We start from the raw sequence: 56,296 nt of genomic DNA, 5'->3' as shown, positions 1-56,296 counted from the left end.
AAGTAGTTTATTAACAACAATTCATCGTAGATCGCAATTTGAGATCACTTATAGCCGAATTTATTGTTAACCCGAGACGCTGTATAAAATTAAAAGTAATTTTGTTGCTCTTTATAGGCCGCTATCCCTAGAACTTCAATATAACTGAAATTGTTCATGTTGAAGAAACGTGTGCCACAGGAAATAAAAGCATTTTTGTAATGTTTTGTGTTTTTGAATTCCGAAGTCGTTGGAAAAGGAAAAGAAACATTTTAGATTTAGCTTATATATTTTACAACAATTTAAAAAAAAAAGTCATTACAACTTTTTAATTCCCATTCTCGCTGGCACAATTTTATGCAAGGGTGAAGTCTTGTGAACGATGATCCAAGCAGAATTTAAAGCATGAACTAAATATTCTACAATTTCAGCCGTTTTTTTGAAAGACAACATTTTTTTCTGAAAAGCGAATACTGTTTACGGTCATTTTAGAAATCCAACTTATTAACACCATAGCATTGGCCGCACCATTTTCAAATCATTAGTTTATTTATCACCATTCCCCGTAAAAGAGAACAAGAGATTCGGTTTTGGGGATACTGTGGACGTTTTTTGTTCTATAGGACACATAGAAAATAGCTTTTATCCAGTCTTTATTTCAGCAAATCTTTAACTATATCCTAATAGGACAGGCTGAAAGCCACCCTGCTTTTCAGACACGAGTTTTTGTGTCCAGTCAATCTCGCGAATAAAATTTGTGTTCAATGAAATAGCTTAAGCCTTTCTTCCAGTAATTCACTTATCCTGCGATATATTTACTTGATGATTTCTGAAATTATGTTGTCGTTGACTTTATATTATTTTAAAACAACGTATTCATTTTTATGAAAAATTAAATAAACTAAATATCAACGTCTGTTACGAAATGACTGTTATCGACCTATATAAACGAGTAGATGCTATTCATGTGATGTGAATGAATCTTTCCAATACTGCACTTGTTTATGTAGTTTTTGATATAAATATTAAGAGAAAAACTACTGACTCTAAAAAATAATTTTGTTGAATACCTTTTTTATGCAAAATATTATACAAGTTTCCCCACTTTCGGGAACAAGGATATATTCTGTCAAAAACGATTTATTGGATTTGCATGAAACCCTTCTGTCTCCAGACAATGATAATGGTACGGGTCAGAGCAATTATGGTAATGAATGACTGCTTCTATTTGTGCGATGTATCCGTATAGGAGTGTTCCTTATCTTTTTGATATGCACATAGATATGGATAGATAATTGTGTTTGGAAGCGGACATCATGGTCGATGTATGTAACTTTCGGCATTTAAACGTCCATTTATACTTCTGTTTTTAAAAACGACACAAACATTGCTTCTGACTCTAAAGGAGCACGGAAAAAAACTTTGAACCTTAGTTTCAAAGCTCATGATAAGAAATTGAGTTCAATGGAATTGTAGATTAATAATATATATCATAATATTTCACGGTCCGTGTCGCAAAATCCGACCTTTGGCACTTGCGGAAGCCGGTGAAGAGGCTTGCGGAGTTCCCCTGACACAGTGCTGTATTATGATGAATATTGTCTTTTAGTCTCATTCTGTAGATTTAATTTCCGCAAGAAACATGTTTTAAATTGGGCTTTCATGATTGAAATTTAGTTTTCATTAAATACAAATTAGAACATAATGAGTGGCCTACTGTTCCGTGCTTCTTCTTGTTGTGTTTTTCGGGTGCCAGACCGAATTGTCAAGCATGGTCATATCCACCGGCATTGCCAGTGTGCACAACGCACTTTTGTTTTGCATGAATAAATGATAAACTGTTTTAATTCACTCAATTTAATCTCAAATTATATGACAGATGCAAATAAGCATAGCCATTAACTTTCAATTTCATTATGTCACTTCATTGCGCGTTTATCGAGTAATTCAATCACTTGAAGCGCTGACTGTTTCAATAAGCGTCCGGATAATGCGAGAAGATGTACACATGCAATCTGTTATGAACACAAACAGGGCACATTCAATACGTGCACCAAGTTCTAAAAATGCTAAACATTCTAGACCATTTGATTAACTATCCTGGTACCAAGATAGCTTAAATGTTCACTTTGTTCTTATTGCCTTCCTTTTACCTGTTCCACTCGAGCCAAATACAGAACAAGCAATCTGCAAAAATCACTTTAAAACAATAACATTGCGTAGAACAGATCGCAAGAACTTAATTTACTTGAAACAATTTTTGAAACAATATAACTCATAGACAACATTAGGTTTTGCATATGTTCTAATCAAATTCGCTTAAAGGCACACGGTCCAATTATCTTCCGAGTTCTAAGTGCTCCCTTAGCACAAAACGATAGGTAATCACGCTGTGGACGAATTATGGTCTATGGAAACCATGTCAAAAATTAATATTTTACACCTGTAACAGATGAGATAGTATTGAGTCATAACACAAAAGCGGTGCAGTGATTTTCCCTGAACGAGATTTTGAATAAATATGCCCTGAACTTAAAAGAAATCTGAGTTGCTGTAACAAGTGTGATGCATAATTACTATGCTTGACTTAACATCATGTTGCAATTACCCTTTTTAGTAAATATAACGTACATGTTAAATATGTGTTCAGGAAATAAGTACATTTTTTGTCTTTAAATAGCCTATATACCTTTAATGTTTGTATGTTTAAATGAATGATTAAACTTGCAAAGGTCGTGCTGGCAATTCATGGTCTATTCACTCACTCACAATTGTAAATTTAGAAACGTTAATACAGTATAATATAAGGATACATATTCTTTTCATGCAGTTATGAATAAAAATATATTATTCCAAAGGTAGTAATGAACAAATAAATACAATGTAATAAACAAACAGACAAACAATAGAAGAGAATGCTAAAGTTACACTTGGATTGATATTTCTTTTCAAACATTTTATTTATTTCAAAACTCCCTTGGACGAAATTTGTCTTTATAATATGTTTGGCCTTCTTTGAAAAAATAAAAAAAAACTTACCTAAGTGAGTTTGGTGTCCTGTTTGTGCAAACAAAAGTAACTTCCGGTATATCATCAAACGAGTCATGTGTACCATATGACATCATAGTTTACGTGCACCATAGTTCTATAATTGCTACTTTGATTGTAACACAGTACCTTGAACCCTTCGATGTTAATTATGGAAATACTAAGAGTAGAAACGTATCATTTTGGTTTGTCAAACAAAAATGCATAATAAATTTCAGTTTTTCTTCTGAACACATGCAACTTAACCAAGGCTCTTGATAGCATATTAAGCGACGTTCACTAAAGTGCCATCCTCTTGCTTGCTATCCGATAATGAAATTCTTTAAAATGGCAGTATATTCTGGGAGTTGTTTTGTAGTTTCTAGTAGTGTTATAGGAATGAAAACCTTTTAGTTAAGGAAAATATACGGATCCCTTACAGGAGCGGTGGAATTCCTATCAGCTGTGTCTTGTTTTCAGATATGTGGTGCTGATAATTCACCTAAACGGTGGAACGAAATGCGAAGTTTTTATTTTTAATGGCCTTATGACAACGGAGGATTTTTTTTATAATTTTCTGTTCATTTATTTAAAGAAGATAAATTCTGATGAATGCACCAACGACAATAAGTAAGAGTTTAGTTTTGATGCGCGCCGGGGAAGCTCGCTCTATTTTACTGTTGGTCGCCCAAACTTAATTTTAACCTTTACTTATGCTTTACATATATAACTTTACCCTATCAAGCCGTTTAAAATAAAATTGTGTTCCCTAACTGTCTATATAAATTATTGAAATAAATAATCGACAATAACAATAAAATAATACGTTATCGTGTATACAAACGGGGCCAAAATATTAATACAACATATATTGCTAAACTGTTATCAAGATGTTGATTTACTAGGAATCATTTGTTCAGCCTTTCAATACATCGCTGTCAAAGAGATGGAGTTGTTCGTCTTTGGTATAGTTTAAAACCGATATAAGAATATATATCTGATGCATAATGTAGAAATGTTGGAAAGCGAATATAAATGTTATGCAAAACATTCTCACAAACAATTATCGATGCTTGTAAAATGAATGATGCTGCTTTTCATGAAATTTGTTTTGTTTCAACTGACCTGACCAAAACTGTGATCATACAGAAATAGCTACATACGTGTTTAAAATTACTGTTTGTGACATATTTTTTAAAGCGTGTTTTTATTAATTTGACTAAGCAAGTTTTAAAAATTAGTTAAGTATGGCTTTTTCAAGAGGCTTTTGTCGCATAAACAATTTTTTTTACATGAAATCATTATATATCGTTCCTTGGAGTTACTTTCTAAGGAATATAATCTGTTTAATTCTGCTTCTTTCACTGGTGTTATACGATTAAAATAAAAAAAATAAATGCACCGAATGATCTTAAGATCATTTTCCTAGTCTACGATACGAGTGTAAAATTCATATCACAGTTTTGTTTTCAAATATGTCGGCTCCATCATATCATGCACTGATGATATGGTTCCCTGATCACCCTAGAAAAGTACACTTCTTATTTTATATAGGGATCTCCAATGCGCTTGCGGATGGACGGGCGGATGGATGACAGACGGACAAGAGAAATAGCAGGATAAAAAACTCGAATACTTTTCCAGGTCTGAACAATGTTCTGTCTTAGATTACATGGTGTTCATCATATATAAAGCACTTCCTTTACATTTCTGAACGTCTGCAAACATACACGGACGCCTGATAATTACATGCTAAAGCGTGCAAATACAATTTCTGCACATTTAACTTTTCTATTTTTTTTCATGATAGATCTGAATAATGACTTCTTCGAGCCGTTTCCTTTAGAACCAATACTTTTTTATGGCTTCTTACAACGCAGATAATGATTTTTCTTCGAATGCTATAACATTGAAATTTACGGTTTTATCCAAAATGTTAAACATCCGTTTACCCATTCTTTAAATACACTTGTATTCTATGAACCATCGCCTGTGCTGGTCATTAAAGCACTCGACCAGACATTTTGCAAAACAGGTAACAATCAATATGAAGATAGAATTTCACTGTTAACGTTAAAAAATCGTTGCAAAAGTAAGATTCCTTTTACGTTTAATGCCGGTGCTGCCGGTTGAAGGTTCATGGATGTTATGTGTCAAACTTTATTTGATTTGAAGTAAACAGGTCCTCAGTGTCTCCAGACGAAAATGATTGTCCGGGAGAGAACAATCATGCCATTAAATGTATGTTTCTATTTCTCGTGTAATAAATGTCATTTCGCATCGTCTACATAATCACGCAACTCTTTTTAAGCCTATGTTTCACGATAAATGCGCATAATATACGTATATAAAGAAAAGATAATGTTTAAAGTCAAATACTTTCAAGACTTCGAACAACTAGCATGGTTTACAACATGCGTTGAAACAGACATTGTAAATAAAAGAACATGAAATTGCTCACCTGCTTTGTGTTATTTTAGAAAAAGAGCGTACGGAAAGTGCAATAGAGAATTTATTTCAGACATAGTGATGAAAAGCTTTTTTCATGTCAGTTTTTTTATCCATCCATTTGTTAATTATTTACCCATATAAATGTAGCTTTTTTCAATTGATCAGGACCCGCTAGCATCAAATACAAGTAGTGACAGTTTCAGACAGGCGGAATCAATATAATGACCCATTAATTACCAGAAGTTTTCCCTATGTGATATTGACAAAAGGTGTTCATTGGTTATAATCTATTCCTGCGTCATACGCACAGCATTTGCCCTTTGGGTATTATGGCTGGTGAGATATGCGTTCAAAGAAGATATCCCAAAATGATATTGACATAACGCGGTTTAACGTTTATTTATGTTTGACTGTTCAAATAAACAAGAGCACAATAAGTGTATTTCTTACAACAAATGTCGTGCATTATTTTCAAAAACGTCACCTGCAAAATAAACGTGTTCAAATAATTCCAAATAAGTAATTTGGTCAATATGGATATATCATGTGGACAGTTAGGCAGACCCATTCCGGTGTATTGGAACTCATTCCTTCTGATTATCCTGAAAAATGTTTCATTTATCACCATGTCTTTGATGTGATTGTGTATGTGGTGTGTATACGATTGTGTCTCTAGTGCATTGTAGTTTTTGAAACTTGCATTTTGCCTCTAAACAAGGTTTATTTTTGAATTTTCATCTACTCGGCTCTGTCCCTGTATAATCCATTGCATTGTTTATTCACTGCTATAAAATATGTTACACTTCTGTCTTGATTGATCTTAAACTAAATATTCAACTAGTTTGAGTGCGTGATAGATATTCCCTCTTTTTTGGGAGAAGAGTTTATACACTAATAGGAGTCTTATGACATTTTGGTTACAAAGTCGGACAATTACTGTCGGCCCTGATTCGCACAAACGTGACATTGCAATTTAAATATGTCCAAATAATTTCAGATGTTTAGTTTGATTATTATCAATAAATCACGTGGGCAGACCAAAATACTAGGTTGGTTCCTGGTTTTATCATAGGTGTGGTTGTTTCAATGTTCATATAATATACGGATCATTAGGTGTTTGCAAAAATGGACATTTTAGTTTTGTCGTGTCTGCCATGTCGATTCGCGTTTATAATACGAAGGTCCTAATTATGTATCATTTCCACTAATTTCCTCTGAATCTGCTCGTTTCCGTCTTCCGAGACGGGATTTTAAAATATACACCAATAACAAAACAAAAGGTTTGTAAGTCAGAAGAAAGTTTAATGAATGAAGACCCAAATATGGTGTGATTATGATGGATGTCCATAGTAATATTTATGAGTAGCTGACGTGTTGTCCGTCAATTAAAGTAAACTAAGTCATGATTTTGAAAGAAATGATCTACACTTGGAATTTACGAACTCTTTATACAATTTTAAGTCGTATTCAATGCAATACAAATCTACTTAAATTAACATAGAACGTTGATAACAAAAGTGTCAACCTCTAAATGTTCCCTCTATTCACTCAGCATAGTAGGATATCACTGTTCTAGGTTGTCTGCCATGTCCAGTTGCGATGTTGAAAGTCGTTATCAAATTTCATTCCCGCTAATGTTATCCAAATCAGCTTATTTCCGTATTGGAGACACGGCCATTTCTCCAGATATTGGCATATAAGCCAATGAAAAATGAGAGGGTTTGTTGTCAGAATAATGCTTATTTAATAAAAGCAAAATAATTTACCATAGCTAATGATTTCAATATCAATCAAGACGTTAACATTAAACTTCTTATTGTATATGCTTATTTCATTTGATATTATAAGAAAATGGTGAGGTCTTAGAACAAAAACGCAACTGCTGTACATTGAAGCTGTTAGGCTTTCTGAAACATTTGTTTATAAGTTACAAGGCGATAATTAAAATGATAATTATGGTCAGCTATGATTTTAAATGGATGTATTATTAACCTTTCAGGACAACGTGCATAGAAGAAAGCGAGGCTCTACAGAAAATTGGACGATCCAACATCGAGGTAAATGTTTACAAATTTTGTCTTGAGAGTATGTTTTAAGGTGTGAGAATTCACTTAAGGTATTCGACCAAAATTATGAGATTTGTGGGAGCCAGTCGACCCTACATGTTGCACTATCCTGTAAAAGGATTTAAGGTGCAAAATGGCAATGTACTAGTTGATATCAAAATATTAATATGAACCAGCCGTTTTCACCTTGTCCACGTATCTTGACGGACATTATGACAAACGAATATTTTTTTAAATTGAATTTTTTTTACTTTGATTAGTTCGTTCGCCTACCGTATAGGGCTTTGTTGATTTACAAGGCAATATTTACTTTTGATATCATTTGTGAATTATCTTTAAATTCAATTTAACGTTGTTTTGTTTTGAGCGTCTGCTGCTGATGGTATGTTTTATTGTAGCTTTTGATACGAGTATATTAAGAAGTTCACATCTGTTAAGGTTATTTCACTGCCTGGGCTTCGATGATGGCGGAATGAAACAAGCATAGAAACCTTCTTCCGTAAACTAAAAAGTGTTACTGTGCATGGGTTATGCAAGGTATTCCATGCAAAAATCAGCTTGTCGTTAAATACTGCCATTGGCAAAATGTTAATACTGATGCCCGGTGAAAGGGTTTGCTCATGATTACTTATATGGGTCTCTGGGCATCAACATTTTACCCTATTGTACATTGATTACCTAAACCAAGTACGTGCATTGTACAAACAACATAAATACCTTTCTAAAACCACAACAATGGCAATTGGGAAGGACAGACTATTATTTAGAGTAGAAGGGTCATTAACGGTAAATTTATATTACCTTTCCAGATAGTTGAATGATTACATCAACACAATCAAGCTTTGTCACATAATCGCCATCATAAGACAATTCAATTCCACGAAACGTGATTGAGTTGTCTCTTTGAAAAGACATCATTACTGGAAACACTTACGATGTATACCAGAAAATTGAATGAGCTTTCTAAAAGAGATAAAAGGCGGTTTGCTTTAATTTCGATTAAAGCATTTGCTTATTTGCAGTTGCAACCATACCACAAAAGTTGGAATATAATTTACATTTACAGCCAATGAGATCGTCTATCAACTTCCAAAAGTATCATGCTTAACCGTTAAGAATTCCATTTTTACAACTAAACGGACATGGGGTCATATTACATAAGCAACTTAATAAATTACAAAATTAAAATTTTAGAATACTAGCTCAGTGTTTAATTGGTCTAATAGATGGTTATATGGAATAAGGCCCCTGTTGGCATAGTTCACTGTCTGCTGACACCTCGTTCTAAACTTATTCAGTAAGAAAAGTAAGTAAATTAAATCTTAGCCTATTTCTCGCTTAAAGGACGATATGTAAATGCATTGGTATATATCGATGGGGAATGAAGCTATAAATCTACTGGCATTAGTAGACTAGGGTATTAATGTAATATTGGTTTACAAGTGAAAACTTCACATTGAGGTCTATGTATAGATTGTTACATCTCTCAGGATCAATGGAATTATCAACTGCTGAAAATTGTTTTATAATGTGTTCTTCACCAGTAAACATGTTCGTTAAATACTAAACTTTGACTATTACTACCTGATTCCTTTTGAATATGGCTATTGATTAGATCCGATTGAGGACATTGAAAACTGATTGCAACATTACATTAACTACACGTAATAACATTACCAACCCATGATTAAATCAGGAACCAATTTAGTACATTGTCCTCTAATTGCTGTTTTAAGACAATTCAATTTCACAAAGCTGATTGAAGAGGCCAGTCTTTGAAGAATTAATTACAAAAAAGAGGTTGCTCTTGTTACTGGGATACGGTGTCTGATAAAATTGTCTTGACAAGACAAGCAAATAAGGTAGGTTTATAACACGTATATTTGTAGTGTCAGCCAAATATGACACCTCCAACAACCTTGCTGTTGAGCAAGCCTTTATAGCGACACGTTTGTGATGTCGAATACAATTCGAAATGTACGGGGTTTAAACCCCCGTTCGGGCATCCTCTCTTATGTCAACTTAATGGTGTCAGGAGTAATTCGGTAGCGCCTTAAAGTAATGGGGCGGTAACATGCATGCGGAAACATGCGGTAACAGAACCCGAACAGTTTATCTAGAATAAGGGGGTTCCGGTCCGGTCCCAAAAATTAAAAGAGGGAGGATTGTTGTAACAGCCCTATAGGGCACTTTCAACAGCCTCGCTGATGAGCTAGCCTTTATAGCGACGCGGTTGTTGTGTCGACTGCGGGTCGATAGGTATGGAGTTCAAACCCCCATTCGAACATACACTCATCTTTTTACTTAATATCAATGAAGAAGTTTTGTGAAGCTGAGATACATTGTCTGTTTAAAATGTTTGATAAGAGACATGGATTTTTTTTGGAGAAATCGTGTTTATTCTTTGTTGCAAATGTAATTGGTATGCATGTAGCCTAGTGACCAAAAACAATCTTGTTATCATTTGAAAACGTCTGATTGCTAAATTCTAACATGTATATAAATGGCTGAAAATACACTATGCATAAAGTTGTCGCAGTTTTTTTTTCTTTATTTCAACTTGAAATCGGGTTTCAAATAACATATTTTGCAATTATGCAAGGCAAAAAAAGCTTCTACAGTATACTGTTTTTATACGAACATTAAATTTCCCTTTTTTGCACATATAACCCTTTTAAAGGATAGCACCTCAATATATGGTCACTTGGCACGTACAGTTCACATTTTTTGTGGGTTGGATACCTTAACTTCCATTGGTTACACGAGTATAGTACTAAAGTCTTACACCATAACAGCATACTTCTACGACGATTTGAGAATATTTACCCTGATGTTGAAAGAAGAAACATATAATTAGGACCTTCAACAGCTTAACTGGAAGTGGCAGACGCGCTTGAACAGTGATATCTTCTTATACTGAAGGAAAAAGGGAACAGTTTTATGTCTATTTAAGTAGATTTGTATTGCACTAAACTAGACTTAACGAATTTGCACAAATAGTTTGTTATCCCAAGTGTAGGCCATTTCTTTCAAATTCATCACTGTGTTAACTTTAATTTATATGCAACACATTATATCGATTAATATGTTTGAATGATATTGATATCCATAATAATCGAAACATATTTTGGGATTTATACAGTAAACTTTCTTTTCACAACAAGCTTATGTTTTGTCATTGGCGTATATTTTCAATATGCCGTCTCCACACGCATGTATAGGACCACCAATAACGCGACTAGATATGGTAAACACGACATCACTGCGATGTCCATTTTCGCTTATTGCAAAAGAAGAACATGCTGAGATGGACACTTTAAGTGTAATTAAGAGTTAATTGTATTTAAACGAATGGCCAATAGCGCTCCCTGCTTGGTACCCCTTGCTGGGGATCACGCGATTCTGGCGGGCTTATCAGCGCTCTTGTCCGGCGTGGGCATTCTTCGCGCGCCAAGCAGCTGAGCAACTTGAATTTGTATGTAATGGATTATGGTTATTTTGGACTATTTTAAGTGATTGTTAGTGAAGATAAAGTGTACAATGGAGGAAGAAAACGTTCCTCAAAGCGGGTTTAACTTGATACGTGGGCCACAGACATTAAACTATCGAGAAAAGTGATGCAAATCTTACGCCAAGAGGAGTTGGTAACTAAAGAAGCATTGACACTTGTTAGTGAATCGGATTTAAAAACCATAGGATTACCACTTGGCTCAATCAAAGTCCTTCTTCAGGAGGTAAAGTTGTGGAGAAGTGAAAACAGTCAACCCGAACTTCAGACAGAAGCTACGGTAGCAGCAGGCACGTCCAACGCGATCACACTAGACAGCGCTGGTAGGTTACTTGATAATTTACTAGCTACCGGCATTCCACAACTGGAGACTGCCCCTCCCCAAACGAACGCGGAAATCCTTTTCATGGATCTGCGATCAATCCTAACATTGAAGGCTCAGTCGCGAAAAGCTGCTCACATAACACAGTTTCTATCAGAAAAATCAAAACGACGCCGCCAAAACAGACGCAAGGAGTACGTTTTACGGTCCGATGCGGAGGAGACCTTGGTGTTGAAAACCGAGGATGAACATCCTTACCTTGGGATCTTGATTGAAGAGTGGGGTGCAGCCAACATGCGCCTACTAAATCATTTGCTAGTCACCAAGGAAATCGAACGAGGGGACATTGAGTTTTACCTCGCATACACAACACGGATATTCGAATTCTCTGCAAACTACGAGTGGAACAGTGTTCTTAATTATGACTTTCACTACCGCGAACTGCAAGCGGAACACCAATTCAAATGGGGTACGTTTTCCCCTCGTATAAAAGCTGTGTTCTATCCGGGGAGATTTAATATTTTGGCTGACAATGTTTCTCGTTTGCATGAACATAATGGTGTTCAACGTTTATATCACAACATGGCCAAAGTCGGATTTTATCATTACAGGTACTACTAACGTTATCACGGAAGGTGAGCTTGATAAAGCTGCGCAGTTCTTCTACAGCAACGCGTATTCGGATAATACGAAAAGAACGTATACGTCACACAATAACTCTTACATAAACTTTTGCACCCAGTTCGGATACCCTGCTATACCTGCATCCACACAAACATTGTGCCGTTATGCTGCGTTTCTCTCAAAATCGTTGAAGTTTAATTCTATAAAACAATATCTGAACATTGTTCGTATATTACACGCTGAATGGAATTTACCCAATCCATTGTCAAACAATTTTATACTTAATTGTACCTTGCAAGGTATCCGAAGACATCTTGGCGATGCAACGATCCGTAAAAAGCCCATCACTCCAGCCATGTTACATCACATCCTAGCGCATCTCGACTTATCAAAATCACTTGATTCGACAGTATGGGCCGCCGTGCTCTGCATGTTTTATGGATTATTACGTAAAAGCAATGTCACTACCAGGGGGGTGGCGTTCGACCCCAATAAACATCTTAGATGCTGTGATATAATATACCATCGATGGGGTGCCCTGCTACACATTCGCTGGAGTAAGACGATACAATTTGGGTCACGAACTTTTGATATACCTCTACCGCGCCTGAAAGGTCACCCGTTATGCCCCGTACAGGCCCTCTTCAATGCGGCACAGCACGTCATCACATCTGACATCAATGGACCCGCCTTTGTATACAGGCATAATGGACAAATTAGACCCCTCACAAGCGAACAATTTATTGACCGTGTTAAAGAATGCTTACGACTCGCAGGGATTGATACCTCAGATATTGCTAGTCACTCATTTAGACGTGGTGGTGCTACTTTCTGTTTTAAAATAGGACTTTCTCCAGATGCTATTAAATTGCTAGGCGACTGGCGATCCCATTGTTATCAAAACTACATCTCTAATGATGTCACAACGCGATATACCATTATTCAAAGTATGCAACGTGCAATCCAAAATGCCGAGCATCAAACATAGGTCACTCGGTACTGCTTCTTGGCAACTAATTCTGGTACTCTACCTACCCCTACTTATGGATTTGGGACTTAAGATAATTAGTATAGTACAGCTAGCTATACATTGCGCATGCCTTTTATATTCATCCTAATGTCATTTGCACGTTTTGCATTATGTGTTAAATATGTCATGTTTTGTATGTGCGCGCTTTTTACATGTTTTGAATACTTGTTTAATGTTACTTTTAATTATGCGCGCTTTATATATATTTGTAGTGGAGCTGTTCGTTAGTTTGTCTGAATAAAGCTCTCTTTCCCCCTTATCTTTGTTGGTCATTCGTTTAAATGTCAATATTGATGTTAATGCAAAGAGTAGATCATTTCTTCCATATTCGACACGGACTTGATTTAAATATACTTAAAAATAAAAGTAACAAATCAGCTGTCAACATAAACATTATGGTCATCCATTTATAAAATGGTTTATAAAACGGCATGATAAAAAGCATTCTGCGCAAGTTAATTCAGTAATCAAAGGGTTTTCAGTTAAAAATAATTGGTTTCTTTTAAATGCAAACAACCATTTTGTCGCATAACTATTTCAACATGTGTACGGAAATAAAGTAAAAAAAGTATTTTATTTACTTTAGCCCTTACCGAAAAGCTATGTGAGAACTTGATAATTATGTCTGTAAATATTACCGCCATCCACGATAAAGATAAAGGCATCCTTTAATCCAAAAAAAAATAAAATATTACGTATAAGCTTTAAATGATTATTTCAATGATATGTTTCATCAAAATATCTCCTAAATTCAAGGATTAGTGTTATAAAATATTCATCGTTTCTCAATGTTCTGATATGTTTTAACCATTGAAACATATGCTTGTATAGGAGTCCAATCTGTTCTGGTGATATGAGATGGTGTAAATGAAACGGCTGATTGAACCTTGTCTAGATTTAAAATGTTTTCTCTCAACGTTGCGGAAAGAGGGATTGAGCACTACAAAGCAGTCGTGATTAAATTTATGCCCTCTGGGAATCATAGCTAAATGTGTGTCTACAAGAAGATCCAGTTTAGATAAACAAAAAATCCAAGGGATGTTACTTGTATGAGAAAAATACAATCTTATTAGAAATAATGTCATGAACTTGCCTATACGCTTCCTGACAGGAACGTTAAAAATAAGTGTTCAGGCCAGTTAAAAGTATTGCGCAGATGCCTTAACACTGTTTGAACTGTAGACAATATACTAAATTGAGGCAAACACTCACCCATTTCGATGCTGCACGATAAACGACTCGAATTGATTTACACATTGCAACCCTTTTCAACTTTTGTGCATTATGAGCGACACACTGGCTTTGGTTATTTTGGCAAAAAACGCAAATGGCAAGAACCGTTTCTGACATGCATGCTATTGCTGCCCAATACTGATTTTAGCAATCTGGACACAAAAGACAGATTCAATTCATGATAAGAATGGTAGAAATAGTTCCTATTGTTATTCTAATTTTAAATTGGCATGTAAGGCAGTTAAGACTAATAAAGTAATTATCATGTAAGCGTATATTAAAATATGTTTTAAACACAGATGATAGGTTTTGAGACACCAAATGCAATTGCCTATATTTTGGAATGAAAGGCTTATTAAGGAAATAATTAGACCTATTGAAGTCGAATATAGTTTGAGAACAAAAGGAAGAAGAAAGAAAAGAGAAAGAGAGGCAAAATGAGAGGTAAAACTCTTGTTTTGAACAGAGAAGTACAGCTTATATAATAAATCATTATATTCACATTTGTTTTTGTTGTTGACAACATAACATTCAATTTTGAAATGGAAATGTCAAGCTGTACCATACGTTAATCAATCTAACATTTTTAGAGCCTGCGTTATTAGGGCATTTGTTTCAATTTCAAGTGTTCAAAACAAATCGTGTCTATTATTACTAATCATACATATTTAAAAATAAGAAATTACATCACAACTGAGAAGGTAAGCTGTTGGATACTTTTAATGATCATGTGTTAGGCATTCTGATATGAATATTCTCATTTTATAACATACATGTGATACAAGTTACTTGTAACCAATCAAATAATTAACATGTGCAAGGTATCATCAGTTAAACTCAAGAGTCAGTGTTATCATTCAGGGCGACATCTTAAATCATACAAATATGTATTGGATGAACTTAAAAACAACAAATATATCCAAGATAATAAAAACGGTACGGTGCAGAGTATAAATGGAAATAGTTTATAGTTAATTACTGTTTTTATTAAGTATCCCAATCGGTGGTATTTCTCAATATGCCTCATACTTATTAAAACGTTGAGTGACATTTTGCATTGCGTTGCACCATCTTAAAAATGGAAACGAATTAATCTTTCAAAATTACCGACATCTGGCCCTTGGAACGCACTTTGGTTTCAAAGGTTTTGTATTGCATGTATAAATGTACTGTAACCATCTAAAATGAAGCTACAGATGCAGAAATCAGCTAAGACTTCTACGAGAGTATAAAACAAATAAGTCAAGAGTATCGAAACGTGCACCTGCTTTAAAGAACTTCATAATTCAGATAATGAGATCGTATTTGTTTGAAACAGGATATTTTCTTTCACAGCCTACACAAAGTTGCTCTCAGAGCTTTCGAAGCAACATATACCAGTTAGAATAAAATATCAATGCTATAAAACATATATGACACTAATAGCCTTGTCATATGTTCTTATTGATTTCACATAGTGCCGTTCAAGTTATCAAATTTAAGATTCATTGACAGACGTTTTGTTAACATTGTTGCTTTCCTAGGCTAATTACGAAGCCGTATTTAAACACAAACATTGAAGCCGGTGATCAAAACCAGATAATGTAGGAATCATAAACTAACCTTGATAGTTTAATGTTCACATATTGCACATCAATAAATAATTCTTTTTTAATTCGATTAAGCTAAAAGTGAGATAAAAACAAGTAAAAACTTTCCTTCCTAAATTATTTTTAGTGCATGAAGGCAACGGTATGTAATTGTAAGGTATAGTAATTTAACATCAGTTTTGATTTATTGAGACTGGTTATTGACCTTCAAACAGAAAAAAGAATCTGTCATCGCCTCCTATTACATGAAGTGCTTGCCAAAATTAAGATTTCATTCCAGTAACAGATAATTTGGCTTGAATCCGCAACACAAAATATATTCCCATGAGCTTAAAGATATTCCAGATAAAATATTCATCATTTCTCAATGCCCTGACACGGAATAATCGTTAAAGCATATTAATCTAAGGAAATCTAATTTGTTCATAGAAAGGGAGATGCATAAATAATACACTTGTCTAATAGACTTTGCGTTGCTATTAGCATTAATATAATTTATTGGCCTACTAAATATCTGTTTTGGAAAGTAACTGTTTTCTTTAGGTCAACAGCCCATAAAATACAACCTTTGTTAAATGTTATATAGACCGGTTTAAACTCCCAGTAGTTCGTATGCAGCTTTCACTGACCGTACCAAGATGGTTATCCCAATAGTTTACTAATGATCATATTATGATTGTTTGTGGTCTTGTAGCGTTGTGTCTTTTGTTTAGTTCTTGTTTTAATTTGATGTTTGTGCCTTTAAAATAAAATTGGTATAATGTCTAAGGCTTCTTGGTTTATTAATGTACCTTTCATTGTTTTGATCGTTTTTTTTGTATTTTATAATTTAAAATATGCAAATAAGTGATATTATTTACCAAAACTATATTCCATCAAATATTATTTTGAAAATTTGTACAAAGGACCATTTTCTCTTCTTACTAGTTTATTTGTGTGTTTTTGTATTAAGGAATACAGAAGAACGAGTTTATTCAGGTTTTTGAACGTTTCTTTTAACCCAATTATCTGAAAGCTAATTTAAGCTAGAATGAGAAGTAAGAGTGCATAATGATTGTAGTTTATTTATTCATGGTTCTATAAACTACATTTCCTACATTAAAAGGGCAGAATAAGAGCGAAATTATACCTGAATCCAAAGCGGAAATACACTTAAATGTACAGTTTGATACCAGGGAATGTTTTAAGGATTGTACGATGCAATAAATGTCTGCAAAACATTCAAATCGAAGAAAATGTTAAGTCTGTCTTATATTTTGTATTTGTAAATTGGATGTTTAAGATCTTTCAATGGGCACTTTATGACATAGTTGAGTTAACAGAATATTCATAGAAATTCGGATGTTTGACATTCGAAAGGTATTTCAATTGCATTACTGTATCAGAAATTCACTTCAACTAAAATGGAAATAAACGTCAAAATTGCTGCTGACCAAACGACATACAATGTAGTCAAACATGTAAGACAAGAAATTAACAATTGGTTCCTGTTTGTTAGCTACGTGTAACTGTTAGTTCAAAAACTTTAAAGGGACATTCAATCATACAGTTTTAAAGGAAACTCGAGGACCGAACCGACGAGCTTAGTCATTGAAATAATAAAGCAAAACAATTTAATACAAATTGAATATCATATATAACGCCCACTTATTAATACTACAGATGTTGCTGAACTGTTATCTTATAAAATTCCTATGTTCGACACTGAAAATTACTGACACCATATAACTGTCAACTAATGCTGAGGGGGTGACAGAAACATGTTGAGACTGTCAGCTAGATTCTGTCAATTCCAGTAATTTTAGCTGATACACTATACAAACTTATGCCTCTGCCAAAGGAGGAAATACATAAATTCGTCGTTGGGAGAGTACATTTAACAGACACATTCATACATCTTACTTGCACGATCCCATGCATACAAATATTATGTTAAGGTCGGTTCTGTAAACATTGTCATGATGATAAACTACCGACTTGTATATCAGCTCGATTTCTATTAAACAATCATACAAGGAGAAAAAAACTCAACCTGTTTCATCGTTCTCAAAATATGTTATCTTACGAAAACATCCATTTGAAAATGGAATACTTAATGATACTTTAAGTTAACTATTCACAGGTATTTTTCCTGAGAAAATAAGCATTTTATTCGCATTTGTTATATTTTAATCACCTCCTCTGTCAATTACATTATTCTTCGTATGTACGGCAAAGAAAAGAATCGAGTGTGATAGCGTTTTCGGCAAATTTATTTAAATATTCGCACATCATGTTTGAAAAAGTGTCCAACTGCTTGTTATTCAGCTTGTCTTGATCTTCATTTGTAAATACACCAGTCAATTAAAATCACGGTAAGAATATAGTTTAGTCATATCGATATAACATATTACGTCGAATCTTGAATGGTATATTCTTCATAGAAGTTTGGGCGAAATATTTTGTGTCATAAACGTTTCCGATTGATGTATTCATATTTTAAAGACGAGTGTAATAAATCTCCATTCTTTGTCAATGCTCGGACAAGTTATAACCGTCGAAACATATGCCTTTATAAAAATCCAATCTGTTCCGGGGAAATGAGATGTGTTATTTATACGGCTGATTTAATCTTGTTTAAATGTAAATGGTTTCTCTGCAAGCATCGGATATAGGGATTACTCACTACAAAACAGCAATAATTAAATTTCAACCCTCTAAGAACCTAGGATAAATTTGTGTCTCGAATAAGATGATAACGAAATAGTTCAATTTTGAGTTACTTGTTAAACAATTACCAACCAAATTACATATAATTTCAAAAGCATGCTTAAAGCTTCCTGACATGAACATTCAATAACATATAATGGTTAATTGTAGACAGACATTCTAACAGACATAAGCAGTGTTCTATCGATATATCACACAGATACATGTCCATACTGAATGCCAAGACGCTCTTTTGACGGGTTTGCAAATTTAATTTCTTTTATCGGTTGATAGTTATTGTTGGGACCAAGAAATCCACCAATTTTATTCAATTGGCTGCTAGAGTTGAACTCGCTTATATTAAATTAAGTTTTTTCTTAGATTGTAAATTAACATTACTGAAATCGCAACATCCAAATTGGTCTGGAAGATGGACCACAAATATCCATTTTCGAACTCATGTTGTCAAACAATACCAAACATATATCCAGTTAACATTGTTTAAGCGTCTGCCTCAAATACTCATGTTCAAATATAGAATGCAAAATAGTAAATATTTTCCCACCAGGTGGCGGCAAGTTTATGTGTTGTCTAGTTTTAGAAAATGGGTTTGTATAAAAAAGAAACCGTTTTGTACTTTTACTATACCTACATTCACGTTTGCATTTGATCATCAGTTGTTTTTTTTAATTTACATACCTTCCATTTGATCATAGCGGTAATAAAAAATAACAATTACTTCCCTTCAAGGCATAATTTCCTGTATATTATGAACAACAAAGCAAAATCGTGTGATAAGTGTTGAATTAAACTAACTGAAATTCTGCATCTTTTCAGTTAAAACAAAAGTTACAGATAAAGAAACAGGCTATGACATAAAATTCCAGTTTTAAACTGGCATGTATCACTGAAGAATTGACTGTTTCAAATGAGCACAGTCAGTGTGTGAGAGAAAAGCGCAAAGGCAAATTAATCAAAACAACTTAATGTATGAAAGTATATGATGCATATTCTTGATTTCCCTCTGCAACAATTTTCGGTAGCAGAAGTGGTTTGAGATATGACTATAGTCAGATAATATGATGTAACACTCGTAAAATCTTACGTACAGGTGTAGTTACGGTAAGACTTTTGCTCTATTTTGTTAATGACATTTGATTCCTTATCACATAATGGTTGTGAATGCCGGAAAAATACAGAAAACGTTCGTTGGTTTAAGATATATTCATTTTAATATAACAATTTCAATGTCTGATCTACAAATTTTAAGCAAAAGTCAACGATAAAATGAGACGGACACTTGATCTCGCGTCTGATTTCGTTGTGATTGACAACTTAATATCTCATAGACCCACCTTCTTTCTAGTGAATCATTACGGAATAGATAACAAACTTGCATTAAATTACTCTTACAAAAATGTAATCAATATAAGTGATGAGTGGGAACACACTTTCATGAGCCGAAAAATGTTCCATCGGATGTCAAATAATTTACAACTGAAACAGTTGATCTCAAGCTAGATATTTGGAACTAAAAGCACATCATTTCCATAAGTCTTCCCTGAAGAGATTCTGAATAAAATATTCATTATTTCTCAATGCCTTGACATTGAAAGCAGTATTAGGATTCATGAACGGAAATCTTATTTGCTCATAGGAAGTGAGATGGATAATTTACATACGGTTGACCCAACATCGCTGAATAAGGATTTTATCTTGTGTTCTGCTTGCTTCTAAAGATGCAACAGAACATTCGAATTAATGTCTTTAATTTGTTGGACTTTTTTGTACATAGGTATTCGACTGTCAGTTTAACCTTTACTATAATGCCATCCTCAACAAAATGGACATATGTAACAACGGGCAGTGAATAAAAATAATCGTCAAAGCATCTGTCAACAACTAAGACTCTTTTAAATAATGGCAAACTTCAAAGTTCAACAACGATGCCAGTCTGAATTACTTGATATTATGATGAAGTGAGTTTAACAAATATCATTATAACAAAAAAGTCATACACGTTAGACTTAGAGTACTGCGAAAGAAACGATAAACAACAAAGAGTTTCTGTCGATATATAATTCTGATCCAATACAACACTATAACCATGACAGGAGAAGTGCAAAACAATACACAGAGCAACCATTTATCACACTTACAATGTACAGTTTTATCCCCTGGTTATTTGTAAAAGTCTTTATTGTCTGCAACCATTCCATTTGAACATTTCGGAGAACATCGAGAATGGCATATATAAAATGAAGGAGATCGCATCAAATGTTTTATACAAACTGATGTGATTTAACATCTTCTAAATGAGAGGCACATTACGTCATAAAACGAAATAGACAGTAAACATACGCATCAATAAAGCATTGACACAATTTACCCCAGTGCACTCAAGGTTTCAGTGAACTCGTGATTCAATGACCGTTGTAATCCTATCATTTATCGGTAAAGCTGTTTTGATGAGTTTGTAGCGGTGTATGTGGTGTTTATAGGTTTGTGTCTCTAAGTTATTATTTTTTGGGCACTTGCCTTGTACTCTTTTATAGGGTTTATTTTTGAATTTTCGAATACCGAGCTTGTCTCGGTAAATAGCATTGTATTATTGATAAATGTTTTCGGTTACCATCTCGAAAAGGTAAGCGAAACAGGTGTTCACTGAGTTTGCTAAGGAGGTGGAGGAGATGAACTAGTTTATGAATCTTTAACCTAACTTTAGTCTAAACGACTGTTGTTTTGTTGTTTGGAGTTACTTTCGCTTGCTGTGATTTATTGTCTGCCCTTGTAGCTAGCTTACGTATTATCTTTATTGACTGTTAAAAATGGTTATATATTGTGTTGATCGTTCTTGCAAATATTTGTTTCTTGCATGCGCACTCAATCAACATGCAACCTTTTACGTTCAAAACATGTAACCTTATTGAGATGCCTAATTACTAGGGCTACAACATTATGCAGATTTAAGACCATTGCTGCAAGGGATTAACAGTGGTGCAAGTGAAACGCAGGCTAGATCATTAATGTTGATTGGACATGTCTAAATAAGCATCCATCAGTAGGTCTATTTGTCATAAAAGATCGTCTGCACACTGCTGGTGCCTGCTTCTGTTTCAGGTTTTTTATAAGTCTTATTTTCAAACAAATTCAAATGTCATAATAATGATGCAGGTTATATACAGTTATTACAAAATACGTTGCTTAAACCTTAAACCTTTAACAAGGATAGTGAGTGTGACGAAAAGACAGTTATAGCAAATTTCGGTTATATTGGAACAAATGGGAGCGAAGTATCATAACATATAATTATTGCCAAGACAAAAACAATATATGCTAGTCATAACACATTTAATTAGGTGTTTATTAAGGCTTAACGTAGTCAGATGACTGGAATGCTTGTTTTTCAAAACTGAAATGAAACGCAGGTAGTTTATCAACTTATTCCGGAGAATATTTCTTAATAAGCTTTCAACCTAGTATATAGATTTGAACCTTTTTTAAATATTTATGTTAACATTTAATTTTCAAACACACAAACATTCTAACTGATTAAATTATACTACATTAAAAGGTGAAACTGATTCCGATTGACCGCATGTTTTAACCCTATATCTGACAAATAATATTTTAGTGGGGAAAAAACGCATTTCTGCACAGTCTGACAGGCTATGACACAAACCTGAGAGATTTTGGAGTCCTATTTGTCCAAATAAAAGTTACCTCCTGTATCTCATTAAATGGATTATGCGTCATAAGTTATGTTGATCAGCTCCATTTTGGCTTTTTAAGTTATTCTTCAATTTTGATAAAAATGCTTCCAACTATTAAATTGTTCGTCGATATCGTTTTACTTAGATAGGTCTGCAGTTTCAGTGCACAATACTTCTAAAAAAAACAAAAGATGCTGACCTATTTCTTCAAGGGCCTTTGATCACACAGAACACGATGTTTAATTATATTCCAAATTATTCTGTATTATCCAATATTGAGACTCAAACATGTATTTTGTGAATGTTTGAAAGGATTTTGTCTTTAGACTGCTGAAGTGTCAGTTAATTTGGCACCAATCATTTTTTGCCTTTCCAGTATCCCTGTTAAAGAGATTTAGTGGCTCATTTTGGGGGAGTAATCAAGGTTTCACTGTGTATTTTCTTATTGCTCCAGGAAAAATAGAAAATAAATCATTTTTTCTAGTCCTTATGTAATCTTTCAATGTACCCTAGTTAAAAACTAAAAGCTTTCCTTTCCATTTCCTAACTTCATTATTTCACTGATTCTTTGATAAACTAACTATATCATTTCTGAAAGATTTGTTTTCGTTCACTTTACTTCTATGTTAAAACAACTTATTCACCAAGTTTATGATGGTAATGAAAAATAAAAAAAAATAAATTGACTTCTGTTATGAAATGACTTTCAATTTTAATGATTTCCGTCCCAGATGTTTGAGTAAAGCAGAGTAGCGTTTCAAAAATATCTGAATGAAACTTAAGAGGAAAGAAATTGTCTTTCAAATGAATAAATAGTTTAGCCAGATGATTTTGAAAACCTTTTAATGCAAGGTATATACTACATATAAAACAACTTACGCCGCTTTCAGGAACTGGGATATATTCTGTCGAACAAGATTTATTGGATTTGCATGAAAGCTCTACCGTCTCCAGACAATGATAATGGTACGGGTCAGAGCAATTATGGTAATGACTGACTGCTTCTATTTGTGCGATGTATCCTAATGGGCGCTGTTTCTCGGCTTTTTCCATATGCATATAGATGTTGAGAGATGATCTGGAAGCGGACAACATGGTTGGTATATATCGTTAGCCTTGAAACATTCCAAACCAGTTATTTTTTTTTTTTTTGCAACGACCTAATCATTTCGAATTAACAACATTGCTTTTGACATAGGAGAACAGAAAATACTGTGAACCTAAGTACTAAAGCTAATGATATGAAATTGATTTGGATGTGATGTATATCATATGTGTTCCCGGTACGTGAAAATTTCGACCGAGAACACGTAAGGAAGCAGGTAAAGAGTCTTGCTGGGTTCCTCTAAAATAGCATTCTTTTGGGATAAATCTTTCTCATTTTGTTATTTTAATTTGTGTAAAACAGCATGTATAAAGTTGCGCTCCTATGATTGAACGTTAAATTATTTTTTTTATTAATTTCTGGCTTTGGGGGTGCCAGTCAGATTTTCAAATACGTCTATATCCACTTGCGTTTCCGGTGTGCAAGTAGCCGCGCTTTGCAATGATTATTTCAATTTAGTATCAATGTGAATGCAACTATTTTATTATGATGCACACATCTGTTTTGCAAATCAAAGATTAACTGAATCCTTAACTCAAAACATTCTTAAATCAAATGACAAATGCAGAAATCAACAGAGCCCTTGAGGTCACTAGGGCAATTATCAACCAAAAGCCATGGTCAACCATGTATTATCCTGTATAATACATATTTTTTGTCATTTGTCAATGATTACAAATGGATTTAAAAAACATGATTTTGTGGAATAATGAAGTATATATCATATAATTTGCATGTAGTCTGAAAGTCTTAAAAATGAGATATAACAAACTGGTTTTGAATGGCGTTAGCTGCGAAAAAAAAACGAGTGACTGGAATTCAAAATAGCAAACCTTTTAATATGTGTTTTCAGAATAAGCCTGCAAGTTTTCCATTCTTCGAATATTTCCTGTTTTACATCGGCTGATTGTGATTTTCATTTCAATAGATGAGCACAGCTAGGGTCGATCAAGCATATGAGCAGTTTCATAAGAATCTCGACTTGAATGACCCTAGCCGTTTCGCTGGAATTATTAACATTTCTCAGCGAATAGAGTTAAACAAAACGTTTCAACAAAACATGTTCTTGTCTCACTGCTTCATGACCTTAACCTAATGTAAACCTCATGTACGGTTTCGGGTAGTACTCGTTACAGAAACACGGAAGGTGTCAATATTGGTAAATCTAATTTTAATCCCTTTAAAGCATTTAATAATGTTTTAATGTTTGCCTACCAAGTATACGGCGGCCATTTTTATTTTCGTGAAAATGACGTCAGTGTGCCCGTTCTCGTCGTCGTCAGGGAATTATGCCATAATCGCCCTCACGAGCCATGATAATCTCACGGGCGGAGACGATAATCATTATTGCGGGAACGAATTTCTATAGTGAAATGTTACTATTTATAGTGACATGTGTATTATTTGCATATAATGCTCCCTCAGTGTGTCATTTTGTATGTGCCGTCAAACTAGAAACTTTCTCTTTCCGAGCGTCTGTTATGTCTTAAAGGTGATGCCAAAAATATCATATTTACTAATTGTCCGTTGAAATTTGACACCAGATATTACAATTATAGTGGAACACTCAATATTGGCAGTAAGGAATGATTATCTATTGCCTTTGCTCAACTATTTGCCATCGATTACAACATTGTTTTAAAATATGTGAGAACTCATTCAAGAACACATGGATTAAAAGCTTTTGTTTGAGGTCAGTTATTTAAAAAAACAACAACATCTGTTCACTTTTTATCCTGCGAAATGTACGAGACGAATGTCCTGTATTATTAAAAAATTTCCCAATGGTCAAGACCCGCCAACATCAAATTTAGAGCACAGCATAATTATGAGACGGAGGGTTGTAAGCATCCGGTATCAAAAATATTATCAATCAATTAACAATTAACCGTTCACAGTTTGGTGTAATACGAGAAAGGAGATCTTAGACGGTAACCCATTATATACTGAGAAAACGGCTTTTAAGGCTAATAAAATATTGATCATTCATTTATTGCCAAACATTTTCCCCTTGTATTATCAATTGTATTGATAATGTGTTACATTCTAAATCTTGATTGTTCTTTAACTAAATGTTCCACTCGCTTTCTAGATTGAGAGCTTAATAACCCGTTCTTTGTCCTTTCTTGTTCGGGAAAAGAGGTTATACACTTTATGACTGATTCTTCTTGTATGATTCATAATTATTTCTTTGTGTATTTGATGTGTATACGTTTGTGTCTCTAGTACATTGTTGTTTAGGCCCTTGCCTTGTCTTGACCTCGTCGCTCAAGTTGTCAATGTATTTTTTGTACACATTTTAAACAATTTATATGAACCTGATATTTCGTTAAGTGTTGATTTAGAGCATCTCGTGTAAGTTATTTGAACAATCCCAATTGATATCGATAATTGCTGCTCCACTATTACGTTTTTTTTAAAATGCTGACATAATTTTGTATTGGGCACCGAAATGGATTGCATGAGCGAGCACGTACAATTAATAACGGATTCATAAATGAAAATTGATTTCCTTATATGTATCATACTGATCATTTGTTCCATTTGAAAACGAAGAGTTGAAGTAAGTGGTGTCAATAACCTTTCAATTACAACCGCAAAAAACATGCGTCGAAAAATTAAATGTTTGTTATAAAATCATAGCACGGCAAATCCATAATAATTTCTAATTTGCTTTCCACTGATGTAGTTGTGTTTATTAAAAGCAACCAATTGCATTAGATATTTATGGAATTGCAGAAATCGCTTATTAATTAACTGCAATAAAATGACTGTTTTTATGTTCAATTTGCGACACGCAATAATGACGCCTTTGAGCGCTAGCACATTGTTACGCCTTTGAGCGCTAAAACTCGATAATTATGTGAAACAAATCAAAAGCTTTCTGCAAAGGTGAAACAATTAATCTACTCTCTTAAAGGAATAAAAAAACGCATCATATAAAGCTTTGTAAACAGGACTGAATTTGTTTTAATATTTTTGCGTTAGAAAAAACCCGAGTCGATTATGAGTTAAATCTGGGTTCAAATTGTGTTAATATACTCTGAGGGAACTATGGTGAAGGACAACAAACAGATATAAATAACAGGTAATTGCAAGAACAACAACGTATGTGTAGGAAGAGCTTTGAATTTTGTGTAACTTCATAGGTTCTCCGGTTCGCGCAATACTTCGCGCACTTCGCGCAGGTCGACCAAGTATTATGTAGATATGTGTTTAATAAAATATATTTTATTAGCACAAAAGTCAAGAAGTTGCTTAGCAGTGTCTTAAGTCACTAAAATTTTCCCCGGTTAGATCAAACCTGCAGACATGTGAACCCTTGGCAGTAACAGTGAGGAGAGTCAACTTTTTCTGTTTGAACCATCCTTATTGCTTTTAATACTTTTTTCTGCAGCAATACAATCATTGTAAAATGTCATGCGATAAAAAAAAGTTTTACCATGCATCAAAATGTATTGCATTAACGAATGGGTCTTTATGCATTCGTATTAAATCTGATCTGCTAAAAATTCATACCGATTAATTGTTCATAGCTTCAAATACTCTTCAATTTCGCTTTATTTGTGCAACAGCAAAACAAAAGCTAGGTAGAGTTTTCGAATGGTTGTAATCAAATCATAGCACGGCTAATCCATAACATTAATTTACATTCCATTGGAGTATTCATGTTTTCATCAAAAGCATATTAATTGGACATTCGTGGAATTGCAGAAATCGCGAATTAATTACTGCAATATAATGAATCTTTAAATTCAATTAGAGATGCATAGTCGCGCCCTAAATAGCTATCACGCGATCATTGTTTGTTACAAATTGATAGCTTGCTGCAGGATTGAAGACATTTATCCGCTTTTATTAAAGCATAAAAGCGCAGAATATCATATTCATATAACATTTCTAAAACTATATATGTAGCTTTCATTAGTTGTCATAAGATCAGCTGGATGTTTGAATCATTGTGCAATATTATTCAAAATATATTATTGTCCAAAAATATCAGAAACAACACAAATAGCAGTTAATTGCAATAAAAGCATAACTATGATAGTTAAAGGACAAGTTCTGAGATGAGTTTGGTGCATAATTCAAAGGATAAGCTGATTTTAGTTAATAACTGTGTTTAAGCAATGCCACTCTAAAACAGGTAACAGAAAACCAAGTACAAAAATATACAGCGTTTTAAGCTTTAAGACAAGGTTCTAAAAGCTCAAACTTTGATCAGAACTATAGCAATTATGCACACTTTTGTATGATGCTTTATGTTTTGTTTACATTCATATAAAGATATGCATATATAAATTTACAAGAAAAACAATTGTGTTAACATACGTCTTGATTTTACAGTGTGTTAATCACACAATATTACTATTTCTTCTTACTGTCCATTAGTTGAACAATGACTGCCCATTGACAAAATATTGGACAGTCCATACTTCAAATAATGGACAGATAGTAGAAATAAAGTACGGAACCCATATAAAGTAAAAAAAGAACAATGGATGACGTCATAAACATGTTTGAAGCTATGATAATTTTATCAAATGTGAAGCATAATGTGGAGAATTTAAGCATGGCTGTTTGACACAGACTGAACAAATACCTATCTCGATAGACGCACTGAATTACAACTGATGAAATGGAAATTGATTAGTTTCTCTCGAACTGCACTCAGGTAATCCATTAAAGCTTATCAGATTTAAGAGCATTCATGAGATGGACACAAATGCATTGTATCAAGTGTTAGAAAGTGATAATGACTCCATAGCCTTGATCTGAAAGGGAGCACACAAAAATCAAAAGGAAACTTTGAGGATTTGCATGAAGACGTACAAGAAAACCACTCCAATTTAATAATCACTTGATTATAGAAAAAAGAAAGTTTAAGAAAGATGTTCAATAAATGTTGCCGTTCACCTTACACATGGATACCAGTGCCGACCGTAAAAACGATATTGTTTTATTTGTTTAAACGTGTCTGTTTTTGTTTTGTTCCTTTTCGATGAAAAATGCCGAGGTATTACAGGTGTGCGGAACTTTAACTTACATCGTAAAACGTTCAAGATATTAACATGAAACTTAGTATTCACGTTGCCAGCGACAGTTCGCACATTTGTAGCAATGTCTATCAAGCTGGCTTAAAGTATCATTTCGGATTTCGACCATGAGTTATATAAGCTGAAGTAGTCTTCGCCATCTAGCTAAAACAGGTAAGTTTTAATAAATTGTCAAAACACGTTACATTTTAAGTATTTTATTAAAAAAATAGTGTCACCACTAAGTAAGAATAATTCTACAAAAAGACATAACATTTGTTTGGTTTCATTCAAGCATATTGTTGAACCGTAAATAACTATGTGTACCATGCATTCTCGTACATAGCAAAACACATAAGATCATTGAGCATGTTGTGTATTTATTGTGAATTTAAAAAGCAATTTAAAATACATGCGACCAGCTTAACATTATAAAGCGAATGTGACAAACAATGAAATAAGTTATAAATACAAAACATTTGATTAAACACTTTAACAAATAGCTTCTGACATTCATCCACCGGGCCCATATTTGCTAACATATTGAGCCTGAATTTAATACTTAGACTCAGTAAAGTGATGTTTAAAATATTACAAAGTTTCCTTCATATAACTAATTTTGATACCAATTATTGTAAAATATGTTATTTTTAAAATCATGCATCAATTTTAACCATTGCTGCTTTTATGTTATAAAAGTGAATATGGACCGTAATGAATGGAGAGTCTTAAGACTTTATGACGCCAAATGAATTTAACACAATCATACCATAGGTAGCCATTTTGATCTTCAAATTCTTTGATCTTGATATGCATAGAAAAAACAATACATTATAAAAATCAACATTTTATGTGAAAAACAACTTCTAAGCTAAATAGCAGCTGTGTATCTGAAATAAATCAGAGCAAGCACAATGATTGTGTAACAGAATAAAGACATATGTGCAATTCAACTGTCTGTTTAAGTGTTACTTTAAACAAAATCTGTCCACTAGAATGAAATATACTGTTTTATCTGATATGCTCAAAGCTAACATCAGAAACAAATGTAAACATTCCACACACTTCCGCAGCCATTAACAAAGGTAGCATCTGCTCCAGGAAGACGCCGTAACAATAAGGCGCCGTATACCATTTAATATTTAATGTGAGATTAATGCCCGCAAACAATTTGGATTTAGTTCACTTCCATCGTCACATTCTAGTACCCAAAACACTTGATAAGCTTCTTATTCGACCATCATAATCATAAGCAGAATGAATTTTGATGGTGCCTTGTAGGTTTGCATTGCATGGTTCATGAATGTACATACAATTCTAGTCGGATCTTCACCAAACTCTGCATTTGGTAGGCGGGTTGTACTTCGCTACGTAAGAGCACTTGAACACATCAGGGAATGCAAGTGAATTGGATAAGGCACCCTCGATTCTGTAAATAAAACATTTTATTGTCACCATATTCTAAAACCAAGGATGTTTTTAGTCTGATCCGAGTAAATATTGAGAACAATCAGCGAGGACATAATATACAGGAAACATGATTAACACATAACTAATAATCTGCAAAATATAAATACACTTATATCGGACCTTTTAATTATGCATCCTTACACATTATCCCTTGGAGATTCATAGATTCTTTATATATGTTCTGCACGCCTATTATACACGACATGTATTCTCAACCCCTGCTGTTCTCTACAGCTATAATCTACGCGTTTTGGAACCATTCACTCTCTTTAACATGCTCTATAAATCTACAATAAACTAACATACGTATTTTAACCACTCGCTATTCTATACATGTACTGTACAGCAGCTATACTTTACGAGTTCTTCAACCGACTGCTCAACTATATATGTTCTGTACAGATGCGATACTCTACCATTATTCTCACCTCACGCTTAGCTGTGAATGTTTTGTACAAACGCGTTACACTGCATGCTTTTTTCACCACTTGTTCATCTTTATATGCTCTGTACAGCTGCGAAACACTACACGTATTCTTAACACACGCTTACCTATTGATGCTTTGTACAGCTGCGATTAATACACTTATTTTAAAAACTAGCTTTACATGTTCAGTTCAGAAACACTACACGTATTTCCAAAACTAGCCCACTTTGTCATGATCTGAACAGGTGCAATACACAACAAATATTAACAGTCACTCAACGATAACTGCTCTGAACGTCTGCGATATACTACAAACATATATACCTTTCGCTCAACAATGAATGTTCTGTACAGCTGCAATATACTACACATGTTCTCACTACACGCTCACCTATATATGGTATATGCAGCTGCGATACGCTAAACGTTTTATCGCTCACCTATAAGGACCAGGACTGTGTTTGTCCCTCATGAGGAAATCCGTTACTCCAGACATAGTCCACTTTGAGCAGTACAGTTGGGCGTAGGAGACGAAGAACAACTGTCTGGCGTCAAGGTCCAGTCCTGCAACCGGCTCCTCCTCGCCGTGCTCCTTCATCCATAACTCGTACGCCTATTGGGTCGATTAAATCATCGATTAGAAAATGTATTTCTTACTTCAATTGAACAACGAAATTAAGCTCAAGTTTCTTGCTATTGCTCTTACATGGTAAATCGATCTAAGCAACATAAACTTACTATATGAGCAGCTCGTAAACCACCATTATCTGCTATATTTTCTTCCAACGTTTGAGCTCCTTGTATCTGCCAAAAAGAAAAATGCATAGTAAGACAAAATCAATCTGTTCGTAAAATGGCTTCGGGGGAGCGTTAATACTACGTCTGAGAAATACCTATTGCACCGAGTTCTCGAATTACATCACACTTGGGAAATTTAGTAGTTATATAGCAGAATGGGTCTTCTTTCGTGTTGGATAATTGGCATTACTCCTTCCATTAATCAGGATATTAGTTACATTTAAGGCTAAATGGCCACATAGATTCTACTGTTTTATATATACAAATAACCATGAGTATGAATTTCTGTCAGAAAAAGGTACGTGTTTTTTTTTTTGGTGAACTCGTCTTCGTGTACATAAATGAAGCGAAATATGGAGCAATACAGTTCTCAGGAAATACTTATTTTCATGGAACGTTTACAATTCTACTATATTTATAAAGCACTCCTCACCGTCATGTTTCCTATCTTAAAGTGGTCATACTGGTCCTTCATACAGTGAGTAGTCTCGTTGAACATCTCGGCCGTCACAGGATCCCACCAGTCCCGTAAACGACATTGACCGTCGTACTGCCGACCTGGGACAAATGAGGTGATATTAATGTGACTTACTATCTTCTTATATGAACAGAGTTTCAGAATTAATTAATATTAAAGCAGAAAAAACTTAACATATATTTGACTAGAAATCTAATCCATGCTCGTATTTTAATAGTGTCTACAATATCCACAACTATTTTATAATACTTCAAAACAGACGATATCTCGTTTGGAACCATACGGAAAGTTCGAATACTCCAATGTTTCAAATAACCTCGAGTTTTGATTGCTTTACCCATGTGTTAGTAATACCGTGCTAAACAAATAAAACATACCTTGAATATCAAATGCATGTGTTATTTCGTGACCTATTATTGATCCAATCGCACCAAAGTTTAATGCGCTGAAATGCAAAGCGGAATTATTGAGATCAACTGTTTTTACATAAAATGTCTTTAAAGCCGAAACTTGTTTTTTTCAATATTTTTAAAAAATTTTAAAGTAATCTAACGAATAGGAAATTGATAAAGAAAATAATTGCTTATTTATTTTCACATTTTTATATAATTTAACATAAATATGACTTTTATGTTTAAAAACTACTAAAGAGTAACAATTAACTAAGATTAAAATGTACCTTGGCCCCTCGTGGCTATATATGGGAAGGTGGAAAAGTGCAATGGGAAAGATTATATCGTTCCTGACTGGACTGTAGTCCGACTCTACTGTCACTGGCGGGTTAATCCAGCTGTAAAACAAGGAATAGTAAAATTCCTACAAGGTCCGAATGTATCAGGACCCCATTTCACAAATGCATTAAGAGACTACATCTAATTCAAATGAATTTTACGGTCTTTTAGCGACTTTACAAAATCTATTTTGATGCATAGATGAGAAAATGTAAACTTAAAAAAAATACCATCAGCTATCGGCCTTAGCTCGAAACTGCTCTAGGATGGTTCCATTCTAACCACGGAGCTACTCACCTATTAAGTCTGTCAAACGGTTTACTCAGAGAATTCACCATGTTCGTAATAGTAAACCTTCGCCAGTTAAGCAAATTGTTGAACCAGTTATCGCCAATAGTAAACTGAAACGATAAGTTTGTATAAATACGTTGTAGGGTTAACGTCACTAGAAAAAGAGGGGACAATATTTCATCATGAGAATACGATTTAATAAGAAAGCATCAAATGATAATGAATAAAGAATTACTAATGATATAATTATTATACTAAAATTGATGAATGCAGTGCAATTCGGGTAATCGCAAGACTAATATATACTGGAACAAACGCACTATCTATTATTAAATTGATAAACTTTTATTACTATTCCAATTCAGGCAATTTGGAATGAATTTAGAATTCACTAGATATCCCAGTAAGTCTCGAACGAATCCTGTAATATTGGCTAATTTTTTTTTTGTACAGCCAAATAATCAATTTCATCTATACTTTGAGCTCAAAATTTCGAATATAATGGCAAGTATCACTTCTTCTTTTCCACATTGTTCTAAACACTCTAAATCATCACAATTTATCCCCTTACGTATTTTTCACTGTGTCAAATGTTTCTTATACATTAAACAAATGTTTAATCTCATACTTGCAAAAGCAGAATTTAGCCAATGAATAAAGTTTATTTTTTACTGAATTAGCAAATTACCTATTAGCAAACTTATCTTTTTTCAGTTAAACGCATGCAATACAGAATATGGTATAACGTAGTGAACGATTTAAGAAGTACGCAAGATAAGCTTAGTCTTCCCGGCCGCGATAAACTGTGATGTCGAAAAGTAAATACTTGTTAAAGATCCGTTATCTGTTATGTTTAGAAACTATATTGCCTTAATATATTGAAACGATGAGGTCAATTTAAGCCGTCAATAATTCGTGGCGCTAGGAGCATCTCTTAGTATATATTTAGAAGATTATACTGTCCAAAAGAGGAGAACAGCGTGACACCTCTTAAAGAACTACCTACATTGGTGTAAAACTCGGAAAGGAAAGTGTTGTTGAGAATGAAAGACGGGTAGCTCACTTTCTCAATCATCTCGTCCAGCTGGAATTCAAGGGATAAGGTTAGGCATTATGCTCAAAATGTTCAAAATATATTTTGTTATAGAAATAGCTTTGTTAACCTTAATTAACATTAAGAAGCTTTACGAGTAAAGTGCGTATATGTTGCGTATATTATAAAAATACGAATTGCTAAAATACATATCATTTTGTTTGGCTGAAATCAAGGATAGATTATTAGTCAAACTGACTATTGGATTTATAGTATAGAGGAACAATGTTTTTAAAGGCAAATGTAAAATATTATCGTTTTCAAAATATAATTATTATTATTATTATTATAATTATTATTATTAGATTATAAATATTATGTTTCATTTTTTAACCAAAATGATAGAGACACAGTAAGCTGCTATCTACCTTTTTCTCGGCATTTCCCATTGTCTTTGCGTCCATCCATATCTTTCTCAGGAGGTATTCCTTGAAGGCCCTCTTCACATATGTTACCAGGGTTGTAATCTACAAGTATTTGTTACTATATCATTAACTATAATTACATAATAGTAAATGTTGGAATGTTTTACAACAAATTCATGCAACAACCTTGCCAAAAAGCCGCTCTGAAAGCCAAAACTCAAAAGCATATATTTTTAACAAAAATAGTTGCAAGCAATTAATTGAACATAATAGCTTAACAATTAACCTTTGAAATAAACACGGTACATATTGCACTGCTACGTCCCATACTGTTGTAGTTATTAACATAGTATCGAACCTAAATATGTGCACATATATAATGCAAGCAAGCCAAAAAAGGACATGTACGACGAACCAAATCTACTTAAAGCAAAACATATCAGTGCCAGACGACCAAAATGCAAACCCTAAAGTGAATATCGGCAAAATTAAACCAACTTAAGCACGTTCAAGTTAATAATTTTAAACAGAAACAAAGTTCACATTTTGACATTTTAGAAAAGTTTTTTAATTATTATAAGTAATTTTATCGATTTCATTGTTTAAAAATCATGCAAAATTCGTGAAGCTCTTTTGCCTCCTAAAAAATAAAGTACTACAATCGGTCTCTATTTTTAAGAATAATTACATTTACCTCTAGTTTTTTAACTATAATCCTAACAATGTACTTAAATAATCTCCAAGGTAAATAAATCGGGATACATGGATGGATGACATATTCTGGATACAGAGGGTATCTTGTATTGAACCACAACTACAAACCTTTTTTATGCGTTCATCACCCTTTGAAAGGCAATCAGATCATTATAAAAGTTGGCATTAAAACAATGTTACAACAATGCGATGTAAATTGTTTAATACAACAGCTGTATATGCATTTGGTACAGTATGTAATTAGTTGTTATACGGTAAGGTTACATTAACTAACAAAATGTGAACTAGCAAGCGAAAGGAAATAAAAACAAAACAACTTGGCATGGTTTCTATTGCACTACATTTCCGAATCTGATATATAAATGGAAAGAACTAAAGTGCAATTCACTTAAAGTGAGTCAATGTATAAAAAGCGAAAGTTGAAAGTGTAGTTAAGCGCAAACTTTTCTGCAATCAACTTGTTCTCCTTGCATGAAACAGAATAGGTAATATCAAATAGTTCATTCGCAAGTATAAGGAATGAGTGTAAATATGACGGTGTACCTGAGCAAGAGACGCGTCGATCGTAGTCGCGTTAACATATACGGCAGCGGTAGCGAGTCCTAAGGCTTTGTTGGTGTAAAAGGTACAGCGACGCCAATGCTCACCTTCAGCCTCGATTTCTGTACAACAAAATTCATACGTGAACATAGTAGTCATAAGTAGTATGTCAGCGAGGAAGGCGTGAGTAGTTCAGTGTTTAGTCGCATTCAATTATATAGAGGTAATGAGTAGTTTTGACGCGAGGATAAAATGATGGCCGACCAAATCTTTGCCAGAAAGAAGCAGGAAATGATGTATGTCGATATACATCAGTTCAGATCGGTGATGTCAAAGCCCTTTCATATTTGTTGTCTACAAACTGCTATATAGGGTTCACTTTCCATCAAAGTGCAACCATGAATCATATCATATTATCTTCAACACTTTATGAAGTAGGGTTCGAGATAAGTTATTACCTTCGTCGTGCTTGACATCGGGTTGGAATGTTGTGAGGTCAAAGAAGGGCTTCATGGATCTTGCTAGGCCCAGTAAAACATACCTCTCTAGTATGCTGCAAAGGTAAAATTGAGATTATGAGAGAATATTCTACGATTTCAGGCTGAAAGGTGATGCTTCGATCACGGTCCCGACCATAAGTATGAAAATATAACCTCAGATAGAGTTAAGAAGGTAGTGAAGTTCGTCTTACACTTTATGTGCGGGGTATACAAGGTACCACTGTTGTGAAAAAAGTGAGCAAAAACCATCAATTAAGATAAATTGCTTCTTTACTTTTAAGAAAGAATTCCCTTTTTATTAGAACTGTTGTAAAGAGGGTTACATTTGTGGTTGGATGTAACAACGGTTCATACTCTTTAAGTTGATCTGTGATCAAGTTAAGTTTAATCATATATGATATGAATAAAGTCGCGTCTAGAACGATAGTGCGGTCTTCTTACGTTATTAAACTTATTGCCATTAGAGTGGTATTTAACTAGTGTATGATTGAATTATGTTGTTACTTATGTGTTTTCCCTACAGTAAAATCCGAATAAAAATTTGAAGATTGTCCAGACTCCAATAACATTTGATTAATGAAATACATGCAATACTGATTTTAAATTCGTTTTTAACTAGACCAAGACATTATATTACAAGTTTGCAATTGGTATTTTACACTGTCTGGTGCGCTTTAAAGATTCATTTGATTATAAAAAAATGCTTTTATAATACCGGGGTAAGAACTTACTTTTACTTTTCTTAAAGAACCTCTTTCCTTTCTAAATAAATGCATGAATAGAGAATTGACAATTAGAGTCAAAAGTCTTTGGTGTTTCATTCTACATCACTATAAATACATGTAGATGAAAGTATGTAGGATGTAGATTTGTACTGTGGATTTTTGAAACAATAACCATATAATATACATTCGTATACCTGGTACATAAAACATTTTCTCATTAAACCAACTAGTAATGTATTCAATGTCATGCCTGCAACCAGGAATCCATTGGAGATAGACACTAAACGACAGCAACAAACATGTTCACAAATTGTATGTTTATGTTAGAGTTCAATTTTGACAATCTTCTGAAAGGCGAGCGGGCATACTGCATGTAGATCGCTCTATCTTAAGTAGATCGCTGAATTGGACTCAAGCTTTAGTTATAACTGTTACTCCCAAAACTTATTCAAACTTAAATCATCCCAAATGCACGTTATGTAACTTCTGGAACCTTCAAGCTTCAATGTCATTGCCAATCACTCTAAATTCACAAATACAGTTCTTTTCCTACGATTTATTTGACAAACTTACATTTGTTTGGCTTACTGTTTCGTGGAAACCGTTTGAAATGTTATTCTTACGAACTGTTCAAATAGTAACCCATAATATGTATATATCTTTATATCTTAGTTCTCTCCTACTCGATTTTTATGACAACACATCATTTTCCTACTTTGTACATTTTGATTTGTACCTCTTTTTCTCGTCGTTACTGGAGTACTCATGCACGATATCACAGACTTGTTTGAGCGCCTTCTCGTGTAATACTATCACTTCCGTTTCCGGGTTAACGACAGGGACCGCCTCACTTCCGGCCGACAGGAGACTGTTCATGTAGGACGACCAGTTGATCTGTAACATCGTTGTGTTCGATGTATTCGGTTTGTCATAAAATGCTAAGTTATACTTAATCTTTTAGGCCCACTTGGGATAAAAGGGGAGTGCATATGTTTATTCATTGTGTTGTTTCTTGGGTAAAACCAGAACAGCGTCTATAGATAGTCATCTTTAAGTATAGCACTTTACACTTTAGGATTTCTTTTATGCATTTTACTGTTAACTTTAAATATGATTTGTATCCCACTGAATTACCTTCATGTATTGTTCAATGATTTAGAGATGACCCTAGAGATGCGATCTAAAAGTGTAAACATGAACCCCGTTTAATAACACAGGGTAAACGCCAAAGACATAGAACATAATTCAAAGTTATGGAATATGACAAATGTTCATTTTTGCCAATATTGTGAACAATATAAAGTTGTACTGATTGTTAATCAAATAAAACGTCTTATTCGGCTGGTTAATGAATAAAACAATAGTCATATAATTAAACTTAACCAATGGCATTGGTAACCAGGTTTCTCCTTCTATATGGAACATACAGTTGATTTTTAATACAACTAACAAGTTATATTTATTTAACATGTTGGGTCCTACATAAACAATATTTTAATGAACATTGATTGGAGGTCATTAAAACAATTACCTCCTGAAAAAAGCAATGCTTTATAAACAGCAACATATTATGAGGCTTTTACAAAGTTTTAACAGCGCGCAGAAAATCAATTGTTTTCAGCAATTTTATTTGTATGCATCAATTTGTAAAGCTTTTAATAAAGTGAAATTAGATTCCAAAGTAAATATTTATGAAACAGAATTGATCATTAATTATGTACTCACCATAGTGCATTTAGATTGCAGATCTTTTACAGCCATGGCGTTATATGCCTGTATCCGGTTGTGGATGTGTAGTTCTATATCATGAGCCTGTTAGAGGAAATTGCGGCGATAAAACGACCAGTAAACGGACAGACAAATGTTAGAAATGATTCATGATAAAATGAAAGCAGTGTTTTATTAGTTTGCTAATGACAAACTTTAATGTGTTTGTCTTCGAAACGAACACTGATGATTAACTGCGGACGGTGCGCATCATAAGTTCGGATTACAAATTAATAATTGGAATGAGATTTAAAATTTGCAGAAATGCAATGACTCAATCCAAATTTCGAAATTCTGAATTTAATTTATGATTCGCTTAGGAAACTTCAATTTGCCGCTTGTGTAACTTTGTGTAAACTCCCCTTTAAATTATGTACATTCGTTGGAGCAATTTGGATGTCACCCGTTCTAACATATCATAGTTTTCAATAATGTTAAATTCACGTCATAAAACACTAAGTTGAATTTTATTTCTTTTTATCTGGTGTTCAATAAATAAACTGTCAAGTGTTGTAAGTAATAGTAACCGGCCCCAATTTTCCGAAGTCCCTTATAAAAGGATTAAGCTAAGATTACTATTTTTGTTGGTATTATGTGTGTATTATTCAGAGCTTGGAGAGTTCAAAGAGTTTTAAAGGAACTTATATTTATTATAATCACGATTAACTATTTGATAACGTTAAAGCACGTTTGATAAATATAATAAGACATTTAAGTTTGTTTCGTTTCAGTGTGTCCGTTTGTGTTGTTTAGAAACAAGCCATATACCAGCGAGAGTTGTTTTTCCAGCTCTAGGATGTTATGTGCCTCCTTTTCGGCTTGCTCTTTGGTCTGGTCCCATAGCGCTTGAAGTAGACTTGTCGTCTCGCGCAGGTAATCTCGTACCAGCTTGAATAGAAACAACACAACATGACAATACGAGAAGAAAATGAAAAAAAAATGAACCGTGCTAGGTTCAGTTACGCTGTCTCAGAGTCTGCTTTCAACTTATTAACATCATGCGTTTGACTATTATATTTGTTGCATCAATACTTGCATATTCTTATCTACATAACTATTGTTGAGGTTTCAGAGCGTTTCGTTTATGTTTGCATATATTGGAGCACATGTCAGCATATTTCTAACACCTTTCGCATTCCGTTGTGGGTCTATTTAAAATTCAAAGCCGTGTGAGTCGAAGAAATGGCATGGTTTTTTTGAGACTCAATTTAAAGATCAAAGATTGAAACATTCAAAACAAAGTATCAAATTTCTGCGCTCAAATGCATGCAGCGCAAAAAAGTTCTCCTCGTAAATTAGGAAAAATTAGACCAATTGGAAAGTGCCAACTCAGTGCTATACGTTATATTTCTGTTTTGTTAGAACATGGCAGTGAATTAAAGCAGCGTTATACCATCTCAGACTCCCATTACTGATGTAGTCATTTTGATAAATTGACAGAATATATATGAGATTTATTTAGTGGTGGCTAACGACGAGGAATCTTTTACATTGCTTTTTACATACCTCGGTTACATTCTCCGTTGGATGTGGATGCGTATCCTTAATGTGTGGTTTCTTCGTTGTGGTAGGTTCAGGAGTGTCTGTCGCATCGATGTTGTGTTCAGTGTTTGTGGAGTCTGTCTTGTTGTCTGTCATTTCGATCTGAGTTTCATTTACTTGAGGTTTTGAAGTAGCGTCGTGGTCAGTGCCGTTGATACTGAAAACGATTTAAAGCACAATGCTCTTTTTCCAGTTTTTGTTTCGCAAGTACCTTTTGTACTTGTTATGATAATTATTAACGTAATAGTATAATATTATCATTGTTTTAAACATATCTGTTTATTATTCTTTAAACAAAGCTGTTCATGGGACTCTTTCATTTATTTATTACAGATAATAGAATACAAACTATATCAAACAACCGAGATATTTTCCACTCTGATACTTGTAATGTAAAATGACCCCTCGCAGTGTGGCCTACTTCCTTTTCCAAAAACCGAACTCAAAATCGTCACGTAAACCAACAACCGCAAATGACTATAATAATTCAAATACTGCCCATATTTTAAGAACCATTTAAAAGAAGAGCAGATACCAGACTTCATTTGTTATTGTAATTATATTCTAGAATATCCATAATTGCTCTCAAACGATTGTAATCTGAAATTGTATTATTGTCTTATTTTGCTGAAAAATATCAGTGGATAAATTGGTTTCTTGAGTTTTCTTAATGAAAGCGCCCAATGATATGTAAGAAGTTGCAAGTGGGGCGAATAAACATCTTCTTAAATGCGTCGATTGCAAATTTTTTCGCACTTTTATCCTTAGGGAGAATCTTAACAAATATTATAATAAAATATAACGTAATGTATTTTTTTCGTCAATCAGCTACACTTATAAATATGTAGATTAAGAAAAGAACGTCACACTCTGAGAACCATATGCACTATGGTCGTACTAGTAATCTGCATCCTTCACCTGGATGCAGACCGAAGTGGATGGTATGGTCTAACAGTATAAGACCACCAGATTCACTTGATTGTTTAGGTGGTACTTTTAGGAGGTGGCTGATACCTGTCTGTATTGTTTGAGCTGCGTTCATTGAGCGCCCTCTCGGCCTCCTGTTTGAAGATGTTGTACGGGAACGGTGAGTGACCAGCCTCGATCTGAAAAGTATATTGTTTTGATTTTTTTTGCAGAAATGAGAAATAATATTCCTCTAAATTTCAGTTTTATTAATGTAAGGCAAATTCGAGGTTCACTTGGGTGTGTCTGATATTGATATATCCATGATGAATTAAATGCTGAAATAGCTGTCTGAATATTGACTTTTCAGATATCATAATGATCTGCGACTTCATGTACCTTAATTATATTGACGTTCGGGTTTCTTTCATCTGGTCCAATCATGACTTGGAACAGCGGCCAGGTGTTTAGTTTATGTATGGAAAGAAGCGTTCCAGTCATGTCCCATTTCTGATGCGTAGTGCCTCCCCCGGGGAGCGCCCCTGCCCCGCCGCCACTAGTGACGTTGGTGAGTAGTGATCGAAATTCGCTGAGCGTTTCTGCACGCGACACTTGACTTTCGTCCATGCAACTTCGGTAAAAGTCACGCACCTTCTTCTGCGCGCCTCCATCCATTTTGTGTGTTTCTGCAAGTGATAAACGGGTACCCGTACATATTTAATAACGTCTTTTGTTTAAGCTTGAGACTTAGACTCAGCAATGGGATTTTTAAATCTTACAAAAATGCATAAACATTATCCGTGTTAACGAAGGGTGGTTGGTACGTCAAATTTAAGTAGTTGTATTTCAGATACACAGCTCTTTTCACCATCAATCGATTTCTTAGACATGTTTTACTAGAAAATCAAGATTGATATGTTTGAGTCTTGATACTCAAAATGAATGCGTCAAATATGAAAATATGGGCAAAGGGCAAATGAAACAAATAATAATGATGTGCAGCAAGAGAATTTCGAGGACCTTCAAAGCATCCATTTAACGCTTTATATTTTTGAACATGGTATGGTTCTTTAGTTGAAAGTAACAAGTAGCTTAAAAGCTTCATTATTGTATTCTCTAACCTTTCATCACAAACAATTACTTACCGATGAATGTTTTGAGCATGAACCAGTTTTGATACGCTAGTTCCTGGAAGCGGTCCCACATGGGGTACCCGGGTGGTATAGGCGTCTCCCGCAGCCAGCCACCACATGCGTACTGGTGGAAGTCCTCGCAGGGGTCGGCACTCGGGTCCATGGCAGAAAGGATGGAGCTAGCCGCAGATAGGCAGCCAGGGGACTCGCATTTCGGCGGTACTGGAAAAAGACCCATTTGTAAGAACTGTGTTCTTTAAGACGTACAAACTTATCTGGTTGGAGTATTCACAACGGTCCGTAATCAGGCCCAGGGCGGGAGGATAAAGTCAGCCGCTATCAAGCAACCCGGGGACTCATATTAAGGCGGTACTGGGGGAAATACTTCCTGATCTCTGAATATCTTGAAAGAAAGACGATTTAAATATGTCTGCAGTGAGCGTAAATATATAAAGAGCACTACGAATAAATTAATATTCAAGCATAGCAATACATTTTTGTTTTAATGTTTTTACATGCCCATTCCCGCGAACTTTCGAGAAAGGGATTCTTTTGCTTTCAAAATATAAGTAGCCCTCGTTTAATCGTTGTATACCTTTGACCTCATCCTTCCCATCCATGTGCGCAGCGAGCACAATAATTACGACAAAAGCAACGAGCGCCAGCACGATGAGGCCTTTCTCGGGGCCGGTCAGAGCGCGCCGCCTCTTACACGGAACACACGTGCAAAGAGGCCCGTCCTCGTATTCCAGCATATCATCCTCAGAGCCCCACCGATTGTCTGCGTACGGCGACTCCTGCATCTGAAAGGAAAATAATCAGAATAATTATTGTTATGTACATACGCGAGAATTCGGAAAGAAATCCAATATGTTAACAATATCATTCCAGCGCAAATACCTTTGGAACATATTTGGTTTGGTATAAATATAATGAAACCGTTGGTTAAAATATGATACACTATTACAGTGTAATGCACACGATCAATGAATGATCCTGGATTGAAAAGGTACAAAGTGTATCCATGTACATACACGTGTACTATTCTATTTTTACCAAACCTATTACAAATTATAGCCGTAAGGATTTTTCGCATTTTATTTACTCCAAAACTAATTTGCTTTTCCTTGAATTTCATCTCGACAGAACCGTCCAAAACCTATGATCAAGTATTTGAAGCACTAAAGGGAAGCGCATTCCTGGATCTACTAATACCCACACCGCCACCCAACTATCCAGACAAATATGGTTGACAATCAAGGAATTGTGCAGAACCTATTTATGTTATGTACATACTTACATCGACGGATACAGTATATGACTGCTTATGCACGTATTGTGTATTTTATTGTCAGCGAAACATGCTATTATCAGTATGTCTAGGTTTATTCTTGACCTTGAGAAAAAAATAAACCCCTTGATGCGACGCAGTTTAAGCAAACAGACGTATTATCGAAAACAACAATCACAAAGTCTCATACCAATACAGTAACAATAAAACCTAATACATATTTTTGCTAAATCAGTAGTACCCTGTTGAAATTTTACAATTGCATGTAAAACTAGGTCATTATGTATCAACCAAAGGCCTTTAAACAATTATCCTGAACTTTTACTATTGCGTGGTAAAGTGTGTGTACAGTATGAACTGCTGTTTTAGACGAGTGTACCCGTGATGCATTGATGCTATGCTGGTACATGAACGTTGCATTTGTTTGTTTGAAGATGATATATACTAAATATGTGTACTGTCAAAGAACCTTCTTCCTGAAAGGTATCGTATATATGCGTTTAACGGCCAAAATAGAAAAAAAATAATCAAGGACATGCACTTGATTTGTTAGTTCACATAACTTAGTTACCACCCCTCTTGAAGCGCCGGGAATGGTAGTGTAGGTAGAGTTCTTGAAATGTTTGATCAGCCCTCGTGCAGACTCGCTGTAGTCGCCATTTTTGTTGCCCTAGTGACGGATGGGGAAAAGCAATCACGTGCAAAGTGGGTAGAACAAGAATCAAGCAAAGAAAAAAGGAACAAACAAAAATAAATGTAAATGCCTTTGTGTGACCAAAGAAGAATAACATTACAAAACACGGTAAAGTGAAAATGAAACAAATTAAACTTAAAAAAGATTGTAAAAAATAACAACTCCACAAGTAAGACAACAGTTTCGGATGTTGAAAACATCAACCTTACATAATGCAACAGATGTATGTTCTTCATGACATTTGATGTTGAGAGGCCAATAATGTTGACCTTGGCAATGAATATTATCCTTGTTTAGGGTGTGGAAGTAAAATAAAACAAATGCTTTCAAAATACCTTTCCAAAGTCCATACTTATGTTATAAATGCAGTAAACTTAAATAATGAAATGCAATTATTATTTTTCAAAGAGAAAGTAGGCAATGGCCTTCGGAATGGAACTACGGTCAGAACAGAACCAGTATTCATTCACGGTAAGGCAATTTGAGGGTGTGGTTTGCTTGTGGTGTTCGCGTTTGTGTATGTGGTGTCAGATTGTTTTTGATGTTTGTGTATGTGGTGTCAGATTGTTTTTGGTGTTTGTGTATGTGGTGTCAGATTGTTTTTGATGTTTGTGTATGTGGTGTCAGATTGTTTTTGGTGTTTGTGTATGTGGTGTCAGATTGTTTTTGGTGTTTGTGTTTGTTGTGTTAATATGTTTGTGTCTCTCGTTTAAATGTATCCTTGCCTTGTGCCCCTAAACAGGGTTTATTTTGAATGTTCGACTTAAGTTCCTGTAGTTTTCACGGTAATATTGAATGCCGGTAAGTATTTTTTTTTATTTAAAAGGGATACCAATGATGATGCCTTATCCTTGTAAAGTTAAGGGTTTCACGTGGAAAGATTAACATATATTTGTTATTAACATAGTTCAAATAGTGGAACTTTAATGACATTCGTTTAAAAGCAACTACTCAAACCAAGGTTTTAGGGAGATAAATAAGGATACGCAACACTAACAAAATGATTATCAACGCAAGAAGCATACCGGTCCAGCATCTATGAAAGGAATTGTGAGGTAACGTTCAAAAGCGCAACCGCAGGTAAAAAATATATAGAAACATTTCTGTTCACATTCCCATGTCAGCAGCTGAAGACATTTGCGTGCGATAAAGCAAATATGATATGGTGGACGGATGTATTGATTGCAAAATATAACCATGCGTGTGCATTAAGATGAAGAAAAAATGCATTTTATTCCCATACGAGCATTGGTTTTAGGCTGAAAGAGTGCAATTCCGAAACAGCCGATTTTTATGATATCATTTTCAATTTTATCCACGTGAGGATTGGTGAGCTGATTAAATTATCCTTTATGTTTAAACTATACTTTAAAAAAAACTAGGTGACGCCCCAGCAGAGGCGAGTGAGTGAAATTATTTGTTCGTTCTAAAAGATGTTTAGTACTTCAAGTAGATCATTTTACAGTATCTATAGTCATTTTGCACTAAATGAAATTGATTGGGATTTTTTGTATTTAGAGAAATGTTAGCAAGTAACATCGTAAACGTGACATTTCCATTCAAGTCAACATATCTCATATATTTTTCGTTTTACCTCCTTTGAAGTATGCAAAGCAATTTATCAAAATAAAAAGTTAATACAAAATATAAATCACAGTATCTCTTAAAGGAACTTAAATCTCATATTTTAATCGCAAATCAATTTGTTCAATCATTTCAATTGACATTTAGAATTACAATGGTATCATGTCAGTCGTATCTATTTTGAAAAACATCAAATAACTTTGACGTCATCGATTTGCAACAACGAGATATTGTCATTTTGAAAAGTCACGAATTTCATCTTCGAAATTCGCATCATCACTAAAACTGGATGTCTGAACACTCATTTTCAATTTACCGACAAAAAGCATCTGCCGCTGTGTTGGCAGTTTTTTATGTGTCTCATCCGGACAATATGATTCTTAACATTAATGCCTGATTTTGTAAGAATCTCAGACACATGGTCAAACTAATGCGATTTAACAAAAACACTATTGTAACCAACCTCTTTGTTTTGAATTACTTTAAAGTGCGTGTATTTTATTTTAAACAGCTTCTTTCAACACAGTTATAGTTACCTCGCCAAATAACGGTATGTTTGATGTTGTTAAACATAGTGGCTTGTGATAATAGATCTAACATACCTTAAAGTACTTCCAAATATGGAACAGAAGAAAGAACTGACTTTCCTATAGCGGACGTGACCGTCAAAAATATCACATGACTATCATACAGAATAATGGCTGTTTGGAACACATGAAATCACAAGCATCGATGCATTTGAAAACTTTAGGTCAGCAATCTCAACTAGTTTCAAACGTTCATTGTAGTCAGTTTTATGAAAATGTCAGTTCAATATGTATTTTTTGTTTCACATGTTCCTTCTGTATAATTAGTATGTTCTCTTTAAAGCCAATCATGTAAAAATCACAAGGTTTTTTATCCCCGTTGTCCAGTAAGATGACTCATCAATCCACTAGGAAAATTTGATCTTCACTAAATATATCCTATTTACCCTTTCTTCCACAAACAAATGTCAATATACAAATCCCGTAAAATACACGATTTCATCTTCAGACGGATTCAGAATTATTTATTATTAAGGAAGCTTCTTTTATGACCAGGCACTCTAATAAAGCCTGTTTTACAACTGCTCAGTGTCAAAGAGCCGACATACATCATGTCTTACAATACCTCGGAAATACGAATAATACCAAAACATACAATACGCAAAGAAATTTCTTGAAAACAAATCTTATGACGCGAGTAGACAAAAGGGTATGAGAAAAGAAATTAATTGCCCGGAAGACACTTCATGTCTTTTTCAACTTTTATATTTGAAGCTTACTTTGGTTTGTACTGTTTACATGTTCATAGGTACATTTTAAACAAGTTGATAATGAAGGACCATACCAGTTCATACTAAAATTATGAATAAACACATGATTATTAAATTGATTATATTAGTACATCTGTTTTATTATGAGAAGGTGCTCTGTTATTAACGGTTTTAAGTTGTACACCAGTTGCATAAACATCTCTGTAAGTGTTATGTTGCTTGATGTGAGCACATGCATGGTTTTGTTTCGCTTTATTACCATCATTAACTTAATAAAAAAACAGGAGTATATGTTGATTTGACAAATTCTTCTATAATGTTTACGTTTAAACCCAATATCTATCAATGCTTATATGGTGATGCAAGTGTCCTCTGCCTGTTGTGTGTCTCTCCGTTCAGTGGTTATTAGGCCTAAACGTTTTATTATTATTATTATTTCTTGGTTAGCTCCTGTAGTTTAACATTATATGTTTGTCTTACTAGTTTCCTTGTTAAATCACAATGTTGAAGAAATGATTTCATGTCAGTTCCCAACAAGGTTAGGATGTATGCACATAGCGGAGCTCGATGACCAAATTAGCCAGAGTATCCCATATTATTGATCTTAATATACTGATTACTCCCCTTGCCAGTTGACAGCACAATCTGTCTCTTACAAGGGACTTATTCTTCCTATTGCTCCTAGAACATCTCGAAAACAAATGATCGCATTAAGCGCACTAGTCTGATGAATTAGCGCTTGTTCCATGCCGATTGGATGCTCCAACAATTATGTTATACTAGAAAATTGAAATAACGAGCTAGTTTTCCAAAATAATTTTTTGCATCCGTTCACGATTCTAGGGAACACTTATTTTGATAAATCAAATTGTGTTTAGTTTGTTCGCATGCCGTATAGGCTTTGTCTCATTAACAACACTGTTAATTATGTTTATTAAGTTTAGAATCAATTTGTTTGATTGCCTACCGATTAGGCTTTGCCTGATTTAAAATGATTGAACTTGTGTGTAGAATCAATACCAATTGTCATCAAGAATATACTGTTGAATGAATCTATGCATCTACTGACATGCTTCCATTTAAAAATGAAATATATATATATATAACGAGCCCGTTACACTGAGATCTACGTATAATTATTTACCTCACTCGCAGCCAATAAAAGTATCAGCTGCTGTTTCAGAATTTTGTCTTCACGAGCAAATATATTTACGTACGTACTAAACTGGGAAGTAAAACTGTTATAATTATATTTATACACTGCTGATAAGTACTATCTGTGGACATGCACAACTGGCTACAACATAAACCTGACGACAAATCATGGCATTGCAAAATTAGCACCTTCGGCGTACGCTTCTTATGGAACACCTTATGCCCTGTATACTACAAGAACATTGACACATACAACCAATTATTGAATCAGGAACGATTTTTCTCTAATAGTGTTTTTGATACTATTTAATTACATAAATCGGATTTGAGAGTACAAGTCTTGGAAAGTTAATTTATAAAAAAACAGTCATTTTTTTCTTGACAATTGTTGACATTTGTAGTAAAAGCATGTTTTTTTGTGCAATTTTATTTTTCGGAATGTTAATATTACTGCTGTCCAGTATCTGAATAAAGTCCAAACAATTGTACGTTTACATATTTTTTTTATGATTTTGGACATGGCAAATCCTTCTCGACGTATTGGATAAGAAGAATCCCGTATGCTACGTCTATCATTTTAGACTAGATTGTGACTATGTAAAACACGACATAAAATGGGGAAAAAGACGAGCATAATGGTAGGTTTATAACAAATACATTGCCGATGAAGAAGCATGGTAGCAAATACTGGGATTAATGTTCTTGGGCAAATATAGATGTAACGTTGGTAATACTTAAGGTATCTATACAGTATATTTCCGCGAATTTCCCGACACCCATCGTAGTATTGAGTTTTATCTAAATATGTAGGCGCTCAAGGTCCCTACCCCCGATTGTTAGTTCATCAAGGCATTGGCAATGATGTTAATTATGGTACCTGGATACCTCATACATGTTTTCAATCATTTGAAAAAGTATTGCTGACTGAGTCCTAACAAATACAATACACATCAGTTGTTGAGTTTGTTTTCCAAAGACATTACCATTTTTACTTTCTCTTTCATATTAAATGAAAAAAGTGTATTTAAGAGTTATGATAACGTTTTCATTGATTTGGACAATGGCAAACTGTTTTTGTTTTATAAAATATTGTTTTTACAATAAGCCGTCTCTTTTGTCATTTGCGTATATTTTAATAGCACTAGAAATTATCGAGTCTTCGAAGAAGGAAACAAGCAGATTTGGAAATCATAAGCGTAAATAACATATGATAAGGACCTAAAAACAATGCCTGGACATGACATACACGCAATAACTGTGATGTTCTCTTATGCTTAGGGAAAAAGGGAACGTAATGAGGTTGACACTTTTATTTTTATCATTTTATGCCCATTACAGTAGGCTTGTCTTGCACTGAATACAACTAAAATGTTTTGAGTCCGTTTGACTATATAAAACACAACATAAATTCGGGAAAAGACGAGCATAATGGTAGGTTTATAACAAATATATTGCCGATGAAAAGCTTTGTAGCAAATACTATGATACAGTGTATGTTTAAATGTTCTTAGGCAAATATAGATGTATCGTTGGTTACTATATCTATACAGTATATTTCCGCGAACTTCTCGGACACCCATCATAGTATTGTGTTTTATCTAAATATGTAGGGACTGAAGCACGCCCCCCCCCCCCCCCTCCATTGTCAGTTCGCCAAGACATTGGCAATGATGTTAATTATGGTACCTGAATACCTTATATAAGTTTGCAATCATTTGAAAAAGGTATTGCTGACTGAGTTCTAACATATTTGTGGGTCGGATACCTTAATTGGCATTGGTAGCACAAGTGCAGAAAGGAATCTGACATCTTATCAACTTCCATCTACGCCTTTTTGAAAATATTTACCTTTATGTTGGATCGTCCATTTTCATTAAGCGGCTCGTTTTCTTCTATGCACGTCGTCCTGAAGAGAAAATTAAGTTACCATTAAAATTCATAGATGACTGGTACCATTCGTATTCTCGCCCTGTACTTTATTCTGGTATTGTACCTGTAACCTTAACAACTACAATACACATCAGTTGAGTTTGTTTTTCAAAGACATCACCACTTTTATTTCATTTTTCACATCGAATGAAAATAAGTCTATTAAAGAAGTATTTCAATGTTAACGTTTTGATTGATTTGGACAACCATAGCAATGGCAATTTTTTTTTGTTTTATTAAATAATCTCTTTTCGACAACAAGCCGTCTCTTAACATCCGGGGTAATTACCGAGTCTCCAAAGAAGGAAACAAGCAGATTTGGAAAGCATTAGAGTAAATAACATATGATAAGGACCTAAAACAAGTAACTGGACTTGACAGCATACAAAAACTGTGATGTCCTCTTTTCCTTAGGGGAAAAAGGGAACATATTCAGGTTGACACTTTCATTTAAAACAATTCAAGCCCATATAAGAAGTCTTGCACTGAATACAATTAAAATGTTTTGCATAAAAGGTTCATCAACCCAAGGGTAGACCATATCTTTAAAATTCATCACTAAGTAAACTTCCATATACATGCAACACAACATCTGTCTTCAACTATGTTTGATTGAAATTGACATCAAAAGCAATGACAAGATATTTGGGTTTTATTTCATCAACTGGTTTCTCATAACAAGCTGTCTATTTTGTCATTCAGGGAAATTACTGAATCTCTTAAGACGGAAACAAGCAGATTTGGAGAACATTAGCGGACATAACATACAATTAGGACCTCCAACAAAGCAACTGGACATGACAGACATGTGATACTGAGGGGAAAAATGAAAAAAATGTTGAGGTTGACACTTTCGCTGTCAACATTGTATAATCATATAGGTAGGTTTGTTTTGCACCAAATACTACTTAAACGCTTTACATAAAACATAAGTTTATTCTAATTGTAGATCTTTTCTTTCAATTTCCTCACTGGGCAGACTTTAATATGCATGCATCATTTCACTTGTCCACATACATGTATGATTGATATTCATAGCATTGGCAACACTTGCGGGTTTAATTAACTAACAAAATTCTCAAAGCAAGTCTTCTGTTCCGTCCACGACGTATATTTCCAATATTCCGGGAAATTACCATGTCAACAAAGACGGAAACAAGCATGTGTTTTATAACATTAGCGGATATTGATACTTTCATTGTCAACCTATGCCTGTTAATTCCAGTACATTTGGCTGAAACAGTATACGAACCATGAAGTTTTTGTAATGCAAATTTTCAATTTGCCACTGCCTTATAGAGAAAATCCATCTATTCGCCGTAAACAGAGAACATTTAACAGACAAATTAATACATCTTTACTCCCACGTTTTTTTTCCGACAAATATAATTGTAATGAAATATCAGCTAACATTTCCATGATGATAATCTATCGACCAATACATCCTCTAAACTTCTGTTAAAAATAAAATGTATAATAAATACTATTAAAACAAACAGTCATATACGTTGACTGGTCGTTTTAAAGTCCTCCAAAAGAAAACACCAAAATCAAAATAGAAATTTCTGTAAATTTAAAATAAATTACCATAGACAATAATGATATCAGAACAAACTATTAAAACACCAACATGACAAGATTAGTGCGAAACCTTATCCCGAGCCAGCATTAATCACACTGGGAAAGTACAGTTTTATCCCCTGGTTATTTTTAAGAGTCTAAGATGCAATACCATGTCTGCAAACCATTGCATTTAGACAGTCATGTAACGTTATTTATAGTTAGACTACATACTTTGTCTTTTATTTTAGAGAATCGTATATTAGTATTAAAAATGACAGACTCATAAAAGATCAATTGTTCTTATTTTATCAAAACTAGTGAAAGAAGAACAAAGAGAAAACATTTATCTTGAAGCACGAATACACCAATAGTTTCAATCAAATACCAATCACTATATGAATAGCTAGGGACATGTCATGTAGCAGAGCAGACTTTTATTCACCTAGATCAATGCTTAGCCCCACCTGTTTTGTGGGCAACGGCAAGAGCCGGGAATTTCAGACAAACTGAAAATTTTCTTGTCTAAATCCTAATCCTAATTCAGCAGAATTTTTTTTTTACATTTGTTGACACTATTGTTTAATTTGACAAATACTCAAACTGTCATATTTTGAGCTATTATCAATATTGAAATAGTTCGTGACCAAGCTTTGCTGTTGGTTGCACGCATGTTCGACGTTTGACCTGATCAGCACGCAACATGTCTTGGCAAAGCTTTGACCTTAGGGTTAAGGTTTTAACAATAGTTAAGAATAACAATGCTAAGATGGTTTAACAGTGGTTATGTTGATAAGTTAGATGTAAAGTTCTGATTGGTAATACAAGTACACTACCAGTGGCGTCACGCGTATAACAAAAAACACACACATCCAAAACAGTGTATATTTTAAAGCATGATTTTTTGTAAACTTTCTTTACCATTGAATGAATACACACTAGAGCAAAACTGTTAATATGATCACAGGTGTGTCTGAATAAGTTTGTCCTATTTTTTGAGTAATTCTTTATATCTTAAATCTCACATTTATCTTTAATAGAAACTAACAAAATACCTGACACAATCCTGAGTGATTTTGAAGTCCTGTTGGTACAAACAATAACTACTTCAGTCATTTTAACAAAATGGTCATGTGTCCCATACGAAATCATAATTCACTTTGAACAGACTGACATAATGCCTTCTTCATGTTACCTTTATGTAAATCTACACAATCCTAAAGTTGAGTAAAAATGATGAACTTATGTAGCTTGTTCGTCTACAATAATCCTTCACGAATGTATTTTACAGAAAGATTACTGACCCTGTGTATAAAACTGCTTTTGTTCAAGGGCCTTTGATCACACAGAACAAGATGTTTGGTAATGTCCCAAACTGTTCCGTATAATCCAATAATGAAAGGCTCAAAAATGCATTTTGTGGAAGTTTGATCGTAGTTTTTTATTTGAGAACACTTCTGCTAAAGTGTTTGGTAAACTTTGTAACGCTCTAGAAAAGTTGAAGAACTCCGCTGAAGTATATTTGCCGTTTTTAACAGAATTTCCACATAACTAAAGTTGTTCATATTGAAGTATAAGCTGAAAGGCTCTTGCTTTTCTGACATAATTCCGTTCGTGAATTCAATCTCTCGAATCACTATTGGTGTTCAATAAAACATCTTTAGTCGTTCCTCAACTTCAGTATTTCAATTATCCTGTGGTTTAATAACTTGATAAATTTACTTGCCTTTTTTAAAATGTTAAAAACACTTTACTTATTTTTTGATGGCAATGAAAATTTAAAAAAATGACTTAAGTTACGAAATGTTTCAAGTTGGGCTTGAAAATTAAATACAGGCCCAGATGAACGAGTAGTTGTAAAAAAAATATGTGAAGGACACTGTCTTAAAAAAAGAAAATAGTAAAGCCTGTTTACGTTGAAACGCTTTTAATGCAAGTTATACGCTTATTATAGTATAAGTTTCGCTACTCTATAAAAAAGGATATACTCTGTCAAACAAGATGTATTGGATTTACATTAAACCCAGTCTCTACACAATTATACACATTGATAAGTGTACAGGTTAGAGCTGATATGGTAATAAATGACTGCCTCTATTTGTTCCATGTATCCTAATGGGTGGTGTTTCTCATCTTTTTCGAATGATAATAGATGTGGAGACATTATTTGGAAGCGGACAACATGGCCGATATATGTAACGGTAGGCATCGAAACATTCTGGTCTTTCGAAAATACCAACAATGCCTTTTACCCTATTCTAGGAGCATAGAAAAATACTATGAATTTCGGTTTCAAAGTTGGTTTTCAGAAAGTGATTTGGACGGTTAAATGTGTTTACCAGTCGGATTGAAATATCCGACCATTCAGCATGTCCGGTAGCAGTTAAAGATTCTTGACGCGTGACTGAGGGTTGGATTTTTCAGATTGATGGGTTTTCATTCTTTCATTCGTTAAATCTTTAAATTGCGTCCAAAATATAAGCAAAAATATGATCTAATTACATTTAACAACAAAACGAGTGCGTTATTTATTGACGTATTGATGTATATATTTTTTTATTTAATATTTACCTTGTTTAAAATGATTAATCTCATTCTGTAATTTGAATGAGTGGAAGATAAAAGCATTTTCAGCACGGTCATAGTCAGCGGAAATGCCCATTTGGTGTAATTCAAAACCCGTTTCGAATTAATAATGTCTAAAACGAATACAAGTAATTTCACCCTGTTTGTGTACATAAATTGCAGCTTTATTTTGTATGCATCAAAAATAAATTGTTTTTATTCACTCAATACAATCACAAATCAAACGGCAGATGCAGAAATCGTAAGTCTTTAACTTTCATTTTCAATTTGCCTTTGCCATTTGCGCGCTAATCGAGTGATTTAATCTTCTGCAGTGCTGAGAAATTGAACAAAGGCAATCCGTTATGAGCACTATCATGACAATATCAATACGTGCACCGACTTCCTTAAAAACTATTTGTCTAGAAAAGGTGATTATGTATGCTGGTAACAAGATAACTTGACAAGTTTTGTTACAAGGCATTGTTCTTATTGCCTTCACACAGTTCCTCTTAAATCTTTCGAAGCAAAATACAAAAACGCGCTCTGCCAAAATCACTGAGAAAACAATACCAATGCAAGAACTTGATTTTCTTCAAACAATGTTTGGGAAAATATAACGTCAAGAACAACATTATATTTTGCATGAACAATTTTCCAGAATAAATATTTATGAGGTACAACATAAAACGTTAGTAGGCATCACACTGTTTAGTCAATCGTGTAAATTATTAATTTCACTCTTTATAGCAAATTAGATTTACTTAAATGAATATGCTTCAACGATTTTTCCATGTCAGGCCATTGTGAAATAATGAATATTTTATTAAGAGTCTCGTTAAGGGAAATTCATTGCAATGTTTTGTTATGTTGCGGCTATATGCATATTAAAGTGTTTCAGGAGTTAACTCATGCACAGTATTTCGTCCATATTATTTATCTTCTGGCCCTTTAGGATCAGGCATTGGACATTGTGCCTGTATGTTAAGTTTATGACAATATGTGCAAAAAATAGTATTGTCCTTTAAGTTATGTGGTTCCAAACAGTGTTTGTAGTAAATTTAGTTTGTTTTGCGACCTAGTCTACGCATTGATTTTGTATTCTAAGTGATATTGGCAGTTTGCCTAATGTATTTTATACCAACTTAAAACAATAGGAAAGGTTTTTTAAAGTAATTATTTTCTATTAATTCGGTGATCTTGCATGTGTTATACGTGTAAATTGAGTGTATTTAACATTGCATTTATTTCAAAACAATCTTGGACGATATATTACGTTGAATTAAGTATCTGCATTTTGAGAATCAAATAGAAATACCTTAGTGAGTTTGGAGTCCTGTTGGTGCAAACAAAAGTCACATCCGGTATATCATCAAACACTTCATGTGTACCATATGACGTCATAACTCACGTGCAATATAGTTCCGTAACTACTACCATAATTAGTACCATGAATGTATCACAAATAGTTATTGAAATATTAAGAGTAGAAACGTTTTTAGCTGTCAAAGAACACACAATATAAAACAAAACTGCATTATAAGTTTCAGTATATCATCTGAACAAATGCAACTTAACCAAGGCTTTTAACAATATAAAAAGCGACGTTCACTAAGGTGCCAACCTCTTGCATGTTATCCAATAATGAAAATATTCTTGTTGTATTTGTTGGGAGTTGATCTTACCACTAGCCGGTGGTTTGCAATTTTAGAATATTATTGGTGAACAGCGTTACGTGGGAGAGGAGCAGACTTGCCATACTACAACAAACTGTATTGGACGTTTTCTGCAGTATGCTATAAGGCAGTAGGATTGAAAACCTTTAAAACCTTTAATTGCTTTTCAACGTTCAGTAAAATATATAATAACCCTATCAATAGCGAAAACAAATCTTAACATCTGTCTTATATTAGTTGCATATTCTCTCAAACGGTTATTAATGAAATTTTACTACCAAACAAACAAGAATAACTATTGAAGTAGATATTTGTCCCAAACAAAACAATGCAAATTACGTAGTTGTAAACCTAAACGGAATACAATAAAGCACGCCCAAATATGAAGAACACAGAGATTGCTTTTCTGTTATCATGATGTTGGTTGACTAGGAATCAATTGTTTGGCTTTCCAATATCGCCGTCAAAGAGATGGAGTGGTTCATCGTTTGGAAAGGGTAAAACTCGAGATAATGTTAATGTATATCACCAAATCAATCAATGGAGATGAAGAGACTTACACAATAAGCTCAGATGTCTCATACAAAATGTATGAATGTTTAAAATCGAAGGAAAAGTTATACTTTCAGTCTAACAAAAATATGTCGCTGCCAGTAAGTGATACTGCTTTTAACGAGTATACAAGGTCCAGTTA

General features: G+C 34.1%; 1 protein-coding gene across 1 annotated transcript; it reads right to left on the bottom strand.

Moving 5' to 3' along the window:
* Window positions 1–29,590: 29,590 nt before the first annotated feature.
* Window positions 29,591–55,369, bottom strand: LOC128212260 (endothelin-converting enzyme homolog). Its single transcript, XM_052917627.1, has 23 exons — window positions 55,245–55,369; window positions 49,721–49,778; window positions 43,714–43,812; window positions 42,447–42,654; window positions 41,864–42,073; window positions 41,118–41,404; window positions 40,827–40,918; window positions 39,777–39,969; window positions 39,039–39,158; window positions 38,229–38,315; window positions 37,240–37,397; window positions 35,737–35,831; window positions 35,282–35,400; window positions 34,847–34,867; window positions 34,028–34,126; window positions 33,573–33,650; window positions 32,573–32,676; window positions 32,224–32,334; window positions 31,922–31,989; window positions 31,500–31,624; window positions 31,007–31,072; window positions 30,709–30,881; window positions 29,591–29,800 (listed from the first exon to the last, which is right to left on the bottom strand). The coding sequence occupies exons 1-23, from the start codon at window positions 55,328–55,330 to the stop codon at window positions 29,701–29,703; spliced, it is 2,757 nt and encodes a 918-aa protein (XP_052773587.1). The 5' UTR covers window positions 55,331–55,369; the 3' UTR covers window positions 29,591–29,700.
* Between the last annotated feature and the right edge of the window lie 927 nt (window positions 55,370–56,296).

The sequence above is a fragment of the Mya arenaria genome, chromosome 12, assembly GCF_026914265.1.
Source record: "Mya arenaria isolate MELC-2E11 chromosome 12, ASM2691426v1".
Lineage (NCBI taxonomy): Eukaryota > Metazoa > Mollusca > Bivalvia > Myida > Myidae > Mya > Mya arenaria.
The sequence above is the reverse complement of the archived record's forward strand: the minus strand, read 5'-3'. Positions and strand labels throughout refer to the sequence as shown.

Coding starts and splice junctions, on each gene's coding strand:
- LOC128212260 (XM_052917627.1), bottom strand. CDS start 55,330: ATGACGTCATATGGTACACATGAAGTGTTTGATGATATACCGGATGTG. Junction 37,398..38,228: donor TGCAATCTAAATGCACTATG/GTGAGTACATAA, acceptor ACGATGTTACAG/ATCAACTGGTCGTCCTACAT. Junction 32,677..33,572: donor TTTCCGAGTTTTACACCAAT/GTAGGTAGTTCT, acceptor TTATCGTTTCAG/TTTACTATTGGCGATAACTG.